Genomic DNA, 71841 nt, shown 5'->3' with positions numbered 1-71841 from the left:
TTATAATTTGTAAATATATACTATATGCCAAGATCGTTTTCAATACTCTAGCCCTATTATATTTCTTTTGGCCACACACACATATTACATAAGCCACACACTATATCAATGTTAGTCAGGAAATCTTCAGTTCAACTTTTCAACTTCAGCAGCTCTGCTAGACTAAATCCTGACTTTGTTTCCCAAATAATTTTCCACATGAAGTAAGCGTAATTCCAAGCCTTTAATACGCAGCACAAACTCTAGAAACAAAAATATCTATTAGATCTAGCTGCCACTGAACTGTAAGAAATCAAAAATGCAAACCGTTGACTACTGCGCATTTTTTGAAAAAACAGCAGAATCAAAACCCTGAAAATTCTGAGCCTTTAAATGCTGCAGAGACAATGGCTGAAAAGACAGTAGTCGCTAAGGAATTTTCAGCTTAAGGACAAAAGGGCAAAATACTTTTGCTGCTGTTGATGCTGCTGCTGCTTTTGCTTTTGTGCATTATCCTGTCGATCGAGTGAATCATTTGACCAGAAAGAATAAAAACCACAAAAAGGTACAAAACAAAATACAACAAAAATTATTATTGAAATGCCAGAGAGAAGGCAGTAGGTCAGGCAAAAGCAGTTAGAAATCTGTAGCAAAATCTTTGCTCTCGAGTTGAGTTGAGTTGTTGATTTCTTTGATTGACAGTTATGATGATTTCGTTTGTGGGTGAAGTCGGATAAAGAGGCTAACCGATTACACTGCAAGAAATAAATTGTGTGCAGCATTGATTTTCGAATTTCTCGCAGTGTAACTAATTTGTGTGTACTGTCATATATATTTGTTGTTGTCTAGGCAGCCAGTCTCATTACTTGCGGCATCTGCCGCATCGCTACCATCGTACCCATCATCATCATCATCGTCATCTTTGGCTTGTAACTTGGTAATCTGAGTGAAGTTTTTCTGCTGCTTCTTTGTTGTTGGTTTGAGTAAAGCAATTTGCGTCGTTTTTGTTGGTTGCCAGGCAAGTAAAAGTTTTTTTTGTTGTGTTTTTGTTTGCTGGAGCATGTTGAACAATCACAAAATGGCGCACATCTATGGCGTTTGCTTTTTGGAGTTAGCAGGCGCCGACGCCGCCATTTTGTTTGTCTATTTGACAATCGCTTAAATGCAAATGCTAACGTACAGTCGATGAGTGAGAAGGCCAGAGGGAGGGGAGGTGCAGGGTGAACTTGCTGCTGTTGAAGCCATTAGCAAATAATTTCAGCGAAATTTTTATTCGGCATTGTTACACAGACACATGGACACTTATCCACAGCCGCACACACACACACACACACACATAGAGAGAGACACACACAAATGCCGTCAGGATAATTTCATTGAAATTTGAGTCGTCAAAAGGAGCAGCAAACGAGGCAAAAATGTACAAAAGGACGCCGTGCAGATGCCTTGCGCTTTTCGTTGCTACTACGGGCACTACGGGCGCGCCATTATAACTGCAAACAATGCAGACGAGCGTAGCATGAGTGTGCGAGCGAGCGAGCGAGAGAGAGAGAGAGAGTGATAGAGAGGGGTGAGTAACCGTAGGGGGGGTCGTGGCAATTTCACTGCTTGCCCCCGCAGGACCTGAGCGCTGCGGGTTTCATTTTTTGTTTGTTTTAATTTCATACTCACAACAAATGCGCTGCGGTTGCTCACTTTGAGCATTTTGGCCGCATTCTCCATTACAGCCACGCCCACCCTGGGCAATTTAAATCTTGTACTTGCTCATTTTTATGTGGTGGGGCAGGGGGTGCGTGCAATTATTTGCAACTCACACGCTCTCTTGCCTAATGTCCTGCGACATTTTTACAACATAATCTGTAAATCTTGTAGCCTGGGCTAAGCCGCTTTTACCTTTTTGTCTCTCAACAAGGGTCAGCTTAACATCCTTTGTTGGCGGGGCGTGGCACAGGAAATGCAACTAGATGGCATCTGGGCTACCTGTTTGCCAAACACAAACAAAATGAAAATAAAATAAGAGCAGGAAGAGCGTCGCAGTGTCGCAGTCTGGAATTTGTTTGTTTATGCAACGCAACGAGACGAGCAACATTTATTTATTTATAATATTGCGTTAGCAAACTTTTGCGCTACTGTTTGCAAATAAACAAAAGCTTAGGCACTGACAAAAAGACAAAGCAAACTGGCACGGGCTGAGCATCAAGTTTAAGCGAGAATCAGTTACCTCAATGTCATTTGACGGACTTGCATATTGTTTATAAATATGTATATCATATTTTTGTTATGTAAGCGCGGCAAATTTTATATAAAAATTATTGCCAAATGTTCTTTAGAAATGAATGTAAAGAAATATATATGTCTGGCTTATCAGAACATTGAGCTGACGTCACTGGCAAAAGCCACAAAATATATGCCATAAATTTGCATGTTGCAGTTTCAGTTACTTAAATTACATAACGTGCCATGGCTGGCAGCCCTTCAAATGTCACTCCATTGTGTTTGCTACAGAGCCTTGGCACATAAGCCGCTCAACAATGTCGACAATGCCTACCAGGCTTAGCCCTTTTATCCTGTTTTATGTCGCCTGTCAGCTTCGCAACAAAAATTAGAGCAACCTGTCGCTGTCTCTGTCTCTGTCTCTGTCTCTTCAGCTGCTGCTAATGCTGTCTAATGACTGCAAATATTTATGCAGGATTTTTGCATTGTCTGCCGTGCAAGGCTCTGAGTCATCAGCATTTAAATTAAAACAACAGCATACTTAGACAGAATATGACAAACGGCAGCGTCTGCACCGCACGTCAATCCTAGATCATTGCTTGCTACATTCGAAACATCAGGTCTTCGTTTGTTGGAGCACATAGCGCATGTACTTTTTGCGCTATAGTTAGCAAGGCTCAAGATATTATAATTGTATTTATCAGCATTACTGCGGTAAGGCTGATGAATTTTGGAAACACAATTTGCAAAACCACTTTATTTTATATGTCCATGTATTAAAATACAGGTGAACCAGTCGGAACTCATAATAGTAGTGACAATATCGTCCATCCGCTCGAGCGAAAGTGTTTGGTGCTTTTAAAGACACCTACATGTTTGTTAGTAGGATGCAAGATTATAGTAATACATATCTATAACTCAATAGCCTATATGATCTAGGTCATTAAGCTCTTTATAAGAGTTTAAAGCCTATAGTAGTTCAATGTCATTGTTATTCCGAGATTTCGCTTGGATACGTGCTATGTCTTTATACAGTTAATAGTCGAACCCCTCAGCACTTGTTGTTCGCATTAGTGTGTACAGAATTCTATTTACTTTTACTATGTTAATGCTAATTAAAAGCCCGATACCGATGGGACGCGCGTTGTAATATCTTACTACTTATTTTTCATTTTTAAATTCTTGTGATATTTCCGTCTTCAAAAATATCTATGATAGTTAAAAATATTCCTGTATCATTCAGTGGCGACTTAAACAACAATTTTGATTCGGCGTTTTACACTATGTGAAGCACTATTCATTAAACTATGATTATTTTCGAGCTTTTATTAATTACTAATCATTAGAAATAATTGAAAAAGTTAAAAACTTAATAATTCTTAAAAAATTTAAGATAATAGAAAATAATTGCATTGATTATTCTTAGCAAATTATTGAAAGAAATAATAAAAAATTGTTTAATTTGTATTAATTATTTTTCGATTAATTTGCAATAATAAATTTCAGTGAAACAAAAACCGTAGCATACTTTCCAGCGTTGCACTTTCTGCGTAGCCAAACTGTCTATAAACAACAATCCGCCTCAAGCATATACATACTTTTTATATATAGAGATATATCCACGCTGGGGCTAGCTGTCACATCAAAAGCACGCACATTTACAACGCCACGTTAATTGGTGGCTGGAGCCTCCTCTTACAGCAATTCACTTTCATGGCATTAAGCATTATTATTAAACAAATGAGGAAAAGTGCGACGAAATGAACTTGTCATAATTATTTGACAGCTTGGCTTGGGCGAGAGACGCGCGTAGTATTCCTGGAACTATTTGATGTAAAACATTTTGTGTGCCAACAAGCAGTTGACATGGGCATGCCCCCCGTATGCGCCACACTTGCCACACATTTTGTATTATCGATCTAGCGGCACTTTGATTTTGCGCATGGGGTTGTCATGGGGTCAAGTGTGGATCAGGCTGTGAAAACAAGGAAAATTATACGGCGGGGTCGTTGCGTTGCGGCTCATTTCCGGTTCAATCAAGTGGCAGGCAGCGCTGCTGCTCCTGCTTAAGTTTTCTTAGGTTCACTTAGGTGTGGCCTGTTGTCAGTCAAAGGCGCAGACAGGCGCGCAGCTGCTGCCAGGCAACCCTTCTCCCGATCCCTCTCCCTCTCCGCTGCAATTAAGCGGCTCGCAAGTTTCTCTGACACAAATTTGTCGGCAATCAGCGTGCGACCTTTGACTTAGCCCAAGCGCATTGCTTTGCTCGTTAGCAATCGTGACAGTTTTTCTTAAATTTTATTTTCCGTTTCTATTTTATTTTCATAATTTTTACCACGAAATGGCCGCCGCTTCCCTCAACTGCAACTACACTCAGCATAAAATATCATATTTCGCCGTTGCATTGCATTTTCCCTCTTTGCCAGTCTTTGGGAACTGGCAACTGGCAACTGGAAAAACTGCAGCAGCCAAATCACTGGCATCGTTGTCAGTTTAACAATTGGCAGCCAAAATGCCAACAACAAATCATTCACATTTCGCTCATTGATTGGCGAGGCGGGCAACGCGTAATTCGATAGCTTCCTATAATAGTTCGGCTCAGCTCTACATAAAACTCGAGCAGCAGCAAAAAGGAAAAAAAAAGGAAAATGCTGTAATACATAAAAATCTGAGAGCGCACCTGTGCTTATTGGCCTACAAAAACTTCGGGGTTTTATACTTAAAATCAACAGTTGGCTCATTGATTTTGGTGCGCTCGACTTATGCATTTTATATGGGTAATGGGATATGAACTGATCCAAGCTCTGCTTGGGCAGTCTATGGCCTTGCCGTTCTAAGTAATTAAGTCTAACGGAAATAATCAACAATTTCAACATAGAACATTGTGGCAATCAAGAAGCAAGAGTTGCACACTCAGAGAGTTATTGTGGCCAAGGTCTGTGATGAAACCGATTATACACAACACATAACATACACATGTGAGCATTATGTGAACAGAGGGCTGCCTCAATTAAAGTGATAGCTCGCGACAAGCATTTCAATACCATAGTATATAGAATGTATATAGCAAACGTTGCTCCAGCAACGGCTGGCATAGTTTTACTTTTTTATAAGGTACATCAACATTTTGTAGAAAATAAATTAAATAAGACATAGAGAGTGTAAGCTATATATAATAATTGTTATGAGCCGATAGCCTTAGAACCTAGCCTGCCTTCCTTTATTTATATATTTTTTTGTATAATCACAAACATAATAATAATATAATTTTTAAATTTGTCACTTGCTCTTGCTCTTACTCACACTTTCTGACTCTTTCTCTCACTCTATTTATCTAACTTATGTACATTGTAAGCTAAACCACCTTTTTTTTTAAATATTTGTAGACATTTAGTTTACTTCGCTTTAATTTTAGTAGCAGCTGCAAGTAAAATCGCAAATTTTATTGCTTTATTTGTTAGCGACTAGTTTTCCAACCATGAAAATATGTCTCCATTGAGCCTAAAAACTGAACTATAAATAATTAATTTTGAGCTTTATCTATAGTGTAAGAACGATATTTAATAATTAAATGTATATTACTTTTGAATATGCATTTAAATATCAAATGCTTCAACTTTAGTTGAGAAGCTCAGAACAATTTTCAATAAATCGCTATGAGCTATTTAATAAATGTTCAAACTATGATTCATTACAAACCATGTTATAGTTAAGAAATTCAAAACAAGGTAAAGAGTTCACAAAATTTTAAATTTACAACTCTTTTGAGGTTACCTAACAAGTCGTTATTATGTGAGGCTAGAAAACTTTCCCAAGCAATAACTTAATTTGGCTTACAATAGTTTACAGACGTTGCTGATTACGCAAGGGTTAAGACATAATTCTCAAGGGTTGTTGCTTAACATTTACAACTGCTAATTGGCAAACAAAGCAGCAGATACAATTTTTTGACATTTTTTTTTTGGTGGTATTAAACTTAAAAATGTTATAATTTTAATGTGCGCTGAACCTTGGCGGTGTCAACTTGAGAATAGGTCAACATTGTTGTTTAATTAGCAGACAATAGCTGTCAATAGTTAGTTGAAGAAGCTGAAGAAGTCAAAGGTGCTGCGGCTAATTGCAGTGACGAGCTGCGATGAGAGGCAGAGAGCAAGGAAGGAAGGAAGGAAGGAAGCCTTCAAACCAAGGAGGGGTGAGTGTGAGGAGATTTGAATTCAACGCCAGCAGCTGTGTGTATCGTTATAAAAAATCTTATCGCACTTAATCTTAATGACTACTTAAAGCGACATGAGTGTGATCGGGCATACACCCCCCAAACTCACCCCCAACTAGCCACCAGTATACACTCGAGTGCGGTGCAAGCACTTGAGGCAGCTGTTGTCACTTTGGACTTTAATTTAAGCCCAGGGGTGCCATATATATAAAAACCTCAACATTAATAAGTGTTAATAATTGTGTATATCAATTTGTATGTGTGCATGTGTATGTGTGTGTGTCACGCCCAAAGGCTCGCACTCTAACGCTCGCACTCGCTGCCAAACAAGTTGGGCTACAATTTCACTTCACTTTCGCGAAAGTCAGTTGATAAAGCGAGCGAGAGAGAGTGTGAGCGTCAAATCAGGCATGCGTAACTTGGTTAGGGTCTAGGATTACCACACAGCATCCGTATATGCTGGCAGTCCCCAGAGTTAGCTTGTGGGTGTGGGCATTGGACATTTGGGCTGGGGGGATGTTATTGTAACTGGGCAAGTTTACAAATTTAATTTGCTGGCAGCGCATTGAGGGGTTGCTTTGTTTTTTTTTTGGGTGTTTTGGCAGTCAAATTAAATTTCATAGGCCTGGCAACGCAATAGGAACAACAATAACAAGCATGATATGCTATAGCATCAGCAACAAGCATATGCTGCATACTTGCGGGCGCTTTGACTGCTGCTGCATTTGATTAGAGCTCAGCCAGGCGTGACTATTTAATTTGTTGCTGCTTGACACGCGCTAGTCGAGAGCGCATAATTAATTTAATTAGAGAGCCGTTCCCACAGGTAAAACAAGTCAGTTTTCAGATACATAATGCGATTAGCAAGTTGACTTGGCAGATATCCTGTAAAATTTAAACTTGCAGCGCGCTTAGGCTTCAGTTCAATAGATTATATATTTCTTAATATTTCTATTTACTTACATGCATAAATTTGTGCCGCTCTTAATTAAATATATTGATATAAATTGCAATAAAAAAATAATAAATATCTTATTCTTATGGCTTTTCATTGAGTATAAAATATTTATGATATATTTTTTTAAATACGCTTCTGCTTAAATGTCACGCTTCTGTTTATGTGCAGCTTCTAAATAAATTGCATTAATATTTGTAATTTTCATTGCTATAAATATAAACTTAAAGCCCCAATTTAAGAGTTAAAAATATATATAAATAGAGTTTGAAACTTCATTAGTTGCAGCTCTGAAATAAATACATTAATATATTAAATTATATAAATTTCCAAATCTCTTCATTGCTAGTACTTTATACAGGGTATTTATAACAACCGGCCTATAGATAATCCTGCCATTATCTGCGTGTGCAGTCCCGTGCTCATTTGGTCTTGATGCTTATGCCAGGTGACAGCTGACACACTTCATCCGTGTGGCAGTCGCAACGCCAACGTGGTGGGTGGTTGCAGGTTGCCGTGGCAATCTTCAGAGCTTGCAACCTTACTGCCGCTTGCTTTATTTTTGTTTTAATGAAAATTCCTGACCAATGTTTATTTAGCTGAGGTCACCATGGCAATGCAGCAGCTACTTGCAACCGCCGCCCCCAGAGCATTTTTAGTTCCATTGGCGCGTGCCTGAAACACAAACACGGGTTCCGCATAATTTTCAACGGAATGAAAGCATAAACGAGAGGCGTCGTTCCAAGCGGCTACCCCGGTGGTCACTCCATGGCAAAAAGACAGCGAGCAAGTGTGTGCAACAAACTCTGAACTGAACTTATAAAGCAATTAGCAGCTCAGTTTATTTTCAGAACAGTTTAAGTCTTTGTTTGTGAAAACTGCGACGCTTGCGTTTAAAACATAAATTTATAGTCAATAAGTTCTTTAAATCGAATGCACAGTAGTTGAATTCGATTTTTGAATTTTATGGCGCATAAAGTTTTTATGTCTAAGCTATAAAAAAAAGCAGTATTAATATTTATTGATTTGACTACTTGAATTACCAAAGGCTAAAAGGCACAAAGCAATTGAGTAATTATATACGGCGTATACATAATTTTTGTATTTCAATTATGGCAAGTTATTTTTATAGAGAATGCTGATGCTTTATCTAAATTCTGTCTCAATTAAAGTAAACTATGAACAGCTGACACGAAAATTATTACAAAAATATTTAAGAATAATCAAACTAAGTATATAAAATGAAATCTTTTTATTGAGAGTGTTGCACAGACCTTTTATAACTCTTTATAAATAGATTGTAGATATAAAGAGACAATTTATGCTTATAGTTTGCTTTAGCTAGAACGAACTTCAAGCCAAGACAGAACCGTTAAAAGTGCTGCTCGTTTTGAATGAATTTGTTGTACTTGCTTGCTTGGCACATTTTGTAATTTATGCTTGCTGCCCATTTGCTATGAATTTCTTTTGCGAGCTCCTTGAGCATTAGTCTATGTGGTAAATGCAATTTGTTCTGCTTGCGCATGCCTCAGCGCTTTTTATGCAACTACAACGTGGGCTGTAAATTAGCATAGCCTATGGTAGTTAACGATTCACATTCAGAGCTTTGGCATGCGCTGACAATGACAATTGTTGTTGCTTTGTCGAGTATCAGCAAAAAATTTAAAACTGTGACCCAATTGTAGGCCTCATGACGCATCGTTTACCACTCTGCCTGAACTCTCTTGGCTGAGTGTTGAGCTAACACGACAGGCAACAAGAGGCGATTGTCTGTTGTAGACAGTCGACCAGCAACAGCAACAGTCTGGGAGAGAGAGAAGCGCGACTTATCTAGATGCTGTAGCTAAAGCTCTACAGATCAAGTTGTAAAAATGCGCGCGATTATCGTTGAACACGCATGGAAATTGCAGCAAAACAAACAAATGTGGGCTCAGCTCAGGTGTTGCAGCAGCAAAATGGCGCCCAGTCTGCCCCTTGCCCCTTGCCTTGCCCCCCTCTCTTTGTGGCTATTGCAACGCGCGTTGCAAGCCTCTTGCACCGGGGAGGTCCAGGCCGATCAAAACTGAACGTAAATCTTAAACACTTTGTGTGTGCCTTGGTGGTGCTTTGGCTGCCTTTTGTCCGCACGATCAGCACGTTCACTGCGGAGGACGACGAATGGCGATCGGTGCCCCAAGAGGCAGCCAGAGCACTGCAGCGAAATGTGCGCGAGTCAGCAACATGCCGGGCAAGCGGCTACAGCATCACAAAAATAAATAAAAAATATAAAAAAAAAAATACTTATCTGCAAATGCAGCAAATTGTGCGCAGATTTGTTTACAGACAGTCGAGCACTTGGTATGGCAAAACAACTATAAATGGCTTAGCCTGAAGCTTGAAGAGAGCAGAGCAGCGCAGCGTGCGAGAGCGAGAGGGAACACTCTGACTGCTGCTGCTGCTGCTGCTGATCGTCGTAGATATAATTGACGACTTGTTGTCTCACGATCGTGCTAAAGCGATTAAGGCATATTTAATGCTCAGCAGAATTAAATGCACCACCACCCGCTCCACTCGCTGCCCCCCGCTCTTGGGGTCAACGCTGCTTTAAATGGGGCTTCTGTGTCATGCACACTTCCGCCAAATACAATTTGCGTAATTCTTTTTGTTAGCAATTGTTGATTGCAATTGAGAAATTTTTGTAAATTTGATGTGTAATTTCTTTTTGGGTCAAAGCGAAATTTCAAATGTCTGTGCTCTCGACTGTTGAATGCGCTTTAATTTAAAAAAAAATTGTTTTCAGTTCATTTGCAATTGCGCTGGAATTCAAAATTATATAATGTAAGATGTAATTGTTTATTTATATTGTTGCAATAAGTTAAACAACAAATCTTGGGTTCCATTCAATTTATATATGTACATATGTTAATTTCTAAGACTTTTATGCACATTAAAATCTTAAAATAGATAGATGTATATGAGTTAAATGCGATTAATTTTAAATGAAATAAAGTAGTACATTTTACATTTTAAATATTTGCAAAAATAATTTTCTGTTAACGTCGACGGTCGACATAAAAAAAAAATAACTAAAAGCAAACTTTTGCCATCTGCTAATACAAAAATTTTTTCCACACTAATCATAAACAAGAAATTGAAATTTTGTATTGCATTTAAATTGCTTTCTATAGAACTAAGTGTCGAATGAACTTTCTGTGAATAAACTAAACTCAAAGTTTATTTATAAATTAGTTCTATTTCTGTTTAGCACACCTTGAAGTTATCAAACTTTTCCAATCAATAAGCTAAAATTCTTAATTAGTTTCTATGCCGATTGAATTTCAATATTTGTGCGTATGTGTGTGTGTCTCACTCCACCCTTTTACTATCTAAACATTAGTTTTGTTTTAGCAGTTGCTGCCAATAGGCGCCTGTGGCTGCACTTGTCGATGGAAGCTTTATTCCTCAGAATTCCAGTGCATATGAATCGACTAGACTATTGTTTTATTTATTGTCTGGTGATTTATAAGCCTGTTTTGTTTACACGTAATTTCATATGCTTAATAAGACAAAGCCCAAGGCGTGAAAGTTTATTTAACATTAAGTAAATAAAACGTATATAAATAGGCTTATAGAGTAACAGCTATTTAATAATAATAATGAATTTAAGAGCAACAGCTTGAAAGCGCAAACATTTAATAAATAAGCTGAGGTTGCTAAACATCTTAAATTTCTTAAGGAATGGACAAGTACCCGCATTATTATAAAACACAATTTAAGTAAAATAAATTTGTTAGAAAATGGTTTAAATGTTGAATTTATAACAGTTTTATAAGCTGTTTGATAGCAGTTGGAAAATTTAAATAAACATTTCGGCACAAATATATGTGAATTAATGTAATTGTTATGAAAATATTTAAAGTTTGAGCTTATTACATTATTATAAACTGTTTTATTTGAGATAGAAAATTTAAACACAAGTATGTAAGTGAGTAAATATGCTGGCGATTAAATAAATGCTCACAGTTATGTAGCTACAGCTAATCAGCTGTTTATTAATTTGTTTTGTGCTTACACACTTGTATTATTAATTAATTTATGCGCATTGCATTTATCAAAAAACTCACAGACACACGAACATTTTTGATTGACATCAGGCTTTGTTTTATATTTTTTTATTTTTGGGCGGTACACGCCCGCATGCTAAAATACCAAAAGCAAACAAATAAATGAATAATAATAAAAGTAAAAATAAATAACAGACGCGACGGCAAAACCTACCCCGAGTACAAACGAGGGCGTGTCCAACTTGCACCATTTGCTTGGTGAGTGTGAAGACGACAGACGAGACGCTAAGCTAGTTGTCTCGCTCGCACATAGGGGCGCACAGCCAATGCCGAGATTTTCACTCAGAACTCGTCAAAAACTCGTTGAAACTCACGAGCTGCGAACTGCCTGCGGGCGCAGCGACCAGATACAAGATACAAGATACTCAGTTCACTCGAGCTGCTCAACGCGTGCGCTACTCAACGCTCGTTGCCAGCGCCAAATGCCAAATTAAATAATTAAATATATTTCAACAAATCTACGACGTGTGTGTGCGTGCATGTGCTGCAATAACAAGAACGGCAACAACAATTTCAAGTGATATTAATTAAAAAATATATCAAAAATGGTTACCTTAATGCCATACAACTATGCAGCTCCGCGCTGTGGATTAATTGATAAAATGATAGAGCCAAAGGTAATACTATAATCAAAATGTATATAACAAATGCAAGTGAAGCTTTACAAGTGTGCGTGTGTGTGTGTGTGTCAGTCAAGGAGTCAGCTACAGCTAAAGCTATATACATATATATCGTTTGTGGCTTGCTGCCGTCGGTTAATGTTATTGATGTTGTTGTCACTGTTGTTTGCTTTAGCGGTTTGTTTGTCTGGCTTCCCCCGAAGACGTTTGAAGTGTTGGTCAAGTCACATTTTATGACAAAGCACAAAAGAAACGGCAACAAAAAAAAACAGTTGCATAAATATTGTTAAGGATTTATTTGTACAAAATGCAGCTTAATGTCTTAATACATACAATTATTGAATTACAGCATTAAGTGCAGTAAATTAGCATACGCTAATAAATTATTTAAAACAAATTGCAACGAGTTGATTGCAGTGCTAATTGCCAGTATGTCAGCTTAAGATTAATGCAAACAAATTGAGAGTAAATAAATTATAAATTAAGTGCTTTGCTTTATTTAATTTCAATTGACAACTCAAACAAATATTTCATTCGATTTCATTTCATTTGAAAAAGAAGCAGCGATTTGTATTTATAAGAGCTTGAGTTTAAATAATTTAATTTGAAAAATAAGCAGCATAATTTTATTCATTAGAAGCCAAGCTTATAGCATATAGAATAGAATATAGTAGAATTAATATAAGCTGCGCTGTCCTAGTTTCATTCTATTTATGCAAAAAACTAACTAAAAATAATACTACCTCATTTATATTTTAACTAACTTTTTGCACACTTGCTCTATCAAGTGCTAAGCAGCTTTTTTTTTTATTTTATAACTGAGCAGCTACAATAAATGCGAAATCTCGTGTGTGCCCATGTGGGTTTAACTTGCGGTTACGACAAGAATTTTATGACGAGCCGGACACTAGCAGCTGCTCGATCGTCCGATGGCTAAAACAAAGTCGAGACATTGAGGAATTCTCTAAAGCGCAGCACGTTTAAAAGTGCAGTCGCTTTTAAGGCGAAATATTAATAGAGCATAAATTACAGCGTTGTGGTTGGCCTAAGTCCGCTCGGGCGCAGGTTCCTTTCAGCTTTATGACAATTTAAGCAGCGTTGGCCCACAAAGCAAAGGGCACAAACGAAAGAACAACAACAACAACAACAATAAACATTGCATTTGAAGAGCTGTTAACACAATTTTTTAATTAAGTTTTAAGCCGTATCGAAAAATTAACAGCCATACATTCAACTGTGTGCGACAATGCGCTGCATGTAATTTATGTGCCACTTGTGGTAGAAGGCATCAATGCTGCATGCCCCTCACTGCTCACTGAGCTCTCAAGACAGTCAAAATATTGATTATGGCTGCAGCGATTGACACTTGGCGATTGTCTCCAACGTAATTAACGTGCCAAAGTGTTAAGGCGCATAGGTCGTGGCCCCCAAAAACAACAACAAAGGTAGCTACAAATTTTTGTTGTTTATTTCGATGTTTATCGAAGAGAGCTCTGAGGGTTTCCAGCCCAAGCTGAATACAAACAGAGGGAGAGTTTCAATGTCCAACTTGCCAGGCGGGCAAGTTAATAAAAAATTTGTCGCCATCAACGTTGTCTTTTGTATAAGTGTGCGTGGTGCGTGTGTTGATGTTTTAATCTTCTTCTAAAGCAGCAGCAGAGACAAAAGATTACGATCACAGGAATTTGGTTAAAGATGCTCAAAACAGGTCTTTTATATGGGCATCGCTCTCTTAGCATCTCTTCAGCGCCTTGCCACATGTTGCAGCCACACTCTGGCTCTGATTCTGGCCTGGGCTGGTTCTCTACTCCTTGCATTGGTCTGTGTTAATGTTTACGTTGTCAGCTTGTGCCATAAATTAGTTTAGTAAAAAGGTTGCCTTGCATTCGCCTTTTGCATTCGTGTTCAGTTTGTTCAACACGCAAGCCCAGCCTCCTCCACCTCCCCCACCTCCTCCCACTGCTGAGACTGCAAACCAAACCTTAAGATACGTAGCTAAACATTTGAATACTGTGACAGCGGACTGCGCTTTTAAACGCTACCGTTGAAAGTTGCACGACAAATTTGCCAAAAAAAAAAGAAACTTAAGCACGAACAGCAACAGCAACAACTCGAATGAAATTATGATGGACAACAGTTGCGTGTGTGGCCAAGTTGTGGCTGTGGCTGCTCCCAAAAGCGGCTCAAAGCTTGCTGTCAAAGTCATGCTGCTGCCCAGATGAATTCCAGCAGCTTTTGCTTGGCTGTAGGTAAACGCTTCAGCAGCCAGCAACAGCAACCAGCAACATTTTTCGTAAGCTTCCGTTTTAGATTTTGCATAAAGACTTCCTGTCTGGCAAGTTTTCGCTTGCGTTTAATTATAGTTGATTCTTTTTCTAGTTTTGTAGATAATTATATATTAATTCAACTTCAGCACAACTGCGTGCATATTTTAATTTAATTTAAAATTAAAGCACACGAGCAACTGTTTAAAAGAAATTCAACATTTTTCTAGTTTTTAAGAATTGCTAGAATATTTTAATTTCATTTATAATTTAAGCAAGAAATTCCAAATTATCTGACTGTCTATCAATTGTTAGTCTTTAATTAATAATAGATTAACGCTACTCTGAGCTGCTTGCATATTTAAATTTAGTTGATTCAGCAACTGCTTAAAATAAATTTCAAATTTTCTTATCTGCCTACCAATTATTATTCTATAATTCATAATGCATTACGATATATCTGCTTACCAATTATTATTCTATAATTAATAATGAATTACTTCTAATCTTACATGCTCATCATTTGCTTTGTCTACATAATTCCAATTAGAGTTCCATTAGCATCTCATTGAATATTAATATTTTCCAACCTTCTGATCAAAGATTATAGAACATCGGATTCCCTTTTTTATTAGACAACTTGCCATTGCACAATCTCTTATGATGATTGGCTTAACTTACGGCTGATTGGCTTATACGATTGTTTCATCACTTGGCCCTCGCTCCAGCTGCGTTATGTCAACTTGGCTAACTCTGTGTGTTTGCCGTTTGCATAACAAACGAAATCCTACTGCCAATTCGCATTTTGGCCACCTGCTGGGCCAGAGGCAGGCAGTAATTTGTTTTCCATGAGCTTCCAGTTTGCCAATGGCGCCGCCTTAGCAAAAAACGATTCTGGGCTTGTAGCCCAGTTAAAAAATTTTCCCACGCATGCTCAATTTGCTTAGCTTGACAATTGCCCAAATGCAAATTATGTAAATTGTGCTGTTATTTATAATTTTTATATTTATTTTCACTTTTGTCTGCATTGCGTCGCATTAAGCACAAAATGAAAATTGCCAAGCTCAGCGCAACTCGTCGAGGTGTTCGGTGAGACGCCAAAGCACAAAGTTGTTTATAAACAATTTATACATAGGCTGCAAAAATTATGTGAATCAACAATATTAAAATAATAATGTTTATTTCTTTTGCAGGTTAAACGTCCCAAGACAGAGCATACGGATACACATGAGCGCAATCGGTAAGTGTGGAAAGATTTATTTAAGAGTTGCACCTATGTAATTGCAAGTTACGCTTAGGTGGCAACCCTAAATGCCAGAGCAGCTGTAAGTGTAGACAATTTGTAACAGTCCCTAGCACTTGATGTGGCTCTAAGATGTTTCGGCTTTTCACACTTGGCACACACACACACAACAAGTGTTCATAAAATTTGACAAATTTCAATTGCTTTTTTTTTTTTGTATATTTTTGGATTTTGCATGTGGCCTTTAGTCCAGAGCGCAACACATGCCACATTTGTTAAATTTTAAAAATGGGCAACGAATTCAAGGAATTTTTTTCAGCTCTGCTCTGCTCTTTATATTTTTTTTTCGTTGCACGCTTGAGCAGAGTGTGAGAGCACCTAACACTTGGCAGCGCCTGCTCTAAATGCATCCGACCATGCCCAACTGCTTAGAGGGGCTTAGGAGCAGCTTAGGCAGCCTTCGAGGCAGGCAGTTTGCACTCTCTGCTTTTGTTTAGTTTAAGCCACACAACTATTGCCTTAATCTTTAAATAATATTTTGAGCTAATGTCACCAGACACGTTCGAAAAAACTTTCGAATAAAGCAAAACTGTAGAATTTTCTTTGGCGCACGCGTCGTTTTTCACAGACTTCGTTTCCCCCTTTACTTGATTTGAGTTTTCCCCCCAGTTCATTGCAACTGGCAAGATAAATTATTCAAAACTCTGGGTGTCAAATTCCTTAAGGAAATTGGGCACTTCATTTACCTCATAGCTCCCCCCTTATTGGTTTGTTGTATAAAAAATTATGAAAAATTACTATAAATGGGAACTAAGGGTAAGACAGAAATTTAGGCTTGTATTATTTATAATATTTTTTTTACTCTATCTCCACATAGCGTAAAACCAGCAGCTTTGCTTATAAACAACTCAATTTTCCCACACTAAAATTTAATTACAGTCGAAAAGGATTAAGTTACCAATGGGAATGGCAACCAAAGACAGCATTTAATTATTATTGATTTAATGTTTGTTGATTTATTTCAATTGCAGTGCGCGCTCTCTCGCTCTCTCTCTAGTTTACTTAATTTGTTTGGCAATTGTTGCTCACAGAATTCAAACAACAAGCAAACTCGTAAAATATTTGAGTAGTTTAAGAAAATTTGTCGCCGCTTAAGCGAGTCACATTTGCTGCACACATGCTGCTGGGGCAGGGGCAAGTGGCAAGTGGCATGGCTCTGAGACAGGGACACACACACACACATACACACACATGTTGCTGCCGCCAATGGTTAACGGTAACAAGCACAGGCCGCAACACTCAAGTGGCTCTGAAAAAAGGCATTTCAAACGATTTCCCTTTTTATTTTTTCTGTGTTTTGTTTTTAAATGCGTGCAAACACACAAAGAGAGAGAGAGAAGAAGAGAGAGAAAGAGAGAGAGAAGGCAAAGTGAGTCGTAGAGAAATATCTTAAACACTTGACAAATTTAGAGAATGGACAAGAGACCAGGGTACAATGGGCAACTGGGACCACACACTTGACTTTAAAAAGAGGGGGGGTTTTTCCCAAAAGCAAACGACAACAATCAATAAGAAGAACGACAAACGGCCCGTTAATTTCAATGGCAGTTAAAGCCTTATTGGAAATTATTTTATAGTTTGCTTAACAGAGCATTGCTTTAATGTTTCTCTCTCTCTCTGTCTTTTGTTTCGGCTTAATAGGATAACAAAATAAAAAAAAATACATGAAGCATTAAGGTTGCATTGGGAATTAAAGAATTTGTTTTTAAATTGTATTTCAAATATTTTAAGCTGCTTGCATTTCTTTTAATTGTTCAAGATTTAAATAAAGTGCAGCAAGCTTAACAATCAATGCTTTGATTTATCATAATTTTGCTTCATATAATTTTCAATTAAAACTGTGTATTTTGATTTTACAGTCTCTGGTAAAGTCAATCAGCCAGCAAAGCACAACAGCAACAACAACAACAGACGCATCAGCAGCAGCAGCAACAGCAGCAGCAACAACAACAGCAGACACATTCAGGCGCCGTGTTGGCCACCAGCAATGGGCCCAGCAGTGCCGTTGGCATTGGCGTGGGCGTCGGTCTAGGCGGTGTGGGCGTGGCAGGGCAATGCAGTCCGCTAGGATTGCCGCCGCAGATTCAGCCGCTGCAGCCAACAATTGGCTCGCTTAGCGCACACTACGCCAGAAAGCAGTAGCAACAGCAACAACGCCAGCAATTACAGCACAGCAACAACAACAGCAATCCAAATGCAAATCCGAGCAGCTGCAGCCTGGCTGCACCAACCAGCAGCTTTGCTCCCTTGGCCAGCAGCAGCTTCTCCACATATCAACAGTCCAGCGCTAGCGCTGAAGACGTGGGCGTGGGTGTGGGTGTGGGCGTAAGCCATCCAGCTACAACAGCAATGTCGCATTGGACACACGACGGCAGCAGCATTGCCGCTGCGGTCAAGTCGGAGTCGCGCAGTCCAGGTCAAGTGCATGCCGCATTGGACAATAAGGTGAGCCGCACATATTAAGCAAAAATAATAAATAATTATTAACATTTGATTTGCTTTTGCTTGGGCAGCTCTACAGCAATCCCTATGCGGGCTACAACAATTTCCCGCAGCAATATTACGGCGGATACTACAACGAGCAGTATCTGACGCCGACGTACGCCAGCGGCGGCAACAACAATTCGCAGCTCTATAGCAATCCCTATGCGGGCTACAACAATTTCACGCAACAGGACTACGGCGGCTACTACAACGAGCAGTACGGCAATTACTACAATCCGGCCAACTATTCGCCGTATGCCGTCAGCTCGCCCAGCTCGAGTGCGAGTCATGGCTTTCATGTGGCCACCGCCTCCTCCAATCTATCGGAGAGTCCAACTGACACGCATCCAACGACGCCGGTGCATCAGACCACACACTCGCCGCACTCCCCGCTGCCGATCTCACTGTCACCCAATGCGGGCGTTAATGTGGTGACCGCGGCGACAGCCTCCGCCACATTGAACTCCAGCGGTGGCAGCAGCGTAGGCACAGCTGGCTCAGCAAGTGCGCCCAAGTCCACGCCCACTGGCAAGACGGGACGCGCACGTGGGCGGCGACACCAGCAGCCGAGTCCAACACGCAGCACTGCCTCCGATACGGGCAACAGCGAGGCCGGTCAAGCCGCCCGAAGCGCGTCTTCATCTGGGACCTGGACGAAACACTGATCATCTTCCATACGCTGCTCTCGGGCAGCTACGCCGTACGCTACACCAAAGACCACAGCACACTGATGCCCATTGCGTTTCGTATGGAGGAAATGGTCTTCAACATGGCCGACTCACATTTCTTCTTCAACGAGATCGAGGAGTGCGATCAGGTGCACATCGACGATGTGAGCTCCGACGACAATGGCCAGGATCTGAGCACCTATAACTTTGCCACAGACGGTTTCCACACAGGCGCACCGCCCGGTGCCACGCCCAATCTTTGTCTGCCCACGGGCGTGCGCGGCGGCGTCGACTGGATGCGCAAACTTGCGTTCCGCTATCGCAAGATTAAGGAAATCTATAATAGCTACAGGGGCAAGTAAGTACCAAACATATATAACCAAATTATTCCAACTGAATTCTTATAAATTTTGCTTCTTTCAGTGTTGGCACGCTGCTGGGTCCTGGCAAGCGTGAAGCCTGGCTGCAGATACGCTCAGAGATCGAGGTGGCCACCGACAATTGGGCCACGCTGGCGCTCAAGTGTCTCAGCATGATAGCGCAGCGTGAGAACTGTGTCAATGTCTTAGTGACCTCCACCCAACTGGCGCCTGCTTTAGCCAAAGTGCTGCTCTTTGGTCTGGGCGGCATCTTCAACATTGAAAATATTTATAGCGCACACAAAATTGGTAAGTCCTGATCTCGGATGATTCATATTAAGCATCTTGGCTAACTTTATTTTACTCCACTTTAGGTCAAGAGACGTGTTACGAGCGCATTGTGACGCGCTTTGGACGCAAGAGCACCTATGTGGTCATTGGCGATGGCATTGAGGAGGAGAACGCAGCCAAGGCCATGAATTTTCCCTTCTGGCGCATTTCTGCTCACAGCGATATTCGCGCCCTCTACACCGCCTTGGACATGGGCTTCTTATGAAAGACTTGCAATGTCCTTTGAATGCGGCTGGCTCGAAGCATAATTTGAGTACAAAACACTGGAAAAGAGCGACTTTAATTTATTTATATCTGTGTGCATGTGTCTGTGTGTCTGTGAATATGTATGCATGTGTGTGTATGTGTGTTCGGAGACAAAACTGTAAACCAGCGCAAAATAATTTAATTATTTTGTTCATATACAATTCATCTAATTTAATGCCAAGACTTTTTATTGTATTATATAGTTTATAAATATTTCGCAAGCTACAAAAACTAAAACAAAACCAGAAACTGTTTAATTATATATTAACCAATTGTACATTTATGTAATACCACTTAAATAATTTTATATACATACGTATCTAGCACCCTAGATTAGCAAACAATACATAGATCTATATATAACTATATATTGTAGCTGGATTAGTTTAGACAGCAGCATCAAAAGCGTTACCAGAGTAACCGCAGAGTAAACACAACAAAAATTAGTTTAAACGAACATTTTTAGTTTAAAATCAAAGAAAGCGATTAATATTAAACACTGTAGTATTCAAATTTTAAATAACTATTATTATAGCTGCATATACATATATATATATATAAAACTTTATTTAAAATATGAAAAACCAATAAAAAACAACAACAAAACGCACTATATAAAACCAAAACAAAAGTTTGTTTACTTTCCTTCATGCAGAGTGTAATCAATAAATTGAATATTCGTTGTTCGCTGTTCACGCATTGCAGCAGTTCAAACAGCTTTTGTCTGTCTGTTAGTCAACATCGATACGTTTGGCCACTTACACGTACTTTACCATAGATGGCGCTGAACATGTTGCGGTTCTGTTAAAGTGCACAAGTATGTTATGCGGCTGTTAAACTAAGCAAGCAACTAGAGTATTACAATATTTTAATATTTCATGAGTCTATACAAATATAAATATATAATTAAAAAAACCGAAAATAATATAAGTTCATTTTTAAATATTTTTTTTATATTTTTGTCAATGAACTGGCGTGTTTTTAGTTTATTCGTAAGTGAGTTTTACTTCATCATAATTTGGTTTTTGCTATGTCTTAACACTTTGATATAATTTACAAAATTTAATCTAAATTGCCAATGCGCTCCACTTAAAGGTTAGAAGTTAGTTGGCTCTTGGGAATGCTTTCAATTTCAAAATATTTGATACAGCCACGCCCCCAGCTACACCCTAATAAGAACTTCAAGCTGCCGCACATAGAAACTTCGCTGTTTTTTCTATAATTTGACTGCTCAATTAGTTGGCGTGGCAAAAAAAAGATACAAAATGTATATAAAGCCTGGTCAAGGTGTGAAAAAAGAATTATATCGAGAGGAGTTTAATTGAAAAGCGTTGCAGCCTACCAGCGCCTGGGGCTTTCATCAGAGATGCAGGCGTAGATCTTTCGCCTCACATGTCCATGGTGAGCAGCTGTGATTTGGCATCGTGCAGTGCTTAACAAGCTGCAGCTCAAGTGGAGTTTGGCGTCGTTAACTATGATTTGTAATCTCTCTGTGTGTGTGTGTGTGAGGAAGATGCTGAGAAGAAGGCTGAGTGTTTGCTGTTGATGAGAAGGGGCTGCGCCTGCTGCGACTGCGACTGCGTCTGATAATTTCGCACGACGCGCGAGTTTTAGTGTTGTAAAATTTTATCGCCATCGCCCAAAACCTGACGCGCAAATCAATTTTTATTATTTTATCGTCGCATATAGAGAGGAATGGCTCTCTGTTGCTCATGAAAGCCAACGAAATCTAAATCTATGCCATAACTAAGCGCAACTGACGAGGCAATCAAGCAGCCCATACCAGACCAGACCAAGACCAGGCAGCTCCACTTTCAGGTCTGGGCCTGGTCAGAACAATAGATGGCCTATTCATTAGCGAACGTTAACAATGCACAAATCATTATCAGTAATTATGCATTGTTTCGCAGGCGAAAGGATTGGCCATGCCCATGCCCAACGCTGTGCGCGTTTCTTTGATTGATTCGTTGATTAAGCGTTGGCCTTGAACTGCCTGCAGCAGCTTCGCATGTATTTATAGTTACACTGCACCTCCTCTCTTCTTCTCTCTCTGTCTCTCTCTCTTAGCTTACATGACAAACACCTGAGTGGGCCCCAAGAGTAGCACAACGCACAACGCTTGGCCATAATTTATGGGCTTTGTGCAAACATTTTGTGCAATTAAATTGTTGCTAATGCGATTTGCAGATACTCGCCGCTAAGCCGCAAGTAGCTTAAGCACTCAAGCTACGGCAAGCTGCTGCTCTCTCGGCTGTTAAGCGTGCAATTTCCAAATTAACTGATAACAATAACGAAAACAACAACCACAACAAGGTTAGTAGTCAAGCTAAGACGGCAAACTTAGCCACATGCATATAAATCACTCAACTGTTGCCGCCTCACTCCTGCTGCTGCCGCTTGCGTGCAACTGCAACAGTTGCCACTTGAGGCTAGCCAAAGGCAGTTGCAACAGTTTGTTGAAAGCCAATCAAGGCAATCATATTAAATGTCAGCGCAACAAACTAATAAAATAAACAAAGTGCAAGATTCGCTCTATACAAAATATATCGATTTCAATTGAAATGTATAACAAACTATAAAGCAAAAGCATGTTTGGAAATAAACAATTGGATTAACTACTGTATAGTATGTCAATGGAAAACTTTAAAAGATCTCTTTCTACATTAACTGCTTTCCCACTAACTTCAGTAGCAGCCCTCGCTTTAATATGTGAACATTCAGCATTTGCAATCCTCAACAGTTTCAAGTTGGCGTTGGCTCATAAATTAAACTGCATTTGGCTATTTTTGTGGTCATTAGGCGCGGCTGCAGTTTGTCTCTTCTCTCTCACTCATACTTGCTCGTACTCTCTCATTCACTCTCATCTGGTGTGATAGCTGCTGCTCTTGTTGTAATTTTGGTATTAAGACCTACGCTTGCCTGCCCAATGCCAGCTCAGTTTGTCTACAGCCTTCTAGCCAAGACAAATGCTGCGCAAAGTTTTTAATGAAGTCTTGCCTTAAAGTTCTCAATATGTGCAATGTGTGAGTGTGTGTGTGTGTGTGTTATATGGCAATGTCAGCTGAGTTATGGCCAGCAGACTTAAGGCGGAAATAGCATTATGAGTTATGTGACTGTTGCTGTCTCGAGCTATGGCTTAATTTCCCTCTCGTTACTCTCCCTTTTTCCACTTTTCCATGCCATTTCTATGGACTGTATACCTGTTGGACTGTTAGACTCGTTGGCTGTTGCGCCTCAGACTGTGCTACACTTCAATTAACATAATTAATGTGCGTGTCTGGCCTGGCATAGAACACACTTTTGTGAGCGACACTGCGAGAAATATTCTGATACTTTTAATAGTTCGCATAATCAACAGAAGGCTTTTAATTGATACTACTATTAATTTATATTTAGTTCGCATTGGAATTATTTTCGCTTTAACAAAAAGTTGGCTACCCAAATTATATTTATTAGCTGTAATTTAATTAATTCTAATACTTACTCGTGCCTATTACAAAGTCTGTAAGTTAAAACTGGCATTTTTATTAAATTTTTTATTTAATTTACATTTCAATAATTTCTTTCAGTGCATGCTTTTGTTCTGCAACCGCTTGGCTGTCAAAAATGAAACTTGCGCAGGCTGCTTTCGTTTTGGTTTTCGCTTTTCAGCATTTGAATTTTGACTTGTCTGCTGCGATGACTCGAACCTCGTTTGCCACCTCGTGCTCTGCATCCTCCCCCTCCCTCCCGCACTAAATGGACAATTAACTGGCACGACTGACTCACACAGACAGACAGACATTTCAACTCAATCTTGAGCCTCATCAGCAGACGCTTTGCTTAAGTTCTAGTGCAGCTCATTAAGCAACAAAGTCTAATTGCTGATGTGCCTAATGATTTGTCATAAATTATAGCATAACAAGCTTAGCGTTACGGCATATTTTTATATTTTTTTAAAGCATGTACTTAGTGTAAACTCGTTGCTAGTTTAAAGCTGCATGCCCAAGGTCGACTTATTTCTTACAAATATTTTCAAGTTTACTTTAGGCTTGGGAAGTTATAAAACACGGTTTATAGCTTAGTATGCATACCTGAGCAGCTCTTGGGAAACTTTTTTAATGTGCGCACTGAAGTTTTGTTTATATTTCGTATTGCTTTACTTAGCTGTGGTTCTATTCATAAGCGTGGCGAGGAGGGAGTAACTAAAATATATTGTAGTCTCAAGTTTGGATTAATAATCTAGGGGGGCTGACTACGCTTATAGCTTTGCAACAAAATGTACTCAGTACTCAACAGAGAGCACATTTTAAGTATTAATAATTCCATAGACTTATACTTTTGTTTTTGTTGAAATTTTTTGCAATTGACAAATAAACTTTAGCTAGACTTGTTGATTTTTTCAAACTTCTATTTATAGCATTAACTTTTTGTGTATCAACACTTGTTGCAAAAATTGATTGATTATCCACACAAACTGCTGCTGAAGCGACGAAACTTTCTTTCAAGTGACACATTCCAGACATTCGATTGAGCTTGTTAGAATGTAAACAAAAACTTTGCTTCAACGCCAACTGTTATTGGCGTCATCCCCTCTTCGTATGTGTGCGTCTGTGTGTGTGCAGTTTAATATTACCAGCTCTCTTAGCTCTCTCTGCACTCAAAAACAATTTCAAATTGCAAGCAGCAGCAGCAGAAGCAGCTCGAAGTGTCGAAGGTAGCAGCAGCAGTGGGGCAAAGGTGTTGACAGCTTAAGCAGCGATGCAGACGTGTGTGAAATATGATATGCTCATTAAGGGTTGCCTTTAGCACTCCAAAAGCCACAAACACACACACACACACACAGGCAGAGACATACATATAGATGTATGCATGTGTTTATGCATAATGTAGGCCTGGGGGCAGCCATAGCGTTAGCTTGGAAAGTCAAGTGCATAAATAAATGCCTTGGCGCTTTGCTCTCTCTCTCTCTCTCTTTCCCTCTCTCACTCGCTCGTCCATTCGTTGTTGATGATTATGGCATTGCAACGTTAAGCGGCTGAAAACTGGCGCACCAGCTGGCAGCTCCTACAGCTGATATATATATATATATATATATATATATGTATCATTTAAGGCTCAGGCCTTCTACCTGCGGCCGAGGCCAATGACAAAATACACACACACAGGTAAGAGCTCAGCTGCTGAGGAAGACGTTGCTCTGGCTGTGGCAGAGACAATGCTTGCCGCTCGACTTCTGTCGCCTTCTGTCCTCGCCCACCCAGCTGCAATAAAAGTCGCTAACCGTGCGAAAAATTAAAGCAGTGAATACAATTTATGGTTTTCAGTTGCAGGCTAGTGGAAATCGAAATGAAAATCAAACGCAGACTTACATGAAAGTTCAGTTAATGTTTTTTCATCAGTCCAAATCAAAATGCAATTGAAGAATTTGTACTTATAATTTATTTACAATAAAAATTGACTACATTGCTTTTATTTCTTTTCTATTGTTGATAATAATTACATAAACTTACAGTAAATAGAGAAAACAATTAAATAATTTAGTTTGGTATTTTATTTAAATACAATTCTTATATAAGTAGTCATTGTATTTGAGCTTAATTTTTAATTATAAAAATTCTATAATTGTAATTGAATTTTCTTTTCTATTGTTGATAATAATTACATAAACTTACAGTAAATAGAGAAAACAATTAAATAATTTAGTTTGGTATTTTATTTAAATACAATTCTTATATAAGTAGTCATTGTATTTGAGCTTAATTTTTAATTTTAATACAAATAATGTTAAATGTCTTAAATTGAAGTAAGACTTAGCACAATCATTATCAATATTTTATTTAAATACAAATTAATAATTGTATTTGAGCTTAATTTTTGATTGCGTGAAAATAATGTTAAAAGTCTGAAATTGAAGTAAAACTTATAACACAATCATTAGTATATATTCGATATTTTTCCATTGCCTATTTTCTCTCAGTGCATGGTAGTAAGCTGTCGTTTTTTAAATGTTGTCACAGCCTGCCAAATTTGCTGGAATATGCCATGAGCAAAATGCCTTTTATACTCTGGGCTATGTATAGTTAATATGACGTAAAGTTTATGCGTTTATAGCGCAGTCAACACAAGCTGCTACCATAAAGTCGCCATAAAGAGTAGCAGAGCTTCGTTGCATTGCTGCTGAGCTGCTGCTGCTGCTGGATCGCTTGTAAAATATTATATTTTGCTGTAGACTGTGCGTTTTTATAGTGCGTGTCCAATCGTCATAATAAATCACTATAACGCCCACCTATATGTAGTCAGATCAGCGATTAAGTCATCATCATCGGCTGCAGCCAAAGGGTGGGCAGGGGGAGCAGCGGCGGGTCGAGATAGTCGCTTGGCCACGAGCCAGAGGTGGAAACAATGCGTCGTTGATTTTTCTTGCTTTTGTTGGCGTGCCCAAAGTTGCCTCGAGGTCAGGCTCAAGTTCGGGTTTGGTTTTGAGTTTTTTAAGTTACTTTTTTTTTTTTTTTTGTCGTGACGCTGACGCCAGTTGAAGCGCCTTAGGGAGCAGCTCATTTAAAAAGCCATAGAGATTTAATCGCTGCGACTATGCAATGAAGTCATTTAGACTTAATAAACTCAAGTATTGATCAGCAGTGCTTTGGGTCTGCTAACAACTAAAGTAGCGCCAACTACAAGTCAAAACCCACATTCCATTCCCAAACAGCATTCAAACAATTTGAGAATGTTTGAGGAGCAAGTGAATGAATATTTACCACCGTCGAATACAAACACATTTCGCATACCCAATGATCCAGAGCTGCGTGTGCAATGTGATCTCTATAGGCCCAGCATTGCCACCAGGCGCTTGTATAGCGAGCGCTACCGGGAGGTTTATGCGGAGGCATTTATAGAGCATGAGAATTTGGGCACGTTGGCGGACTTGAGCGCTCGCGCTTTGGCGCAAATGAGCAACAGATTCAAAGCGCCGCCGGGCATGGAGCAGCAGTTCAACGACGGCTTGGACATAAATCTGCCGCTGCAGGATTGCTATCATGTGGAGGATCTGAGCTACTGGCGACGTGTGGTGCTGGCCAAGACTACAGATCAGTCGTTGCAGCTGAAGAAAGTGGATGAGTACGACTGGCGCGGCATGGGCATAAGCTTAAAGTATGTGCAGCTGGTGGAAGCTTGTCCAGCGGCGTATTGGCCGGAACGCCAAATGGCGCATTTGGCTGAGCTGGTGCGTCCGTTTATGCGCACAATGCACATAAGACATCTGCAATCGTTGACGCCGCTTGCCTTCTCGCATTATGTGGACAGCGATGCGGAACTGGATGCAAGTTCGGCTGAATCGGAGCAGTCGGCAATATCCAGCGATGAAAGGTAGGCTGATATAAATCAAGAGCGTAAATGATTCATTTATAAATTGCAGCGATACACAAGAGGAGCTTGATGAAGAAGGAGAGGAGGAGGAAGGGGTGACGAGCTTAAGAGATAACAAGTCCATTATTCGGCTATCTGTAACTTCAGTGGTGTCCAACACATACGTGGAGCAGCAGCAGCGTCGTGAGGCGCGTCATGCACGCAATAACGCACGGCAATTGTTACGGCGTATACAGGCGGAGCAGCAACTGGATAGAGAATTACGCAAACGCAGTCGCGCGCTGCTGCAGCAGAAGCCAGCGCCAGCGCCCAAAGTTAAGAAAAAGAAGGAAAATAAGTCCAAAGGCAAAGGCAAGGGCAAGGACAAGCCGCCGCCCATAGAAACTGTCTTTGATCTGGAGGTCAAGCCTGAGCCAGTTAATCTCAACGAATTCATTAAGGATAAGCGCAACAGGATTAAGTACTTGGAACGTCTCAAGCGCTATGATTATCCAGCCAAGCATTGTCATCACATTGATCTGAGCTTTGTGCGTTATTTTGTGGAGCTAAAGTCGCTGACTCTGGAGTTCTTGGGCCCCCACATGGGCGCGCACTATGAGCAGCGGCATCTGAACTTTAGCTATGATGACATGCGTCGTCTGGCCAAAGGACTGCGCTGCTTGCAACAGCTGAAGATCTTTCGCTTGCGTCACAGTCGCATGGACAGTTTCAAGCTTTTGATATTAGCCAGAGCTATAAGCCAGCTGGACGGACTGGAGCTGGTGGATTTCAGCTACGATCAGCTGGCAGATGATTGTGACATAGCTTTGAAAATGTTATTGGAGCGTGTGACGATGTTCAAAGCCTTGGAGTTGGAGTACAATAAACTGGACAGCAACTGCATGGAGGCCCTAGGTTATGCATTGAAGCAACATTATCTAGCAGAACCAGCTGGCAATGCCTTGGAGTATTTGGGTCTAGCGCACAATCCCATAAGCAACGCTGGGCTCATAGCGCTGGTGAATAATATTGTGGGCACGCATCATGTGCAGGAATTAAATGTTGCTGGCATCGAAACTCGTCCGCAGTCCACTGTCCAGCAATTGAGTTTTCTATTGCGCAAGCATGAACCGCTGCGTGCACTGAATATAGTAGCCCTTGCCTTGAATGAGAAACTAGGCCATCAGCTGATTTGTAGTCTGGAGACCAACTATAAAGTTACGCAATTCGATTGTCGCGGCTGTGGGCTGAGCGTGGAGCAGGAGCTCGAGGCTGAGCTCATAGTGCAGCGTAATAACTACAAAGTAAAGTTTCCCTTTGTAGGTGCTACGACTGAAACTGAAGAGCAGATCGAAGCACACTTGGCAGTGCTAAAGCATCCGGGACTCGAGCGAGCCAAGAGCGAAGTGCAAAGCCATTATGAATGCCTTAGAAACAGACCTGACATAAGCTCCAGTGCGAGTAGCTTAAGCATAAGGGAGCCAGAGCAGCAAGATTCAGTTCTAACGGATGATATTGACATTTGGCAGCAGTTTCTTGAAAGAAAGTCGCAGCTTGCCACGCAAGCCAAATCGGTGACAAGCTCTAACCTCACCGCTAAAAGCGAACGTTCCACATTTCACTTTGATGCCAACTCTTTTACTTTGGAGCAGCTGCGTCAGCATATGTTTGTGCCAGGCACAGTGAATCGTCATTACTATTTTGAAGAGCAAAAGAAGCGGTTTCAATTTTAATTTTCAATTAAAATACAATTTTATTTTATATCGCAGCTGTAATAAAAAGAAATTGAAAACTAATTTCTTTATTTCGTTTATTATAAATTTAACGTAGACATTATAATTACTGTTTCAGCTATGTATTATATTACATTTTCCTATTTATATTATTATTGTTTTATAACACATAACATGCATCAGATAAGAATGATAATTCTATTACCAATATTTGGTTGTTTCTTTTAAGCAAATGTGTGTTTTTAATTGATATTTTTGTTTTCATTTTTGTTCAGTTTATAACTTAGCAATTTTAGCCTATATGCTCATTATAGTAATTCGAATTTATATCAAACCATCTCACACTTTCAAGCTAAGCAGAACAATTTAACACTGCTAGAGAAACCTGAGTTAGAGTTAGGTACAATACCAATCAATCAATCAATCAATGGATGATGACAATGAAGACGAGTATTTGCCACCAGCAAACACAGTTACACTAAGAGTACCCTACGATCCAGAGTTACGCACACAATATGAACTCTACAAGCCCTCGAAGGCCACCAGACGCTTGTATAGCGAACGCTTCAGGAGCGTATTCCCCGAGGCGTTTATTGATAATGAGCGACTGGGCACGTTGGCGGACTTGAGCGCTCGCGCTTTGGCGCAGATGAGCACGCGGTTCACAGCGCCGCCTGGCATGGAGACGCAGTTCTATGAGGGGCTGGACGTTAATCTGCCGCTGCAGGATTGCTACTTTATTACAGACGCTGCCTACTGGCGACGAGTCGTGCTGGCCAAGACTACAGATCAGTCGTTGCAGCTGAAGAAAGTGGATGAGTACGATTGGCGAGGCAAGGGCATTAGCCTAAAGTATGTGGAGTTGGTGGAAGCATGTCCGGCAGCCTATTGGCCAGAGCAGCAAATGGCGCAGTTGGGCTACAGAGTGCGGGATTATATGAGAACTATGCACATACGACATTTGCAGTCATTGCCAGATCATTACTATAAGCATTTTGTTGAAAGTGAGGAGGAGCTGGATGTTAGTTCGCAGGCTTCGGAGGATTCAGTCATAAGCAGTGATGAAGCGTAAGTTAATAATAAACAAACTGTTGTTTTTAAGTTAATGAATTTGCAGGCCAACACCTGAAGAGGAGGAGGAGTGTGAAGAAGAGGAAGAGCCGCCAGAGCCAGTGCAAGTGCCAGTGCCAACAAATCAGCTTAAAATAAATGTAATCCATATCAAACCGGAACTAGAATCTGCTGCTTTTTCTGGTGCTGAGGGCTCTATGACCAGTGGATACTCCAAGTCAAACGCTTCAGAGGCACGGCGTGAATCACGCAATGCACGCAATGCCGCACGCCAGTTGCTGCGAGATCTACGCGAGGAGAAGAAAGCTGAGCATGAGCGCAGAAAACGAGCACGCTCGTTGCTGAACAAAGTGCCTGAAGTTGTTAAGTCAAAGAAGAAGAAGAAGAAGCCAAAGACTATTAAGGACGTCTTTAATATGGAGGTGCCACCAGAGCCCGAGGACCATGAGCTCAACATTTACGACAGACGCAATCAGGAGAAGCTTGTGCGCCGTCATAAGCGCTACGATTATCCTGCCAAGGATTGTCATCACATAGATCTCAGCTTTGTGCGCTATTTCGACAAGTTGGTGTCGCTTACGCTGGAGTTCATGGGTCCCAAAATGGAGCGTGGCTATCATAAGCGTCATCTGAACTTCAGCTACGATGATATGCGACGATTGGCCAAAGGACTGCGCACGCTGCAGCAGCTCCGAGTCTTTCGACTGCGCAACAGTCGCATGGATAATCTGAAGCTTCTAATACTAACGCGTGCCATCAATCAGCTGGACAACTTGGAGGTGCTGGACTTCGGCTACGATCAATTAACCGACAATTGCGATGTGGCGCTCAAAATGCTGCTGGATCGCAGCTGCATGTACAAAGCGCTGGAGCTGGAGTACAATAGATTGGATAGAAGCTGCCTGGAGGCCATAAGCAACTCACTGCGCAAACATCGAGGCAATGCCTTGGAGTACTTGGGACTGGCGCACAATCCACTGAGCAATGCTGGACTGACAGCTCTAGTGCATAATCTTGTAGGCACGAATCATGTGCAGGAATTGAATATTGCTGGCATCGAGACTAGCCCGGAGCACACGGCCAACGAGTTGAGTTTTCTATTGCGCAATCATAAGCCGTTGCGTAGTCTCAATATAGTGGCCATAGCGCTGAACCCAAAAGTGGGCAGAGAGCTGATCTGTGGGCTAGTGACCAATAATAAATTAACGCACTTTGATTGTCGTGGCTGTGACTTGGATGTGCAGCAAGAATTGGAAGCCGATTTGATTGTCAGGCGTAATAATTACAGACTAACGCATCCCTATGTGGAGAATGATGAGCATACTGAGGAAATGGTGCTGCAATTTTTAGCCGACAGCAGACATCCCATAATACAGAATTTGCTAAATAAGGATGCACAGATGGAGGAGTGTCTACGCAATCGTCCTGCGTTCTTACCCAGCGAGGAGAGCGTGGAGGAGGAAGAACGACTGGTGGAAGAAGAGGAAATGGACATTTGGGCCATACTGGGCATTAAAAATCCCAATGCAGCAGCACTTGCTCCAGATCGTATAAAATCAGTTATATCAACACTAACAGGACTGCCCCAGCAGTCATCATCCTTTGTCTTCGATCCAAACTCTTTTACTCTCGAAGAGTTTCGCGAACATGCCGCTCATTTTGGACTGGAGAATCGACATTATTATTTTCAGCAGCAAAAAAAGCTTTATAGATAGATTAGGGCATAACGATATATTAACATATTTTATAGTTTATTCCACTAGTCTAAATAGTCTATAGTTTATTTTACATAGAGCGTTAAACATAAATAAACTAAGCTAATATTTCAAAGTAAAAGTTGCCGCAGCTTATTTTATTATAGCAACTAACAAAGCTAATTTGTATATCTTTATATTGCAATTGCATTACAAGCAAATAGGCCAGCATTGAATTGGTTAGCAGCATTCTGGCCAAACAACTTCCAATTTGCAAGTGTGAAGCTTCTAAGTTGAGGACTTATAGTTAGACTGTTCCCAATTGGGTTGTCATGGCCACCGACAGCAGCAGCTTCTGCAATTTCAGTTGATGCAACATTTGCTGTTTGTCTTTTGTTTGCAGCGTGGGCGACTTTACTGCAATCAATGTGCAACAGCAACAGCAACACCAACAGCTTGCCACCCACCTACGCTGATGAAGCTTGTTATGTTTGACAACTGCAAGTGTTTTTGCTAAAATTAGTAAGCAACATTTATTTATTTTAATGGAAGCTTGCAGCATATAAAATTGAAAAAATACACAGAAATGTTATTTAAAAATAAAGTTGACTAAAAATGCACCATTTGTTCACTGAAGAAATCCAAAAAGGCTTTGACGTACGAAATTATTTATAGCAATAAAATAATAAAAAACAGTATTTTATGCCCTTTTCGTTGAATGTTTAAAGGGATAATAATTAAAGGGGTTCTAAATTTAGTTAAAGAGGGTAGAGTAATTAAAAAAAGTCGAGTAATAGAGAATGTTTTATAAATCATAAAATGCTTTCAGTAGTATTTCCCTTTTCATTTGTTGTTTTATTTAAATTTACACAAAATACTAACTCGCAACACTAAACAACAAACGCACACGTTTTATCCCAAAAAACAAAAACATACTCGAACAATTACACTGTTACCTAAGTATCCATGGACGATGACAACGATGATGACTACCTGCCGCCAGTGTCCACTAATACCTTTGCCGTGCCTCAAGAGTCCGAGCTGCTAGTCGAGTATGAGCTCTATAGACCTTCGCCAGCTTGCAGGCGTTTGCGCAGTGAGCACAAGCGTGGAGTTTATAGCGAGGCGTTCATAGAGAATGAACGCTTGGGTACTTTGGCGGATCTATGTGTGCGTGCGCTGGCCAAGCTGGGCACGCGGTATATAGCGCCGCAGGTGCGCGATGATCCATCGAAGCTGCGTATACACTACGATGCGCTGGATGTGAACTTGCCGCTCCAGGATTGCTATTTTGTGGATGATGTGCACTTCTGGAGACGCGTGGTGCTGGCCAAGAGCACGGATCATGCGCTGCAGCTGAAGAGGGTGGATGAGTACGACTGGAAGGGCATGGGCATAAGCTTGAAGTATGTGGAGCTGGTGGAGGCGTGCTCGGCCAGCTATTGGCCAGAGGAGCGCATGGCGCACTTGGGACAGCTGGTGCGGCAATTTGTGCGCACTATGCACATAACGGGGGAAAACCAATTTTTTTCTTTCTTGCAGTGCGCTTGCCGGAGATGCGTGGCTCACACGTTACGGGGACAGCGAGGATAGCTGGATGTGGACCTGCCAGAGCGGCGGCTGGGAGCCGGAAGAGCAAGCGAGAAAGGAGGGAAGCCAAGCAAGACAAGCAAATCGGGGAGGGTGGGTTACAGAACACTGAGATGACGCACAAAAGGCATCAAAAGCACACAGGCATCAGTTAGCAGCAAAAGTGGCAATATCTCAGGCCAGGGCACATAGGTAAAAAATTGTGAGCTAATACTCCCTGTTACACGCGCACATGCAGCGACGGCAAGAGGAGAAAGGGGTAGGATGCAGAAACTAATGCAATACAAGAACACATAGTGCGTGCTCTAGATATCTATTATTGTCCAATGACTCTAAGGTTGCTGTCGCAAGAATTTTCGCTCACGCGTCAAGAGGAAATGTGGCCAAAACGTAGAATTGACTAGGCGTTACCTGGCGGAACTACAAGAACAAATCGTTGGTCCCGGTTGTCTGCGATGTGGGCAAAGCTAGCCCTATTGGTGCAACTAATAGGCAGGACTGGTTTTACGGCACCTGTGTGGATACAGTGCGCCGGCTCACCATGTCGCAAGCGACGGACTAGCGTGGCAGATAAGAACAACTTTGTCTCTCGGATTATACGCGATGAACTGAGTCGTCTCGGATCTCGGTACAGAGCGCAGTAAGTCGGTTCATCTATGGACGACGCTCTGTAATGTACTAGTTAATGGAATGTCTTTCCTCGCATACGCAAGTCAGCAATGTTGAGAGAACGCGACACAGAGACAACTCAAGCACAGCTGTGCAGAAATACTCAATGATGCGAGTATATCGCGATGAGTACAGGGATCGAGTTCTGGTGTTTGTTATGTCAGGGCGAACTCTCCTCTCTGAGCGCACATACCACCCACTGGATTTTCCAATAATCTGTATATGAGAGTAGTCTGCTCTCGGCGTCGCTGGCTAGGAAGCACTGTCTTGATTATTCCAACCTAGGAATTGAATTCACAAGATCGATAGGTGACTGAGCTCCTGTGTGGCGGTACTCACATAAATTGGAGTGCGACTGTCCTTTGTAAATCAGAAGGATAATGGAGGAGCAGGACCCTCTTTCTTCACTTTTAGTCTTAACACTTTTATTGATTATGAATTCTGCAATACACATGGAGCGCGATTATCACAAGCGCCACATGAACTTCAGCTACGATGATATGCAGCGCTTGGCCAGAGGCTTGCAGACGCTGAAGCAGCTCAAGGTGTTTCGCCTGCGCAACAGTCGCATGGACAGCATCAAGCTGTTGATACTAGCGCGCGCCTTGAAGCAGCTGGATGAGCTGGAGATGCTGGACTTTGGCTACGATCAGCTGCAGGACGACTGCGCTGTGGGGCTGGAAATGCTGCTGGACCGCAAGCAAATGATTAAGGCGCTCGAGTTGGAGTACAATAAGCTGGGGCAGGACAGCTTGGTGGCCATAGGCACTGCCTTGAAGCAGCATGAGAACGATAATCCCGACGGCAGCCCACTGGAGTATCTGGGCTTGGCGCACAATCCGCTCAACGACTTGGGCATCCAGGTGCTGGTCCATAACATTGTGGGCACCAAGCATGTGCAGGAGCTGAATATATCCGGCACGGAATGCAGCCCGGGCACGGTTGCCCATGAGCTGAGCAATCTGTTGCGTCGTCATGCGCCGCTGCGTCGTTTGGATATGGTGGCCATACCGCTTTGCCCTTCCACAGGCAGACAGCTCATCTGCGGACTTGAAGTCAATCACAAAATTCTGCACTTTGACTGTCGCGGCTGCGACTTGGACCTGGAGCAGGAGTTCGAGGCGGATATTATAGTGCGTCGCAACAATTACGAACTGCAGCATTCCTACTTGGGCGATGAGACGCAAACGGAGCAGAGCATCCTCGAGCACTTGGCCAGCATTAAGCATCCGATTGTGGCCAAGCTTATGGCTGATATGGAGCGACGCGCTGAGTGCATCAAGGAACGCCCCACACACTCGACTACTGAGCTCAGCGTCGAGGAGGAGAAGGAAGTGGAGAAAGAGGAGGAGTTTGACATTTGGAAAATGCTCGGTGTGCGACCGCCCTCTATCGTTGTCCAAGACCGAGTCTCAGTCTATGCCAGCTTAAATCGTAGCTCTATTCATCGCAGCGGAATCTCGTTCAAATACAAGCCCAACGAATTCAACTTGGATGAGTTTCGGGAGCATGTGGATAGGCTGGGTCCCATGGATCGTCACTACTATTTGCAGCGACAGCGTGAATACTAACAGAAATATATTGTTAAAATTTATAAAGTTAGCTATAGCTTAAACTAATTTCGAACTTAAAATAAACGCAACTAAATATAAACTATATTCAAATTAAAAGTGACAAATCATCAAGATCAATACCACACACTATAGATTTGGCATATCTTTATTTTATATATACCTCAAATTATAATGAATATTTTATAAATTTAATTTCCAGCATCTTTTTATTTGTGGCTTTTTAGTTTGGTTTAACAAATTTCTACTCAAAGAGCAAACTTTGTTTTATAAATTTATAAGTATAAATTTGAGTAAAACATTAGTTAGGCAATTACATATTGCTTAGTTTTTATTTATAATTATTAAGCTTCGTTCTATGTTGAACTCCAATTTAATTTCGCACTACGTAAACTTTTGACTTAACTGCACACACAAATTAAGTATCTAAGCAGTTTTATGACTTGACTATTTTTGCAGTTACACCTGTTGCCACAATCCGCACTCTCAAAATGACTTAACAGATTTGTAATATTTATTTTTTATTCAACTTGTTAGTGGCGCGCATTTCCTTAGGACATCCGCTTGCATTGGGTTAGCAAAAGCAAAAGCAAAAGCGAGGAAAAAAGCTTTTTGCATATCAATTGAGCAAAGCGATAAATAAATAAATAACCATGTTGCATGCAACAAGCGAAATACCGTTAACAGTTAGCAACAATAACAACAACAGCAGCTAAAGCAACGAACACCCACAAGCTGCCGTTGCAGATCGTGTGAATTTATTGCTTAATCATGCGCCAAAATGTAAATAGAAGTAAATGCAAATTCGCCGCACCAAGTGTCCAGCTGTCCAATTGTCCAATTCTCCAGGTTGAGGGCTCCAGCCAGGCGTGCTTGGCTTAGCAGTGAGTGTGGGCTTCCAGTTAGGCTTGCTCCCAAGTGGGTCGCCATGGTCACTAGCAGCAGCAGCAGCAGCAGCCTCAGCAATTTGAGTTGATGCAACTTTTGCTGTTTATTTTATTTGCAGCGTAGGCGAGAGCTCACTGCACGTAAGCACTGCAATTAATATGTGGCATATGCAACTGCTTTGTGCCACCCACACAGAGTGCTATAAAAACCTGTTGACAGGCTGTAAAAAAAGCGTTAGCTGAAATTTTCAATATATTTTATATATATATTGCGCAAAAAAAGGTTCATAAAATTAGAATTGGTTAGCTAGAACAGCAACAACAGCAACAGCAACAGCAGCAACAAGCAAGTTTCAACAATTCACCAACGAATGTTCGAGACGCAACATATTGAGACGCTGTACAAACATGTGTATAACGGTCTCTTGGTTTAGTTGAGCAAACTTGTGATGTAGGCTTGTTTTTATGTTTATAACTTATACATATTATATATAAGTAAACATCTATGTTAATCTAAATATATAAGAATGCTTCAAAAATGTATAGAGAACGACTCGACTCAATTTTTTATTCAGTTGAAGAAGGTTGGAGTGTAATATATTTTTTGGACATCTTTAGCGCCCCAACAGATTAACACACTGTTAACGTATGCAGTCTGTTAACTTTTACAGCAGTGTTAACATACACAGCAGTGTACAGCACTGTTCACTGTTATAAGAGGTCGTCAAATTGAAACGAGACAATGTTCGCCGTTTGCGCTAGTATTTTTATATTTATTCACGCATTTACAGAGTTTTTTATTGACGCATATGTCCATTTGCTTGTTACAACATTTTAGAATGCAAGCGCCAAGGAAAAAGTCGCCCCCGCAGCGCAACCAACAGTTGCTGCTCTCAACTTGTTTCTCAAGCTTTGGGCTTGTTCGCTCGCCGATGTCGAACATGTTGGACAGTCAAAAAACGAGTCTCGTCGCGAACGGTCGCACCGCACGGCAACACTGAATTAACTTAAGAGCTTGCAACGGCTTTGGTGGCAACTTCAAAATTTACTAATATTATTATAGTGTGTGCGCCTCATTAAACATTTGTTTTCAAAATAATTATGCCAAAAAAGCAAAGCAAATTTAACTAACAACAATTACAAAGAAAGTTTATGTTTCAACAACTTGGTTTGCGCAATTGTTTATGCAAATTGTTTTGTTTGTTGGTTGGCAGCGCGTGTTTATTTAATTGCAGTGCTTTGTAGTGCAGTGTAGTGCATGGTGTAGTGCAAGAGCCAAAAGCGCTAAGCGCTCCAAATCGTTTATAGAACGTGCGAAACGTTAACGTTAACAGTTACAGTTACAACAGCCAAACAACATATTGAAACATAATGAAGTTACAGCGGCTCAGCTGCATGCTGATTAAATAAAAAAAATACAAAATTATATAGTACAGCGCCAAGTGAAGTGAGTAAGTGAAAACTGTTAGCAGCTGCTAAACTCTTTGATAATGCTGGTGTTAAATTTCACAAGTTGAGCTGCAACTAATGCTAATTGAAAAACCAGCAACAATAAGTTTGTAGGTTTCCGCAGGCAGTTTTCCCTTTTATTTTATATGTAGGTACTTTTCCATGAATCGTGCCAAGGGTTTTCCAATTGTAATTTGTGTTGCTTCTGTTATTTAAATCTTTAGTTCTTTGAATGCGTTAAGTGCAGCATCTGGCTTTAGCATTTCCAACTAGGTAGCTGAACTTTGTAATTTATTCTCAAAATTTATTAACTGGCACTTGGCACAGTTTTGCCAGATTTATTTATTATTTGCTTGCTTGCTTATAGTTTATGAAAAATGTTTACTGTTAACCTGTTGGCAGCTGCAACATGCGCCTGCTCTTTGTTCTCCCGGTCATCCGTCAACGTTATGAGCGCAGCTCTTGGCTCATAAAGTTAACTACTTTATGGCAAACTATTTTCTGAGAGACAGTCGACTAGGTTAGCGGGGATTAGCTGAGGCTTCACACCTTTTGTCTAATGCGCAAATGTAACGCTCTGTGGCTTGAGGCCTGAGGTTGTCAACAGTGCAACAGCTCAAATTAGCCATGCAATTTGTACTTAACTATTTACAACACACACACTGCAGAGAGTCGAGAGTCGAGAGCCGAGACTGGGAGACTGCGACTGTTGCAGAGGCGTTCTGCACGTCCAGTGCTAATAATAAAATGGACAAGGACTTAAACCCACAACACAGCACGCTGACGACAAGCGACAAGTTTATCACTTGTTAAGCCAAAAGCTGCAGACATGCCAGTCGCCGAGTCCACCAAAGAGCAGAGCAAGGAGCTCTAAGTCTAGAGACTGCAAGACTCGAGACTCGAGACTCGAGTAGACTGTAGACTGCAAGATTCGAGAGCATGCAGACAGTTTGAAGTTGAAGTTGGCAGGCGCAGATGGGTGCGGTAGATAAGTTAAAGTGAATGCTAGACAGACACATTCTGCATTTGCAGGCTGTGGCAATTTGCATGCAGCAGCAGCAGCAGCAGCAGCGGCGGCTGCCACATTAACCCTTTGTGGCCCAGTGGGAGCCCGAGCCCATGCGGCCCACACACATGTCAATACAATAGGCAAGTGAAGCGATACGCTGGCACAGGCCAGGAAACAAATGTCAAATGCTTGTCAGTGCGCCACAAAACAAAACAGCAGGCAGGCAAAAGGCCATAACAAATAATTAGCGTAAATAACAAAATATTACGTATACGCAGCATGCACATATGCTCATTGATACTGCCAATGTTTGGTTTACTTTCGCTTCCGCATCAACTGTCGCTCAATTGTTGTCTTCAATTTCAATAACTTTCAGCTTCAATAACAACAGCTGCCAGCCAGCCAGCAGCTACTGCTGCTGCAACTTAAAACGTCATTTTTGTAGACTTAACATTTTATGACTTTAATGGCCAACGACAATTTCAATTATATAAAAAAGACGCTGCATTGTTTCCAACGCAAAGGCAGCTGTGCTAAGTGGAATTTCGTAGCTCTCAAGCAGATGCTTAAATATTGACAGCGATTAGTACTTAATCGATGAAGTGCTTGAGCCAAACGCAAACACGAGAGTGATTAGCAAAGAGAGTGGGCGCTAAAGCAAATGTTTGCTTTGCTAATTTAAGAGGCTTTGTGGAAGTGCTTAGATACTTTTAAGATTTATTCATAGCAGCATTAATGCAATCAAACTGAAATGAAGGCGCATAATTCTTAAGCAACTCCCACATCAATTAGTTGCTTCAATTAGTGCGTCCAAAACTGAGTCAGTTGCCTGGCTGGCCAGCCAGCAAACAATTAGCATTATTAAAGCTTAACAAATTGCCTCACACATGCCACACCCCCCTCTCTTCTCTTTCGCCCTAGGCTAGTGCATAAATATTGCGATACAATGCTTACCTGCTGAGCGTTGCTGCTTTGATTTGCACAAAGTATCTGCCAGCTACAAATACAAAAAGCTTTTGCTTTTAACACAACTTTAATTAGCAAAGCAAACAGTTAACTTGCCAGCTCGACCCGCCTGCCTGCCGCCCAGCCCAGCCCCTTGCACATTTGTCGCACAGCTGGACAGTAAAATAAATAGCCAGGCAGGCAACAAAAGTGACGAAAATTGTTGCTGGGGTTGACAGCAGTAACAGCACAAAAACAGCAGCAACAGAGCAGCGAGCACAAAGTCACAAAATTGTTATTAAAATAAATGCCAGGCCAGGCTTTCAGGCAATTTTAATTAAAATCTATATAGCTTCAATTGCAGTTGTGTGGGGTGGCGGGCGTCGGGCGTCGAAAATGATTGAACAATCGTTGTTCATAGTAAACAATATGTTAAATTTTGTGCGTACGCTGCGTATGCGCAATTTTTGCTATAGTCAGCTTGTTTTAATTGCACTCAACGGAGCAACGGAGCAACGGAGCAACAGCAAAGCAAAATTCTTGGTATCTAAAAGGCAAGCTAATTGAATCTTTTACGCCATGATGCCCCAAAGGATATGCCTGTTGACTTTGTACTTTGCTCTGTGGGGCAATGACCCCCTTTGTTGTTGTTGTTGCTATTGCTGCAAGCACGTGTACCACAAATTGATAAGCCATAAATTTTCGTTATGTCTGCAGCAACAGTTGCACAGCCGTTGCCCGCAGGCCGCATTAAAGGGCTGCTGCTGCTTTGGCTGCCCGTTTTGGCCCCAAACTGTTGACTGTGGCTTCTTGCTGGACATTTGGCTGTGCGCCCAACTCCCAAAACAAAGGCGAACGAGCCAACGTTCTTGTTGTGTGTACAATTCCTTGTCATGCTTCATTAATTTAATTTGGTCTCAAAACTTTTTGTTTTTCTTTTCTTTGCTGGGGCCATAAACAAAAGAATCCTGCCACACGCTTATGCTAATCCAAAACTTTTTTGAATATTTATCATAATTCCTTTTCCTCGAATATTTGTTTGCTTAGGACTTCGGCAGATTTATGCCTTAAAAAAAACAGTAGGCAGCTACTATACACACACACATATATATATATATATATATATATGTATATGTAGCTTTGTTTTTGTTTCTGTTTAACTACAATTGTATTATGCTTGGCTTATTACATTAGCGTGTACTTTAAGCTGAAGCTACACAAATTTAATAAACATAACAACATTTTATTGAGTGAGAAGCTAAAATGTTTGACTGACTAATTCACTTTTTTTCAATGCCCAGTTGACAGCAGCTTTAAATTATGCAACAGCAATTACACATGCCACATTTAAGCCTTGTTCAATAACAAATTACGTTGCCTTTATTTGGTCAACAAATACATAAACATTTGTCTGCTTTTGCGTTGAAAAATGAATGACTAAATAACGTTGTAGAGAGCTCTTTTAAAATTTAACAAATGTGCACAAGGATATTTGTTGTTCGTGTTTTTTATTTATGCATTTTAGGGACAGCTTGGGGCAACTGACTGGCAGCAGCAGCAGCGTGAGGTCAGACAAAAGTTCTTGCAGCATTGGCAGCAGTCACGCTTTGATTGCCTGCCACAGCCTACAGCAAGCTGTCTAGTTGTGACTGCGCCTCGCTGCACATTCAGCAGAGGATGTTGAAGATCTATCAATTTTGCCTAGCAAAAAAAAAAAATAGAAACTATTTTGGCCCTGCCACCTGACAGACAGTTGCATTTCGAGTAAGTAAGCGGCTTGGCTGTTGCTGTTGAAGCGCAGACTTTAAAGTTAGCAAGCAATGCAACTGCAGAAATACTCTGCAAGAATTGAAATAAATAAATATTGAATAAGCAAGCACAAAAAAATATAAATGAATTCTGGTGAATTTATTATATTTTGTCGCTGGCTTGTTCAAACTTTAAAAATATGAAGCTTGCGATCAGCTTTTGATTGCAATAACATTTGTATATTTATTTCTGTTGTGGCAAGTTCTTTCTTTTAGCATACGTACTCTCTCTAGGGTCCAATGATTGGTCATTGGTTTACAGTGTACGTTTGAAAAAAGTAGAAAAATCGTGAGGCAGCGCTAACAAAGTTGAGTGCCTTGCACTTGCAGTTCATTTGCCCAAAATCTTGCAATACTTCATGTTGTTGCAGTCGTTGCCAAACAATTACCCAGCAACAACAGCAATAACAACAACACCAAATACATGGCTATATTGTTGTGCTTGCAGTTTTTTATTCTGTTTGGGTTTGGGCCGAAAGAACCTTTCTCTCATTGCCCCATTGGCAGCAGATAAAAGTGCAGTCGTGCCCGTTGCCGCTCACACGTTGCCTCGCTTTGCGGCAACTGGGGGACTGGTGTCTGTTTGTGGCACTGGGCCTGGGCCAGGGCATTCTAGCGGAACTTTGTGTCGCATTATGCTGTTGCCATTGCTGTTGTTGTTGTTGTTGTTGTTGTTGTTGTTGTTGTGGCTGTTGCTGGTTGTCGTGGCTACATGGGCAACACATGTTGTCTACAATTGTTGTTTCCAGCATTTTTTGTTGCTGCTGTGTTTTGTGTGTTTGTCACAACGACATGCGCATGCAAAAGATACAAATGTGGCTGCAACACACACACACACACAAAATATGCAGCGCACTTTAACTCATTGTTCTATATGGCAATGAGTGCTCATTATAATTATGTTTTGTTTGCGCTTGGCTGGCCAACCCAACTGTCAGCCCTAAAACAGGTTTTATCATTTTAAATTATTTGTTGTTGTTGTGGCTGCATTTGCAAAATATGTAAATAATTGACTTGGCTTAAATGGCTTAGCAGGCAAAACTATTTTCATAGCTGTCACTCTTGAGTGCAACTTGTGGCAAGTTAATGCGTCTAACTAAGTGCCCTTTGAGGCGTGAGGCATATGCACAAGTTGCTGAAAAGTTTGCTTAAACTAATACCACATAATCAACGCTTGATTAGGCAAAGGGTGTGTGTGTGTGTGTGCCACAAGCAGCATGCAACATACAATTTACGAAGGCCAAACTTGTGGCAAAGTACAAAAAGTTTCTCATACAGTAATTTCATTGAACTTGTGAGCCAGGGCAACATATGAAGTAGTTGTTGCAATTATGGCAACTTTTCGATCAATACACGTTGCCGGACATGTGAGTTTTAATTAAAGCCTAGATAAGTTTATTATAGCTAAGCATATATAGGAGTGTTAGTTTGATTTCAATAACAATATGCTCTATTAGGGAAAAATATTGAGCTTGTTTTTCTAATTCAATTACTTCTATTCTATAATATCTATGCTCATTAGAGGCCTTTTGTTTCAACTGTTTCAATATGATATTTTATAAACAAAACTTAATCACAAGCTTGATCTATTTTCTGCACAGCTTGAGTGCGTTAAAAAAAACATTAAATATAATTTTTAATAGCCACTTGAGGCGCTTATTAAGTAATTACTCAATTAACTGCTGCTCGGAGCTACCAAAAAATGTTCATTGTTTCAGCCAAGGCCAGTATGCTGGCTAGACTAATACACATTTTGATTTATTAATTACTGGAAGCAACTACAACAAGTTTTTATCTATTTACAAGCCATTTCAAGTTCAAGGTGACCTCATGCGGCGGCGCTTAGTTTAATAGTTGGTCAAGCCATATACGATCATAACATATGAGCGCAAAGCTAATGCTCGAGACTGGAGTGAAGCGCACTTTGGCAAGGTATTATAAAACTTTATCGCAGCTTTTGATGGCAGCAGCAACTGGAAAAACCAATAAAGTGCTTTTTTTTCTGTCTGGGCGTTCAATTAAACGTGCGTTGGTAAAAACGGAAAAAAAGAGAGAAGCGGCACAGGGACTGAAAAGCATAAAATGATGAATGAAAATGCCATAAAGCGAGCCAAAGTAAAGCTGCTGTTAAGAGCTAGAGTGCCTGGTGTGGGGTGGGCTGGTGGGCTGTTGGGTTGTCCAGCATATTTGGGTTAATCAAATTTAGTCAGCGTTGTCATAAAGCTCCATGTCATGTCCATATGCATGTCGTCGACAGAGCCAACTAACCCTAGCTTCAATCCATTAGGCACCACCTGTGTGCGCCCCACTCCACTCTCGACATTATTAAATGCGTTGCTTGTGTGTAAATGTGTGTGTGTTTGTATCTTGTGGATACATTAAACATGTGTTGCGCGTAATGCTCATTAGGAACGCTGCGGCGGCTTTAACTGTAACTGGTAGCAGGTATCAGTTTCAGCTATCTGCTATCTCTCTTCAAAATTGTGAGTGTGTGTATCTTTCAGATACGCATTTCATGTTAATTACATGTTGCCACTGCTGCCAGCTTTGTAATTATTTTGACAGTGAATTTACATAGCGACAAACAGACACACACACGCATTGTTTGCTTAACTTCAGATTTTGCATTGATATATGTATATATATATTTTGCATCATTATATGCAACAAAATTCTATGCTCAACCTCACGTCCGTTCCGTTATTCTGTCTGTTTGTTTGACTTGCTGTCAACGCAGCAGTCAGCGTTTTGTTTAATGAGCTTTTTACGAGCTGCGCAATGAGCACTCACTATTCCCATTGTGATATGAGCGACAACAAACTGTAATGGAGCTGAAACAGCTCGTCCTCGCTCTTGTCCTCGTCCTCGTCCTCGCTTATCATTAGCGAGACGGCCCCCAGGTAGCAGCAGCTAACGAGAGCCGTTTGCATAGTTGTGTGCCCAAATATTTAACAACTTAATTAGTTTAAACAGCAAATCTAACACAGCTGCACATTTAGTTTAGTCTGTCTGTCTCTTTAAATAGCTCAGACCACCCTCGCTAGCATTAGCTATAGGCTATAGTTGCAGATTGAAGGATACATCAGCGCACTTGAAACGCGTCAATCACACAATTGAATTGCTTTTGCGACTTTCCGTTACGGTTTCGGTTTTGGTTATGCAGTTTGTCTTGGCTGCTGCTGCTAGCTGCTGCCAACGCAGCGATCTGACTTTGACGAGGCGTATGAAATGTCAGCGCCAATGTAACAGCAACAAGCAAGCAACCAAACATAAAAGCACAAGCAACAACTAGAGCAACAGTCGAGGACGCAATACACTTTGTAACAAATTATAGCTACAGCTGTTTATATAAATGCAGCTAAATTAAAGTCTAAGCTATGCTTTGCATATTTTATAGATTAGATGTGCCAAAGCGCCAGATATGATAGTAATTCATAAAATAATTACGTGTTATGTTGCCTATATATGTATGGCTTGGTTACAAATATTATTTACTATTCATTGGATTTCAGTGCGTTAATTTAAATTAACTTTAAGTGCTCTTCACTATTATTTATTATTATGTATGTCTTCATGTAATGCTTTTAACTAGAACGATCGCCTCTCTATCTATCGCGATGCTAAGCTGCTGCTTCTGGTAGGCTGCTGCTTTCTGTTTAGCTGCTGTTGTTGTTTAGCTGCTGCTGTTGTTGAGCTGCTGCTTCTGTTAAACTGCTTATGCTGTTAAGCTGCTGCTTCTGTTAAGCTGTCCCTACTGTTAAGCTGCTGCTTCTGTTAGGCTGCTGCTGCTTTTGTTAGGCTTCCTTTAATCTGCTAAACTACGTGAGTACAGCAAACTCAGCCTCATCCACAGCTTTGACTGACCCCTTTGCCATTGCTTGGCGTATCAAAGTGTATCGAAACATAAAAGTAAAAACTACAAAGTTGAGTTGAATGCAACTTCAGCGACTGATGATGACAACAGTGATCATATTTGATTGAATGTTAACCGAACTACCCCCAAGCTTCACTGCATACTCGTGCTCGAACCTTTGTATTTATGCATGAGTCTGCACAGTAGCTAAAATATACATACATGTGTATATTTACACTACATACTGTGTATGTGTGTGTGTGTGTGCTGAAGTTTCATTGTGTGCTGGTGCTGGTGCTGGTTGCATATTGAGGTTGTTGCCACAACAACTCGTTGCCCGTTGTTATTATAACTCTTACTGCATAGGATATCAAAACCCATAAGCAAACGTGCTATGGTTATCTGCTATATACTTATGTATATATATGCAAAGTATATGTGCGGACTCACAATAGCCTGCGGTGCAATTTGCGACATGTTGCTCCGCTCCGCTGCGAGAGCAACCAGTTAACATGGCTTGCAAAAAGGTTAAGATACTTGAACTTTATTAGTTTTAGTTTTCACTAAATAAACTTACTTTGTGTTGTTTGACACACGCTTATATTTGTAAATAAATAAACAAGCGTTGACCAGCAAACATTAACTGCTCAGTTTTGCAGTTAATTTTGTACTAAATGTGAGTTTATTTATTTTGCAGAGTAGAAGCGTCAGGCCAAAGATTATTTGCAACATTATTGAAAAGTTCTGCACTTCTGGGATTTGATTTCAAACTAATAGTTTCTTGCTAAAATCTTGCTATAGAATTCTCTGCAAATTTGCCATGACAGCTTTGTCTATTATTTTATTCCAGGAAAATTGTCCCAACATATTGCATACATAGTTCAATAATTTGTTCTTGCATTTTCCCCACTGATCATGTCCGCAAACTTGGCTATAAACTTTATTTATACTTAAAGTGTGTTCGCAACTCCCCTAAGTGCTTGTTAGCAATTTAGATTACAACTTTCTCGTTGAAAAGCTTAAGTTAATGCTCACACCTCAGCACACACACACACACACGCATGCAATCACAGTTGGTTGGCCAAAGCGTTTTATAATATTTCTGTTGCTTGAGCTACCTTGGGTTATGGCCCCACATGCGCTAGATTCTAGTTGGCTGGTAATATGGCGGCATTAAATATGAAAAATCAATTTCATGTAACCGCAGTGCCCCAGCATCGTTGCAATCATAAAGCGTGTGGCAAGCTGAGAGCGGCGAGGAGTGGAGGGGACCAACAAGAAGCATAAGCAGGGCACTTGGCTATGGCAAAAAAAAGTAAGAAAGAAAGAAAAAGAATTGCCGCAATGGCAGCCCTCGCCGCATAACAGTTTATTGTCGGTGGACGCGAGATATATGCATAACTATTATGCGAATATTTTTGCATATGGAACGGCACTGAGAGAAATGTATATCACAGAAATATATAAAATGCACTATTTATAGAAATGCTAAACAATTAAGCTAAAGTAAAAGTTAGCTCAAATTGTAGATTGTATTTTATCAATACACTACTTTTCGCTCAGTGTAAATTCGATGCTGGTTTGAGGGTGAGGGCGTTTAGCTTGTGTGGTCATGCATACCTCCCCTCCCCCTCCTTCCAACGCACACACACACCGCACACTCTCTGTAGCTGTTGCTATCTCTGTCTCTGTCGCTCTTAACATGTCTCTATTAACGCTTAGGGGCCAAAGTTTTCCACTGTCGACTGACTTCTCAGCTCAACTTGGTATTTGCATAAAATGTGCAACGACTGCGCTGCCAGCAGAGCAGCTGCTGCTGCTCTGTTCTTATTTTATATTTTCTCATTTGGTTTTCCTGTTCTTATTCACTGTTCGTTTTATTATTATTTATGCGGCTCGGCTCGTTTCTTGTAGAGAACCCTTTTTTTATTTTTTGTATAAAATTTTTTGTATAATGGCATTTATTTGCACCAAAGTCAAGTGCCTCCAAAGTTGGCGGCAAATTAATGAAGTTTTTCCAAGCATATGATTAAAACTTTTCACTTTGTAATGCATGAGCTTTTCTTTTTTTTATTTATGTGTGTGTGACTGTGTGGGAGATTGAACTAAAAGTTGCACACAAAAGTTGTTGCCACATAACATTTTCATTTGCATTTCCATTACAGTAATATCTTTTAGTTACATTTTGGTTGCGCTTTCAATTCCATTCCAGCCTCCCTAGCAATGAGATTTGACCCACTTAAAGTGCACAGATCACGATTTTCTTTTCAGTCTGCGGTCTCTCCAGCTCTGCCGCTCTCTTCCTTTTTTTAGTTAGCATTGGTTTAAGCTCTCGGGTGTTGAGATTGTTCAGTTTGCGTCTGTATTTTATTTTTTAATTGTCTTTGGCTTTGCTTTTGGCTCTTTTGTCAGCGGTTATTGTTTGGCTGGCAAAAAGGCAAAAAGACAAACAGCCAGCGGCTTGCTTTATTTAAATTGTTATGTTTGTTAATAAAATATTTAAAGTCATAGCATCAACAAAGTTGTGGCTGCTGCTGCTGCTGCTGCTGCCATTGTCCAGCTGCAATGCGTGTTTACTTTCTATTGTTGTTATTGTTGTTGCAACTGAGAATTACCCACGCTTAATGGGGTTTATTGATGCTCAAGAGATATGAGATATACCTTTGGGGAAAGCAGCCTGAGAACTAAGTAGTAATTGCACTTAGGGGCCTAAGCATTAAATTCTTAAATTAGTGAAAGCAATAAACTTATTTAAATGCAGAGAAATTACTTAGACAAAGCTCAATTTGAAACTAACTCTTAAGTCTTGTTTTTCTATTCAATACTTTCGCCTTTGGCAGACAAAACCTTTTATTTTTACCGTTAATTGCAATTGCATTTACTGCAAATTCATTTAATTCGCACTCGTAAGCGATAAACGTTGTTATTTTGTTTTTATTTTCTGCCGTTGCCAACTGGCAACAAATCGTGGCAGGCTCAGGGCCGGAGCTCCACTCCAAGCGACGGCTTTTTAATTGACAGTTGCGAGCGGTGTGTGGAGTAGGAGGGGTGGGGTGGGGTGAACTTAGACTGCCGCGTGGGAGGGCAACGTTCATGGGCGCTGGGAACAGGCAAAAGTAAAAAAAAGGTCAGACCAGGTAACAAATAAAGCACGGAAAGGCCCGCCGAGACAGCTGCAATGCAATAGCCTCAGCTTGGCTTGAGAGCAGGCAGCAGCTGCTACAGTTTGTGGGGCAGGGGGCGTGGTGGGGTATAAGGGCTGCGAGGCGCAAGGCACAAGCAGCAGCGGGACTTGATTAAAGATTTCACACTTGATTAAACACTGGCCTCAGTAATATAGCTCATTGCTTTTGTTGTTATTGTTTTTCGGTTTTTTTTTGTGGTGGCAAGTTTCAAGTTCGTTGCAGCAATTGATGGACAATTTTCGGATTTTTTGTGGATACAATTTCGGAGCTTGACAGCTGTTTAGCTTGCTTTTTATGGTAGTCGCTGTTTATATTAAATTATTATAAAGCTACAACAATAGCAATTTGTTGTTTGTGCACAAAAAAATAAATGAGCGTTTAATGTGCGCACAGCTAAGCAAATGATGGGCAGACAATCAGTCAATATATAAAAACAATGCCAATTGGCATTGACATGTAGTTAAATTGAGGACATGCTACATTTGTTAATGTTAATGTTAATGCTTTTTGCTGCTTTTTCATAATTTGCATTTAATTTGTGCGTGGGTTACAATAAAATTATTTGTAAATGAATTTCATTTATGCAAATATTTGCAGCTGTAAATACAACAAACATGGCGTAGTTCGTGAATTAAATACTTTGTGTTTTCAATATTTGTATTTGTTAATAAACACGCTCTGCTAATTGTTGCTAATTTTTAACAGCAGCCTGCATACCAAATCCATAAGCTTTAGGGCTTTATTTTAATGCTGCAGGCATCAGCATAAAATATTATGACAATAATCCAATTTTACTGCACATATCTAATGAGTTTTTGTTTTGCAGCTTTAACAATTTACAATTCGCACACACACCACAGCGAAGGGGAGAGTGAAAGGCAGAGCGAGAGGAGGCGAGAGAGGTAAGTGGCTTATTATACTCAACACACATTTGACGCAACATTCTGTAGCAAGCGTCGAGTCCCCAGGGTGCAGCCTTCGGTATCAATCTTAATTTATAACAAATGTGTATTATATTTTGGTTGGGGGCATGGCTTGCGTGCACTTTGCCAGCTGCCACACACACACAAAATGGCGGCATATTCTCGCAGGATTATGACCGGCACGTACAAACGCCTACACATATGCTGCGGTTTTGTCTGCTCTGTTGGCCAAGCTAAAATCAAGGCGTAGTTTTGTCGTTACGCCATGCAAATGTGCAATATGCTGAGCGAACGTGGCTCACTGCTTTTTGGCCATCATATTGCGTATGCTGTTGCCGCATTGAAATTTGTTGCAAGCCACGCAAAAGCGGCATAAAAATGCGGAATATAAAGCGCTGAACAAACAACGCAACACACTTAAGTGATTTTATGTTGCCATTTAAATGGTTTTTGAAAATCCGCCAAAGCGCCTGAAATATGCAGAGAGAGCGCCACTGGGGAATTTAGCTATAAATTTACAGCTACCACGCTCTTGCATGTTATGCATATGTGTGTGTGTGTGTGTGTGTGTTAAAAGATGCATGAGTGTTTGTGTTGTCCGCGTTAGAACACAGCTTGAGTGTGTGTGCGCGTTTAAGGGTCGACAAGTTGAAATGCGCTTATCAGCAACAAGTTGATATAAGCGATTGCTATAATCAAGGTAAAAAGGGCTGCAAATAGTATGAAGCAAGTGCTGATAGACTGCAGCATATGCTGTAAACTTATATGCATATATAAGTCGAGTATATAAGCTGCCAAAATGTTTACACAAACTTCGCTTTGTAGTTGTTGCTGCTGCTGCTGCTGTTGAGTTAGTTCGCTGTTTATCATGCGAGTCAGCAGCTGTCGATTCGAATCGACTTCGACTGCTGCTGATTGACGCACAAGCTGAACAAAAAATGTATTGAAAAATGTGACTGACTGACTGACTGACTGACTGACTGACTGAGTGGCACGTGGGCTGCCACAACGACAGCTTCATGTACTTTAAGTTGAAAGCCTTGCATATCTGAAGGCGCTCGATTGGATGGCACTTGATAAATTATTATGTTAGTTGACTGACTCGCTGGCAGATAAGGCAGAGAAGCTTGCGCACATAATTTGATTTCAATACGAATTGCTGCTGAGATATCAGTTTACTCATAAATGGATTCATTTGTAGATAAGAGCGAACAGCAGCAACAGCAACAGCAACAGATTGATTGGAAATTCGAGGGAAATAAGATAAATGAAACTCAATATGCGAAAGGTTAAAGAGCTGTTGAAATTCAAAAATATGATTGCAGCAGTGGCTTCAACTCATGGGCAATTGTGTAAGACGCATCGCAAATTTGTCTGCCCCGCTTGTTATTAATGGCAGCCGCCGTTGCGTATACGCAATGTGCGCCCCAAATTTCGGTTTTGGTTTTGGCTTTGGCTTTGTTTTGTTTGTCGTTTCGTTTGTGTTTGCCCAACGCACAAAAGTCTCTTGGCAATATTTACGCTCACCCAAAAATAATGTGTAAATAATTGCATGTCACTTGCTGACTAAGCAAATAATTGTACATTTATTTCTCCTTTATTCTGAGCCACAGTTACAAGTGTGTGTATTTGTCTGCTGTGTGTTGACAGCTAAACACCCAAGTAACCTAATCGGTAGACTCGCACGTCAGCTCTCTGACATTAGCATAGTGCTCGACGCGACTCACATAGAATGTGAGTGGGAGTGGGAGTGGATCGGATCGGGCGCCTTCTGTGTTCAATACACTTGCAATAATTACAGTTTATGCATGCGTGAGAGTACGTGCGTGCCCCTGGAGGCAAATTATGATTAAAGCGCAACAGACACAGGCCACTTGTTTTTTTCTCATAACAAATAAATCAATACAGCGGCGCTGGCAAATTAATAACAAGTTCAATATTTGACTATGGGGCCACACGGTTTTGCAGCTTGTCAACACAGCTCAAAACATGACACTCGCCTACAGTTTTGATTGCAGTTGACAGCTCGTTGACAGCTTATTTTAAGTTATGCATAAAAGCGCGAAAGGGCACAGCGCTGAATTTTAATAAAAACTGACCCGCTGGCAATTATTGCGGCGACAGCTGGTTCAGGCTTAATGAGATATGTCAGTTATTTAATTTGACCTTTAATTGCCCGTACGCTGAAGCTTATTGAAATTGACAAGGGCTCACCGATACAGATCTATTCCATTAAAATTGCAGAGAGCGTTTTTCATTTTATTTAACTTTGTAACGCAATTTTCCACACGAGTTAATGAGCTTAATTCACACAAACTGGAAAAACATAAATATAAACATAAACAGTAATAATTATTAAGTCAAATGTCGTGTCAGCAGCAAAAAGTTAAACCAACTAAGCATCTAGTCACAACAACTTGCTCTTAGCTCAGCTTCGAGTCAAGTTGTTGACGTATACGCAATTTGCAAATACTTGTACTACGCGCTTTCGTAATGCGCTGTGTGTGTGTGTGTACTTATTAGTCTGCGTGTGTGTACGTGTCTGTGGGTGCAAGAGGACTTGTGGCCACTGTGTCTCGTCGACAAGTCTGCCAAATGCGAGTTTGTTGCCCCACCATTGCCTTCTTTGCTGTTGCTGTTGCTGATGCTGCTGTTGGTTTTGCGCCTCATAAATCACAAACAATTTTTTCAAAACTAAAATTTTCAAATAAATAAAATGCTGTTTGTTAACAAAACGTATAAATGTGCAGACATAAATAGCAAGCAAAACGCAATAAAAAGTTTTTGATTTTGAATCTTTTTTCATTTGCGGGGCTGAGCAAATAAAAAAAACTACAAAGACCTGACAAAGTGACAAAATGACGCAATGATGACCCCACGAACACTCACACAACACACCAAAATGGTAGCCAGACAAACCCACAGACAGACAGACAGACAGACATACAGACCGGAAACGGATGTGCGTAAAGTGCCATACGTGTGGTCAAAGTGTTGCTGCTGTTTTGTGCTGTCTGCTTGCTCTCGTAAAGGTGTAAGCAATTTTTATGATTAATTGCAGGCATGAAATACCAAAACCGCAACAACAACCAACAAAGCAACTTAAAGTTTAATGCAATACATGGCTGTGCTTTGTATGTTCAGGGCTCGGGTTCTGACTTCCTTTTGTTTGAAACAAAAGCCAAAAAGGTTTGTATATAGCTATGCTATATATAAATCTAGGCAGCCATAAAACTGCAATAAAGAAAAGGTGTTTTGCGCTTGTTATGTTACCTTTTTCTATATAAAATACACTGTCTGCAAGGGTTGCGTAATGCAGCTTAATATCTTTTTGATAAGCGCTTAACTTTTGTGCTTTTGGCTGAAAGCCTTGGCATAATAAATTCCACAAAAAATTGTTGCCAATGCAAGTCAAAGTGAAGATAAAGAGAAAAATATGCATGCAAGGCAATTAAAAAAATTTATTTAAATTTATGGCACTTGAAAAGCTTGTGTGAAAAGCTTTTAAAACTCAAATTTTATATGAAACAAGAGTTAGAGCATTTGTAAGCTTGAGCCACAACTTGTTGCAAGTTGTAACCCTTTTTATGAGGCTCATAAATAACGCTTAAATATAAAAACTGTGCGTTGCGTTTACTACGCTCTGAGGTAGCTTGGCCAAAAACTTGTAATTAAAATAAATTAGAGTGGCAAGCTGATTTTATAAATGGGCCAAACGCCCAGTTAATTAGGCGCTCTGGCTAAACGTAATTGCTGGCAGAACGCGATTGAGCGAGAGCAAGTGGTAGTCAGGCTAGCATAAAGGTATCTAAATTCAGTTAGTTTGGCTCGCTGTGGCAAATGTGAAAGCAGCAGTTGGCCAAATGTGCGAAAATTGCCAGCAAATTGTGCAGCCAGCGGAGGAGCCACAGGCTTTGTACACAAAGAGTGATTTGCATACAGCCAAAGCAACAGCAACAGCAACTGAGAAAAAAAAAGCATGCAGCACATGCGGCTCAATTATGCCTACACAAAGCCAACCGTTATAGATAGTCAGTCAGTCCAGTCAGTTCAGTCAGTCAGTGAGCGTTCTCGTTCTCGTTCTCTCTTGTTGTCTCAGTTTCAGTTTCAGTCGCAGTCGCAGTCGCAGTTCGAGGCATAGGCAAAGCTATTGCATTTCACTCTGTCAGTAAGTCAGCAAGTCAATCAGCAGCAAGTTTGTCTCATCAGTCTGTCTAGCAACAAAGAACAACAGCAACAGCATCGACAGCAGCAGCAGCAACAGCAACGCAACATTGACTGCTATTATTTTCTCAGGTTCTACTTTTGTGACGGCCTTTGGCCCGGGGCAGCACTGGCAGCCAAAAGGCAACTCTTGCCACTTGCCACTCTCGACTACTTTAAATTGCTGGCAATTTCTTCGGTAACTGTACTTAATTTACAGCAATTTCATTATGCAGATCGCCTGCTCCTGTCTTTAAGTCCTTTTGCCAAGCCCTGCTGCTGTTGCTGGCACCTCGACCCTTTGTCTTTTGCTCTTTCAAAGCTTTGCAAAGTTTGCAGCTTGGGGCTGTTGCTGTTGTCTAGCTTTGCTTAAGCCTTGACTAAAAACTATGCGCAATTCTTTATTTATTTTCAAGCTTTAACATTTTTAAGCGTCCAAATTAAAAGATAATACTGTTAGCTTTTATTTGAGCTGAACACCAAAGTCGTCGTCATATTGTTTGCACTTTATTCAACTGCAAAAATTTAATTATGCGCTCGCTGTCTGCGCCAACTTTGTCAAGTGCTTCCGTTGAATTTAATATTTTTCTTTTTTCGCGCGCTTTTTTCTGCTGTTTGCGGGTCGCCAGCAATTAACGCTTCTTTCGGGTGGCACAATGCATGAGTTTTGTGGCCGCTGCTGTGGCAAGCAACAGCCATTGGCCACTTAAGCGCTGGCCGTTGGCTGTTGTGGCCGCTTGATGATGATGACTGTTTCGCTTGGCCTTGGCCGTGCGCTCTTATTAATTTGGCCAATTTAAGAAACGGAAGTGTAATGACCACCAATGCCAACTGGTAGCTCGCAATTGGCAACGGGCAGCTGGCAAGAATTAATTAAATTTGAAAAGCACACGCATGCTAAACTGTCGATTCAGCAAGACAGCCCTTCTAAGATCTAAGCACACAGCAGACTCAACGGCGACTATATTTCCCACACAGTCCGAAAGCGTCGCTTTTGTCGCCAGCTTGGCTGCAAAATAGTTTATGAGCGAACAAAATCAAGACAGGAAGCCGACAGCGCCCAACCAGAAGCAGCAGCATTTGGCTGTTAGCTGTTTTTTATGGTCTTATTTTCTGATATTTTTGGTAGCTCTGCGTTTGTTTTTGTGTTGCTGGCGACATGCAAATTGGCTTTTAAAAAGCCAAACCATTTTTTTGTATATTTCTTTGGCTTTTATTATGACTGATGGTGGCCGCACTGTGCTCGCAAATTATGTGCGAAAAATTGTGCGCAGCAATTAAATTGAATTATTGATTAAATCCGCATTCGACAGCAGCATCAATATAATTAGCTAATGCCACAACAACAGAATTCTTAATAAGCGAAATTTATAAATAAAATATTGTTTGAGTAAAAGTTAAGCGTTTGCCACTTGGACAAATTATGAGAAGCCAACACATGTTTATAATTTTTTTTATAAAATTTCAGAGTGTATAAGACTAAAAAGTTGCGAATTCTAATCAGAATCAAGCTTTTACAAAATAGTAAACAAACAAGTTAACTTTCTGTAAAATATTAAACTTTAATAGGCTGTAATTTAACAAGAGAAACATCCGATGTAGAAGTTTCATTCCATTTTATGTTGGTGTGACATACAAACTAGAGTGGCCCAAGCACAGCATTTGCTTTAAATATTTTTAGGCATGTTTAAGTCATGCTTCAAAATTTTCGTTGATCAAACACAACAGCATACATTTGTTTAGAATCCCATGAGTTAATTAATTCAAAACACTCTTAATTTTTTTTGTCTAAGCTGAAAGTTTGAAACTGATAAGAAGTGAATGGCTGCATTTTTAGGAGTAACCTCACATTATTTTGCGAAAATCTGTGCATCTTAACATATTTAAATGCAGTTTTGCGCAGTTGCATCTCATGAGTCTAACAAGGCATAAAATTGTTTTGACTAATAGCTTGTCAAAGCTTAATATATATCAGCAAATTGTATTGTTTGTTTATTCTTTTGTTCATAGTTCACATAATCATTTGTTTATGTATAAATAAATCGAGCTGCGTTATGAACAAAATACAAAGCAAACCAATTGCTTGGAATTTGGCATTGATTTATTAGTAAATTACTTACATCATCTAATAAAGATAATTAATAAGTTATAGGTATAGGGTTTTTACATTCTGACTACCACTCCTTGGGTGGTCTATTTGATTTAGTGAAATAAATAAACTTCGTTCATATGCAAACTTACAAGTAAATTTAAATTTAAGTAATTTCACTGGAACATTAAGCTTACGCTTTGTGTTTCAAATGCTGTCAGAATCTGCACACAACCTTCACCACAGACTCTAAACATTTTCAATGCTTGTGTCATTTACAAAGAAATTCAATTCACATAAACTACTAAACTGGGCTGGGTCACGCCCTGTTAAATCGTCATTGTGAATAGTTCAGCAACAGCAACAATAATAATAATGAAAAACAATTTTGGACACGCTTGACAGTGTTTGCTATGTCTGGCAATGTCAGAGGAGCACACGGCCACACAAGTGCTTGGGATCGGGGTTGGGAGTTTGAGCGTTAGAATATTTTGCAGAGTTTACTGTTTGTGCTTGGGCCCAAGTGTGTATGAGATACGAATTTATTGGATTGCTGCAGCAGCAGCAGCAGCAGGGACTGCATATGCGATTAAATTGAACGTGCCAGGCCCGAAAGTCGTGGCCACAATCGTGAGCATAGCTGCTTAACCCGCTAACGCCCAACTAGTTAACCCAAATGCAGTCCAAGCCATCAGCAAAGCTTCAAACTCAAACTCCACCCAAGCAACAGGCGCTCACTGGCTGCACTGGCTTGCAGCCGCAAAATGGATTATTATGTTAATTACTGTCATGTCACGTAACGTCGGTCGGAGCGCGAAACGCAGTTGTCTGCCTCGCTGCCTCAGCTGCGGAGCATTAAAGCGCCATTCAACTGCAAATTAGCACACACAAAATATGAGCACAGCAGCCGTGCAGTCTTCCCCCTTTTCAACACACACACACACACATATACACAGTTTGCATGCGCTGGCCGTCATTTGCGGCGTATACGTAATATGCTTGCCTTTTGTTTACCTTCATTATTTTGGCTGGCATAATAAATTTAAATTATTTTCATTGACACGTGCGCACAGCAGCGCAAATATGCAACTGACTTTAACATGCTAAATTTATCTTGAGCCAGAGAATTTCCATGAACTTTGGGGAAGCGTTTTGATGAGCTGCGCTCACTAGAGAATTTCAAATAAATTCACACTTGAGCACAGGACTCAATTTACAAAGTTCGCTATGCGTTTGTAGCTTAGTTTCAAACTAATATTGCATTCGCATTACGTGTAAATTAAAGTTGTAGTCAAATTATTGAATTTTAATGCAAAGAATACGCAAAAAGTAGCAAAGATGAGCAAGTTTTTAATTTTGACAATGCGGCTGGCGACTGGCGACTGGCCAAGACTCATAGTCATGGCTAGTCGGACGTGTGCGTCAACGTAGCCGGTTTTTGTTGTCGGCGGAGGCCAAACAAAGAGTGACGTGCGCTCTAAACAAGGCGCAAATATTAATAATAATAATAATAAAGCACAGCGTATGAAATAATTTACGAACATTATGTAAATCGCTGAATTGTATGCGCCGCCGTAAAAGGTAATCCGGGCGGGACAAGAAGTTTCTGCTTGCGTCACATTGCAGTCGCAGATTTATTTAATTAGCCGCCCGCCGGAGCAGAAAAGCAGCAAAGCATGACCCGTCCCTTATTCAAATCGGGGTCACAATGTTTTTATTATTTTTATATTGTATATTTGCATTAATATAGTATTTTGTATTTGTTTACTAAATATTTTCATTTAAAGCGCTAGAGCTTTTGCATAATTAATTTGCTGTAGAGGCTGCTACAAGTGACAACTACTTTGATATGTAATTAGAATTTATGGTGCGCGCCTTCAAGAGTGTCAACGAAATAAGCAGAAATAAAATAATAAGTGCTAAAGTTTTGTTCTGTAAAAGTTAAGCACTGACCTGTGTGACCAGCTGTGGGAGTTGCGGCCGCTGATAGCGTCTGACAACTGACAGCTGGGCGAGGCGGTGGGCGTGGCAAGCCGGAATTTTGCATGCATTTCGACAGGTAGCAGCATGAGGAGGCCATCAAAGTGTCACAGAAAGTCCTTAAACAACGACAAAGTGTAAAAAGAGCTGAACGGGGGCGCAAAGCATAGCGCAAAAAATTTAGACGAGCTCAGTTGCTGCTGCGCTTTGTATAAAATGAGACTACGCTTAAGCTAAATTGAGCTTGATTTGAAAAATTTCTAACGTGAGCAGCTCAGTTTACAAAGACACAGCATTAAAATATATTAAATTGTTAAAGTAAAAGCATTTTAAAACTGCATAAAAATAAGCTGATTGACTGTTGAACTTACGTCAAAGCTTTTATACTACTGGCAACTTATTGAAGCGTAGGCCAGCGTTTGATGCTTGGCACATAGAATTTGAAGAATAAAGTTCTGGGAATATGTGCTACATATAGGATGCATTAGTATAAAATTCGAGTGAAATTCGCTTTTGACATTTATCTAAAGAAGCTTAAAAGTTAAGGCCTCGTATTGTTGCTTTTGAACAATTTTTGATCCAAGCTTACAGCTGACAGTGCAACTAATGTTCGCAATTTGCAGCAACGCTTGACAGCCAACAGATTAAAACAGCAACTCAGCTCTTGATGATGATTATGATGATGATGTTGATGTTGTCGCTGTGGCAAACGGAACTGCGCGTCTCTGGGGCAAGCGACAAAGCGTTGCAAATGAGCGTTGAGCAGGCGCCCACGCTGTGCGTGGATGAAAATCAAAAGAGCGTAAGCAACTGTCAGCTGCTTACGTAAATTGCATTACGTAGTGCACTGCGCTAAATTCACAAATTGGCATTGGCATAGAAACTTACAATCAATTATTTGCTAATTGCAATTGCGTTGGCCTTTTTGAACTTGTGGCTAGCAAAGCGGCTTAAGAGCTTAAGCAGTCAAAGAAGCAGCGGCAGCATTGCAGCAATAATTAAACATATATTTACTTTTTGTTGACTTTTGTTGTATTTTAATGAGTTGCACAAATAATTTGTATGGCGTGCTCAAGAAAGTGTTGAAAGTGGATTCGAAGATGTTTGTTTGTTTATTTGATATTGTTATGTCTTGCACGTATTGTTGGCTGCCTAATAAGCGGAAACACGCACACACACACACAGACATACAGACGCATGCGACATGCAACATAAGGGAGTGTAACGCATATATAATAATTATTATGACAGACATTTAAAAAGTTTTCTTTGGCGAGCAGCGCAGCAACTTTTATTTTCATTGTCAACGTAATTAACAAGTTTTTTCTTTTTATTTTTTTTTTCATTTCTGTTAAACGCACCGCAGGCAATAAAAACAGAACTCGGCGTGTAATCAAAACTTGTAACACATGGCGTATGCTTAATGCGTCTTTTGTTATGAAATATTCTTTGAAAGCCAAGCTTAAGTTAAGTTGCTTGCAATGAAATGAGTTTCTTGTTCTAATTACCTCACCCAAGATGAGTTCTTTATTTAAGTGTGCGTGTATGTGTGTGTGTGTGTGTTAATGGGGCAATTAGACGCAGCTAACTGTGCACAATGACTAAGCAAAGCGCATTGATAGCGTCGGCATCGGTAATTGGAACAGCGAAAGTAAAGCAGTGAAGCAAAAATTCTATAAATATTATTGCTATAGAAAAGTTTGCTTATTTTTCTTTCAAAAGAATTGTGTTTTAATAAAAGTTAAATTAACATTCTTCGAGTGTAGTTTGCTTTAGTTATTTGTTTATATGTTTTATGGCTTAGCATTTGCTTGCTCAATTTACACCAACTACCGTTATACTTGCCACACATTGAAGCCAGCTGCTGGGACATTATCGCTTACCACTTTGCCTGCTTCCTGTTGTTGTTGCCGCTGCCACACACACACACACATATAAATCACAAAACGCACTTAGTGCACAAATTGTGAAAGTTGCAAAAGTTGCTGCCACAGCAGCAGCAGCAGCAGCCCTAGAAAATTTCCCCTCTTGGCTCCAATGCACATTGGAGCAAATTAAAAGATAAAAACCGCAACTGGCAGTCAGAACATGGCCCGAGGGTTCTTCTCTTTTATTTTTTCTTAGAGCGAGCCGCTGCTGCTGCTGATTGCAAACGCACGCATCTCTCTTGCCACATGCTGTGGCGGCTGGCGGCTGGCGGCTGGCGACTGCGACTGGGGCACGCAAAAAAAGTTGCAGCTTGAAACGAGTTTGTTGCCTTCGCTCTTGGTTTTTGCTTTGCCTTGCTTGCTTTTAGGCAAAGTTTAATGTTACGTGCCGCAAAACAACGGCACAAGCAACTAGAGATTAACAAAAACAACAACAGCACAGAAGACACCAAACGAGCTGCGCTGTGGCGCCCCCCAAGCTCGACTAAAAGATACACTTACTTGCCTTGCGCTGAATGTAAACTGATCGGGTGTATAGCAAAGTGCATAGGCCCCAATTCAAAAATGGAATAATTATGGTCACAACATCGGTGGGTTGCAGTCATAACTGAGGGCAGTGGGTTAACGTGCGTGGCGCTCCCGGCGGACACGGCGTATTGCTTTTTTCTCTTAGCTCTGGTTCACTTATAGCTTTGATTACTTTTATTTGCAAACGAGAGCCAAGCCAGAGCAACCAACAAATAAACTGTGTGTAAGCTTTATCAAATTGAAACCGGTTGAGCCATTGCCGCTGCTTTTTGTGGGTGTATTAATGGATTTATTGTTATTGTTGCTGTTGTTGTTGTTGTCTGCGACTTTTGTCTCTCTGTATATTACGATTATGCAATGCGTCGTGTAAGCCAAAAACAAAAACTAAAGAGTTTGAGTTGTGCAAACTCAAAGCGGCTGCTGCTGCTGCTGCCTGCGCTTTGTTGTATTTGCAGTGTAATTGTCAGACACCCCCGCAACCCCCCTCTCTTAGGCAACGTCTAATCAGTAAACATATTTGTTGACATGCTGAGCCAACGACCAGGCTAACAAGCACACACTAAACATTGCCAAACAAACCTCAAATTAGAAATGGCAAGAACAACAAACTAAGCTGCTTTAGTTTGCTTTACTCTGCCTTTGCGCCTATTTAACTCTACTTTGGGTTGCTGTTGTTGTCGCTATTGTTGCTGCTGTTGTTGTTGTCGTTATTGCTGCTGTGCACTCTCTTTTTTTTCAGAGCACGTTCGAGCTTTGCTTTTGTACGCTTGACCCTTTTAGCGCCTATGCAAACAGAGTCGCAGTTTAGTTTGAGTGCGAGAGCGAGTGCGCGATAGTGTTAGAGCGAGAGCGCAAAGTGCAAAGCATAAACAGCAAAAGCCTAAAAATAACTTTTGCGCTTGACTGAGGCTTTTTGAACTTTATAATAAAAAGGCACGATAGTAATAATAATTTTGCTCAGGCAAACATTAACATTAAATGCTTAGTTGTGTTCCCAACTCAGATTTGGATATACAAATATGTCCTTTTTTAAATTGCTGCAGTCCGAACTAGTTACATTCCTATCTGGAAATCTGTACTGTATTTTTTCAACCTTTTCTGAGGTAAACTTGGCATGGAACTCGGCTGCGGTTAGTTGTGGGCCTAATTAAAATAAAATACTTAAGAACTTGTTTCAGTTTTTTGTAATTTGAGTATAAAGTTTTGTAAAATATTTTATTATTTGCTCAATTAATTTAGAGTCATGATACAATTCATGTCGAATGCAGTTCAATTATTGGTATAGCTGGCTCTTAGTTATAAATTAAGCAAGTGGAACTTAGATTATTTTTATTTTAAGCCTCTAATTTTAAATAACTAATATATAAATAAATAAATAAACTAACTCTAAATTGTTATGCGATTTATTAACTTATAGCTTGCGTAATTTGTATCGCAGCGAAAACTTTTAAAATGTTTTCAGACAAAGTTAAATGTTCTTTTCTATTTGAACTCACTGCATAAAAAGTCAACAAGTTGACAAACTATTGCACAACTAAAGCATAAATATTATGCCATTTATTTTTAAGTTATGCTCAATTAACCAATTTAGAAGCCCCATTTAGTGATTGCAACAAATTGTGCTCCAGTTTGCTTTTCGCAATGCCTCGTTTATGTCAATTTTCTAGACAATTATCTGACGCACAACCCGCAGTCAATCTATTTAATGTGTTACACTTTTCAACCCCCACCTGCCTGCATTTCCTCCCACTCTACCTCTGTGACTTGGATACTTATGAATAAAAGACAGAGCCGAAACCTTTTTGCGCACGTCAAAGCAGCTTAACCTCAACTTGGATTCACACACACGAACACACACACACGCACGCACATCCGTTATAGACATAACAAGCCCCAGACTTAGTGGCCCACCCTCCTCCCGCTCGCTGTTGTTCTGCTCTGCCGCTGGGCTACAAATATAATCCCATTGCACTTTTGACTTGCCTCGTCTGCTGCTCCACATACAAAGAGCTGGCATCTTAGCTTCCGTTGTTGCTGCTGCTGCTGCTGTTGTTGTCAGCAACATTGTTGCCGGCTTTAACGCTGGTCGTTTGTCGTTTGCCAATGCCGGTTGGCATTGGTAGCCGTAGCCCCATTTCCTCTGAGTGCATTACAAGTCAACTGAATAAACAGCAGCTTGTCGTTGTAGCGATAGAATCGGAGAGAGGAGCCAGACGCCGGACCGTTGCTCGCATGTTATGTTTGACTTTTTGGTCTTGGCCTTAAAAAGTCTTAGCGTCAACTTGTTGCGCAACACACACAAAACAAGACGCAATTGTGTGAAAGAGAGGGAGAGAAACAGAGAGAGAGAGCTTAACAGTCAGTAGCTGGTGCTAAGCCAAAGAGATCCAAAATACTGAAGAATTGCAGTTGTTGTTGTGACTGTGTCGAGTGCAACAAGTTTAACAAACAGACAGATAGACAGACAGACATATACTTTGAATGTTTGTTTATATTTGGTTTTGGTTGTCAGACAGCAGCTGTTGACGATTACACATATATACAAGTGTATATATAACTTTTGTTTGTGGCTGTTGGCCCGTTTTTTTGAAAGCCGGCACTGCCTGTTGCACTTGTTCTCGTTGATGTTCTGGTTCGCTGACTGGGTTTGGTTTTAAGCTGCTTTGTTTATGGCTCAGCTGTTGCTGTTGCTATTGTTAATGCAAATTTATATTGTGTAGGCTGTCGCCGTGACATATAAAAATACAAATTTATATTTTAAAATGTTACAAATTAAATTGCAAACATATTTTTGTATCTAAGTATACAAGTGTTTTTTTTTTTAATGCTTATTAAGTCAATTACTGCTCATTATAATTAATTGTGTTTATCTACGCATACATCAAGTACAGCCCCAGCCTCCCTCATTGTTTTTTTATTGCCTGATTCTCAGGTGTCAGTTTCAACATCGTCGGCAACTTGCCGCGCTAACAATTGTTAAGTTGAATGAACTGCAAAAGCACAACAACTACAATAGCAGCTGCCCTGCTCAAAGTTCACAGCGCTGCTCCCAAAAAAAGAAGTAAAAAATACTTAAAATACATTTGCAGAGCCAAGAGAGCAACCACAAGCTTGGCCTGGCTTGCTGGCTGGCTGGCGATCCGATCTGCCTGAGAACCTTTTGCAGTTCATCATATTCATTTGCTTTTGGCACACGCAACACACTCATTTATATTCATTCATGCTATGCGGTTACAAATTATTATTATTATAAATTTACTTCTATTTTGTGTTTCGCTCATTTTTGTTATGCTTTGTGTTTGACGCGTTTTAATCGAATTGATGAAAACAAATTTACGGCGTCATGCCGCCGCATATTTCATTTCTCGATTCTATCATATCAAAGTTGAAGGCGCGTTGAGTTGCCTGTTGCTGCTGCTGGTTTGTTTTTAATTATTGTGTTTTTTACATGCCAAAAATACGCAAAAAGCAGCAGCAGCAAGAGTTAACTATTTTTTGTTGGGCAGCGGCTTTTTGCAAAACTTTTTAATTACATAGCTCAGTTTGCTAGCGCAGCCACTTCTAGAGTCTGAAAGGTAGTGTGGAGGGGGAGAGGGAGAGGGAGACGGGTGGGGGTAGCTACACACTATTCAAATCTCAACAAGTTCAGGCTTCAGGTACGCGTGCAAGCAATTGAAGATTTGAAATTGTTCAAGTGTTGATTTTAGCAACAAAAAAAAATTCTTCGCTTCGGTTTTTATTTAAATTTCTGTTCTACAAGCACTTGCTAATTTACATCACATATAATCTCGATAAACTAATGAGGCTTACCTGACTGTAGAGCATTTACAAAAAGAACAGGCAACACCCCAGCAGCATGTTGAACAAGTTTTGGTGCGTGCCAAATGAAAATATAAGCAAAACCCGTGAGCACACAAATTTAATAAATATTAAATGAGTTTGTCATAAACACACACGCACCCAAGGAGAGTGAGAGTGTGAGCGAAAGTGAGAGTGAGAAAGTAAATAAACGAAAATAAGAAAAACCCTTGTTACAATTACAAGACTGGCAAGCTGCTGTTACAACTGCTTACAGCTTGGGCTGAGCTGGGAATGTGGAGGATCCGCTGTCAACGAGTGTGCTGCACGGCCTCGATAAGGTGCCACACATACATGCATATATCTCTCTAAGCCGTCTCCCCCATGCCTAGCTGTTTAACGAGCTCACAAGGTCCTTTAAGCCACCTGCCTCTTCTAACTAAATGGCTTTGCCCCTTGCCAGCCTCAGCTCGTTGCTAGTTGCCACACATTCCGGCATAAATAACATGTGACAAAATAAATGCCACTAAAGGCGGATGGGGGCAAAAGTCAGGCAAGCGCCACGCTCGCCTTGCGTGTCCTTGCGGCATGCAACAAATACCATAACGAATCGATGTCCAGACGCTAACCAAAAAAAAAAAAACAAAAATGTGATTATAAGCGCATAAAACTGCCCATGGAATGCCTCAATTACCCTACAGCTACAGCTCACTCTTCTTCTTCTTCTTCTTCAACCTCAACCTCAACCTCACTGTATGTGCGTTAAGTCCTGGCGTGCCGAGCTGTCGTTTTGTGCGTGTCCTCGTAGTCCTAGTTTTTGCCATTTAGTGCGCCGCTCTCACGGCGGAACTTGTTGAATAAATAAGGAAATGAAAAGCTTCAACCGAAAAAATTCCATTGAAAAGCTAAAACTGTCACATTCTCAAGGCTGATTGCTGCAAAGGAATTCCTGTTTCAGTTAAGGACCTGTAACAATTTAATGCTCAGCTGCCTGTCCAGGCACAAAATTCAATTCTCTTTGGCACTAATGATGATGAGCAGCCTGGTGACAGACTTCAGACTTTAATTGACAGCAATGAGAGCAACCAGCGTAGGCTAGCCAAAGGTTAAAAGTTAAAGCAGGATAAAAGAAAACTGATATGCAATCAATTTTGTATACACTTAGCTTGGCATTTATGTTTCACATTTCAATTGTAATAAAATGTTATTTGCTGCACAAAAATATTCAACATAGTGTAGGAATTTAATACTTTTAATGCAATTGCAGTTGCCAGGTATGAGCTAAATAAATACAAAGCTTGCAACTTTGTGTAGTTTATTTATATTAATTTTACATTGTATGCTAAACAAACTCGCAATAATAAACTTTATTTAAAAGTCACTATCAAAAGCTGCTTCGCTGCTATAGTAAATTGCATCCTAGCAACGGCAACGGCACAAGAATCTCGACAAGCATCTCTCACAATATTTGCCAAAGCTTTTGTATGCAATGGGAATTAAATGAATACTCCAGCTGCGTTGGGTTTGTGTTTGCACAATGTTCACATTGGCCCAAGGTAAACACGAGAGCTTCCATGGCATTTGCCGTTTCGGCAATCTAATAGAGCTAAGGCGCTCAATGAAATCAAATGAGCGCATATATAATACATATGTATGTATGTGTGTGTGTGTTCTTACCTGTTGAATTTTGTGCTCGCATAATTGGTAGCACTTGGGCACAGCTGAAGCGAGCGTATTCCTTCAAGCATATCTCTGTGTATGGTACATAGAGAAACTTTTGGCCAAGTTAAGCAGCAGCCAAGGGAGCCTTTCGTGCTTTATTTGCTTTATTATCTTGAGCCCAAGTTGTTTGCTTTCAATTTGTACTCAAATTAGAAAAATGTTTTACGCCTCGTTGCGCATACGCCGCCTTGGCCGTGTGACTCTTGAGGGAATTTGTGCGTGCGTGTCGTCATTATTACACTTATTATTTGTATTATTTGAGTTAGAATTTTTATGCGCTGCGACCTTGGCAATAGTTCCAGTTACAGTCTGAGTTTCAGTTTCAGTTGCGCCTCAGCTGACCTCAAAGTCTCATTGAGACTGCATCAATGCAACGGGCTGAGACACAAAGCAAAACAACAAAATGGCCGCCAGGCGTGCAGGCTGTGCATTGTCCTTGTGCATTGTTCTTTGAGCTTCGAGTGTAAGCGCAGGCGTTCGCACTTGAAATCTCTGAAGTGCCAAGCGGCAGGCACAACGCACTCGCTCAATATTTATTTCGAGCATTGAGCTGGTTGTCCCCAAATGCATTTGCATGCTGATTGCTTTTAGTTTAGCCATTGTTGCTATTTCAGTTTCAGTTTCAGTTTGACATTAACTTTGTTAGCTGCCAACCGAAAAACCCATAAAACTTTTACCAAGTGCCAAGCACTCGAATAAGACAAGTTGCCAAGTAAATTGCTTTTGCGATAGCCTTACCTTCACTTCTGGCCAACCCCAACCCCCAACCCCCCACCACACACATGACAATAGCCAAAGCGCTAAGCTAAAAGCGTACAAATGCTCAGCAATTTGTTTAGACCAAGTATTGAATAGCAAGTCCTTAGTGTGTGTGTGTTAGCTTTTGTTTCATATAGCGCCGGCACGAAATACTTTTTGTATTTTTTTGGCAAGGTCTTGGCCAACAGCATGCTGGCAAATGTGACTGCGCTCATATTTCATGTCTAGCAGAAAAACGTGATTAACTTCAACGCAGCTTAGATAACAAGCGCAACAGTTAAGCAACAAATACACACACATGAGTCTGTTCTGTTGTGTTTGTTTTTTATTATTAATTGATTCTGTTATCTGCATTAGCTTTGACAGGGATTTTCAATAGTCAGCGCAGAGCTTAGAGCAGAGTGCTGTCACTAAATAAATTTTAGGTGAGTTTCAGAGACAGCAGAAGTGACTTGGACTTTTAGTATTTTAAAATATATGTATATCCTTGCATATCCTGTGCTTACACATAACTCAGCATGTCTGCTTTAATATGCTTTCCATTCAGCCAACACCTTGGCGCGGCCATAAAATCGCTGCTGCCTGCCGCCTGCAGCGCGCTCCAAATGATTCGCATCCTGCGGCGCAGTGTCCACAAAGTAAAGCAAAGCGTCTGCAGACAATCCTCTCTGACAAAGGCAGCACGAAATCCAATTCCAATTCCAAGCAGATTTGTTTGCAGTAAGCTTCGCTTCGTTGTAGGCGGCGCTTTGGCACATAAATTAGTTTTGGCTCCATGTTGCCAGGAAGTACACCTTTAAGCTAAAAGCAAATAACGGGCAGTCAAAGAGCGAAGAGAGAGAGAGAGAGAGTGAAAGGACAAACTAAACAGCTTGCAATAAATCAAAAAATTGTCGCAGACTGTTGCTGTTTGCTGTGTTTGTCTCTTCGCTTTTTTATGGCTGGGCATTGTTGTGACAGTTGGCTGGCAGTTTTGGGTGTCCTTGCAAGGACTGCGCCTGTCATGCAAAATTATGCCGCACCGCTTCCTTTCTACTGAATGTCAATGGCCCGAACGCTTCTCTTTTAGCATTTTGGACTTGGTGCGTATGCGAAAATTAATTTGTATAATATTTTTTATATTTTTTTGCGTTTTGGATTTGGACTAACTGATGCGTCATAATCACAATGCCACATTTGTTGTATTGTGTAAATGAATTGCATTCATGCATATGCGAGTCATACGCAAATTGTGAAAAACACGCTGTAAAGGCTTTAAAAGAAATACACTTTGATTAAATTAAGCTGGAACAAAATTAAATTGCCTTTACACCTTGTTCAATTGTTAAGCTTTAATTATGCGACAAATGCTTCGATACTGCAGTTTGACAAAGACTTTGATTAAATTTTCTTTCTATTTATTTGCAGCAAATTTACGCAGTCTGTGGAGAGGAAACTGAAGCAGCTGAGCGCAACTCAAGCAAATTGAAATTGTAAGTGCCGCAGTTTGATAAATCCACAGCAAATTGTGTGCTGACAGCACAAGAAGCGAGAGTCTGGGGCCAGTCATTGTCAAGTGACTTGAGCCAACGTTGCGTATGATTGATATGCGCGCGTTCGCCTGTAGCTAAGTTATGTCTTACACTATATTGAATGCATTAAACAACACGTGACCAGACGTTGAGGCATGACAGACAGACACGTACGGACGGATATTGCAACAGTATCAGTTGCGAAACAAATGCCTGAAAGGCTTACACGCTTTTGAGCTTAATTCATTTAGGCAATATGCTATTATTGTCTATTATGACTGCGTGTGTGTGTGTGTGCGACATGTCCATGTTGTTTTAGTTACAAAGCCTAAGGACAATGCAATAGCAACATTGATGCAGCAGTCGACAAACTATAGCAACGACGTCGAATGCAACAAAACTGTTTCAATTTCAATTGGCTTTGTCTTGTCACGTTATCTATGCAGCCCACACTCCATTCATTCATCGATGAAAGTTGCATGCAACGAGCACAGAGCACATGGAATGTTTCATAACAAAGATTTCTTGCAAATGAATGTTATGGATAGCTATGGCTGCAAATTTAATTAAGTCTAGTCAATTGACTAATTACTACGCAACTTTGTGACAGCTTTAAATTCGAAAACAATGGAAATGCATTGAACTGAGCTGATTAGGCTGCCGCACTGCCATAATAGTGGCATGACAAACGGCAACTGCCATTTAGCAATCGAACAAGTTAAGCAAATGCAATTTGCAACGCAACAATACGAATGCGAATGCGAATTCGAATGTGAGTGCATAACTTATCACTCATACGCCCCGTAGAGCGCATGCAAACTTATAATTGAGTTATGTACTGCACGCATCGGGGCTGGGGCTTGTGCAACGCGACACGTGCCAAATGCTCTAACTAGTGAGTGAGAGTGTGAGCGCGATTGGTATACGACTCTTCATGTGGGCTGATTGGCAAAAGAATGAATTATGCAAGTTGCTGGCAAACGAGCGAGACAGTCTCACTCGATGTGGCATGTGGCATGTGGCAAGTGGCTTGAATTCAATTTATGCACTGCAAAATGTTTGCATACGCTAGGGGGTCCGAACTAATTTCAATTTATGCAAACCACACGTGTCAAATTTGCAGCTGCAGCTGCCACTGCAGAAATTTCGCGTCTTCTAATTGTAAATTGTAAGCGCTAGAGCCAGCAGCATTTTACTAGCTTAAATTATATATTAAGCAAGATGTTTCCTATGCCAAGTGTGTCTATGTTGGTAATAAAATGGCGACGTTGCCAACTCGTTTGACGCTCGAATGGGCCAAAGGCAAAGGCGCCCCCACAACTTTGCCCATTTCCATTTCCGCTGAAATGTCTTTTTGCCCAGCCGAGCGAAACGTGAGAAATAAATTTTAAATGCAAAAGGAGGCCGGGCACATGGCAATTGCCGCGAGGACGTGTTATCTCCCTCTCTCTCTCTCTCACTCTAGCTTGCTGTCTCTAGAACAAATGTGGGTTTGCACGAAAAGTCGTAAAAGAAAATGTCCAACTGTTGCTCAAAGCAAAGTTTGTTGCATGAAGAATGTTAAACATTTTGTTGGCATTTTGCAAATATTTTGCTGAAAAAGAATAAATTGCATGGGGCAGGGTATTTGCAAGTCGACTGTCTGCACAATTGACATTCATACTTGTTGAATACGTACCGAAGGCAGCGCGTGCGAAGGACACGGCCGACGACGACGACGGCGCTGCTGCATAAAAATCCATGACAAAATGTTACAGATTGGCCCAAGCGAAGGCAACAACAACAGCAACATGGTCGCAGTCAAAGCCGGAAAACCGAGCCGCTGCCGATGCCGATGCGGACGAGCTGACGCGTCCCGGCAAGGTTGAGCTGTGTGAGCCCCGGGCAAAGCAGCTCTACGCCTGCAAGTGCGAGTGCGAGTGCAAGCGAGAGCGGGACAGCATGCGAGGTGTAACTGAAACTGAGACAGAGGCTGCGAAAGCTGTGGGCAGAGCACGTCTGCATATTTAATCCTGTTGATTTTTATTTGTTACCGTGCTGCTGTTGCTGTTCTTGTTACCGTGCTCAACTATTTTTATGGCTCTGGCTTTTTATCTGCCTCATGATTTTGCATGCTCTTTGTTGGCAAACAAGCCTACCCCACACAGAAAGACAGAAACACAAAGAGAGCAAAAATATCTACATTATGCTGTCTGCTGCTGCTGCTGCTGCTGATGCTGATGCTGATGCTGTGAAGGTCGCCAACGTTAACAGATTATTCTATGCATTGCTCTGGCCTTCCTCCTGTTAGCTGCTGTGGGCTGTGGGCAGCCAAGTAAATTCGTATGCTAGCGCTCATGCATTTTTGATCATGACAGCCATAGACTGAGAAAGGGCAAAGTGAGTGAGAGCTGAGAATAAGTGACAGTCTGTTGAGCAGCCCGCTCTCGATTTAGGTCAAACTTTGGTACTATATATGCATGTCAGAGCCATTTGATATACATATGATTTCACAAACTAAATGTAAAAGCGATTTTAGCCATCACATGCAATTAGAGAGCGCATTGGGAATTGGAAGCCACTGCCATTAAGCAGTTGACATAATTAATATAAAGTACGTCAGTCGTTAAATGCTAATTTGTTAGTTGAGCTGCGGTCCATGAATAAAATGCAAATTGCAAATTGCACTTGAAACGCGAGCAGGATAAGCCAAATAGATTTTCCTATTTGCAGCTGCTTTCCAACTACAAAACTCAATCATAAAACAGCACAGAGCTTACAACCAGAATAAATCAGAGCACAAGCTGGAGCCTCATTAAGAAGCGCAGAGCGTAGGCCAAAACGCAATGCAAACAAGCGTGAGAAGCAGCAGCAGCAGCAGCAGCAGCCACAACGGAAGTTGTACGTTGTTTGACTTTGGAGGTTATTGGTGGTCGTCTGCTTTGGCTTTGGTCTGTGGCCTGTGGGTTAAGTGTGTCTCTAATTGAAGAGGATCGAATCGAGCTGTTTAAGCCATCAATCAAGTCATCAGCCATTCAGTCAATATAAGAGCGTTTAAAGCTGATTGATTTATTTATGCACTGTGCCCCCAATGAAGTTTACAAGCTTTTCAGCTTGTTGACAGTCTGCACTGCAAGTTGCCTCAAGAGCAATTGGCTGGCTTAACTATTTATATAAAGCGTTTAATGTCTTAACTTTAAGCACGCAAAATTCCCAGGCTAGACTTTAAGCCAGACACAGCGCACATTATGCTCGCTGATCGGCCAACTTAACCACAGCTGGCTGCACATTATTATAGCCATGTTAGTTAATCAAAATGCCATTCACAGCAGTTGCGGTGGCAGTGGCAAAATTAACTTGAAAATACTTAGAACAATTTTACCATCTTTCTCTCTTTCTCTCTCTCGCTCAGCCTTTCGCTTTTGCACAAATCGGCTTAAGGTATTCGCTTTCAGCGTTGCTTCTTGCTTTCATTGTTGCCTTGATATTATTTTCATTTATTTGTTAAGAATCTAAAAATTACTTGACCGCAACAAAAGCAGCAAATTGTGCCAACTTGTTTTCTCCTTTCTTATTGTAAACAAACTTAATTTTGAAAACTGCTACAAGCGTGTGCGCTTAATCAGCTGAAAGCGTAGCCAAAACTCATGGCTGATCACGTATACGCCCCGTATGACTGTGCAAATTCTTGGCTAGCTTCACATTTGGCAATCGTGGCCAACTGATGTATCGTTAGCTATTTGCAAAGCATTTGGGAGCAATCAGTAGCACTACAGAGACTAAAGGATTGTCAGCCAGAGCAGCCAGCAAGTGAAAAATGTGCCAAGTCAGCAGCCAGTTGAGCAATAGATAAGTTAGCAGCAGACAGCAAA

At 40.7% G+C, this 71841-nt stretch overlaps 4 protein-coding genes and 1 long non-coding RNA gene across 5 annotated transcripts in view; all 5 read left to right on the top strand.

Annotated features, from left to right (window-relative positions):
- LOC117135044 (developmental protein eyes absent) overlaps positions 1–20251 on the top strand; it is a 20980-nt gene extending 729 nt beyond the window's left edge. Inside the window, 6 exon segments of the mRNA XM_033294893.1 lie at positions 15539–15585; positions 17508–18093; positions 18162–18755; positions 18758–19158; positions 19224–19468; positions 19534–20251. Of these exon segments, the coding sequence (XP_033150784.1) occupies positions 15539–15585; positions 17508–18093; positions 18162–18755; positions 18758–19158; positions 19224–19468; positions 19534–19715 (2055 nt within the window). The 3' untranslated portion in view covers positions 19716–20251.
- A 6143-nt stretch (positions 20252–26394) lies between these two features.
- LOC108607946 lies at positions 26395–28848 on the top strand. Its single transcript, XM_017999062.2, has 2 exons — positions 26395–27106; positions 27156–28848. Exons 1-2 carry the CDS (start codon positions 26466–26468, stop codon positions 28816–28818), a joined length of 2304 nt encoding a protein of 767 aa, XP_017854551.2. The 5' UTR covers positions 26395–26465; the 3' UTR covers positions 28819–28848.
- Positions 28849–29165: 317 nt separating this feature from the next.
- On the top strand, positions 29166–31700 carry LOC108607945. The gene is made up of 2 exons (XM_017999061.2): positions 29166–29886; positions 29936–31700. The coding sequence occupies exons 1-2, from the start codon at positions 29246–29248 to the stop codon at positions 31602–31604; spliced, it is 2310 nt and encodes a 769-aa protein (XP_017854550.1). The 5' UTR covers positions 29166–29245; the 3' UTR covers positions 31605–31700.
- Positions 31701–32457: 757 nt separating this feature from the next.
- LOC108597283 (dynein regulatory complex subunit 5) lies at positions 32458–35508 on the top strand. The gene is made up of 2 exons (XM_033294085.1): positions 32458–33124; positions 34216–35508. Exons 1-2 carry the CDS (start codon positions 32550–32552, stop codon positions 35411–35413), a joined length of 1773 nt encoding a protein of 590 aa, XP_033149976.1. The 5' UTR covers positions 32458–32549; the 3' UTR covers positions 35414–35508.
- Positions 35509–37420: 1912 nt separating this feature from the next.
- Positions 37421–67952, top strand: LOC108599970. The gene is made up of 3 exons (XR_004458961.1): positions 37421–37751; positions 49376–49451; positions 67887–67952. It is a non-coding gene; the product is annotated as a CG43861 (long non-coding RNA).
- The last annotated feature ends 3889 nt before the right edge of the window (positions 67953–71841 follow it).

This window comes from Drosophila busckii, chromosome 2L, assembly GCF_011750605.1.
Source record: "Drosophila busckii strain San Diego stock center, stock number 13000-0081.31 chromosome 2L, ASM1175060v1, whole genome shotgun sequence".
Taxonomy (NCBI): Eukaryota; Metazoa; Arthropoda; class Insecta; order Diptera; family Drosophilidae; genus Drosophila; species Drosophila busckii.
Note: the sequence above shows the minus strand (reverse complement) of the source record. Positions and strands in the feature narration are given on the sequence as shown.

What these genes read in the sequence shown, in the direction of transcription:
- LOC108607946 (XM_017999062.2), top strand. Translation starts at nt 26,466, where the DNA reads ATGTTTGAGGAGCAAGTGAATGAATATTTACCACCGTCGAATACAAAC. An exon ending in GCAATATCCAGCGATGAAAG is followed by an intron (nt 27,107 to 27,155) that starts GTAGGCTGATAT and finishes TATAAATTGCAG; the next exon opens with CGATACACAAGAGGAGCTTG.
- LOC108607945 (XM_017999061.2), top strand. Translation starts at nt 29,246, where the DNA reads ATGGATGATGACAATGAAGACGAGTATTTGCCACCAGCAAACACAGTT. An exon ending in GTCATAAGCAGTGATGAAGC is followed by an intron (nt 29,887 to 29,935) that starts GTAAGTTAATAA and finishes ATGAATTTGCAG; the next exon opens with GCCAACACCTGAAGAGGAGG.
- LOC108597283 (XM_033294085.1), top strand. Translation starts at nt 32,550, where the DNA reads ATGGACGATGACAACGATGATGACTACCTGCCGCCAGTGTCCACTAAT. An exon ending in CAATTTTTTTCTTTCTTGCA is followed by an intron (nt 33,125 to 34,215) that starts GTGCGCTTGCCG and finishes TTTGTAAATCAG; the next exon opens with AAGGATAATGGAGGAGCAGG.